This window comes from Papaver somniferum, chromosome 5, assembly GCF_003573695.1.
Source record: "Papaver somniferum cultivar HN1 chromosome 5, ASM357369v1, whole genome shotgun sequence".
Classification (NCBI taxonomy): Eukaryota; Viridiplantae; Streptophyta; class Magnoliopsida; order Ranunculales; family Papaveraceae; genus Papaver; species Papaver somniferum.
The window spans coordinates 83,384,553-83,456,641 of record NC_039362.1 but is presented as its reverse complement, the minus strand read 5'-3'; the positions used below and the strand labels follow the sequence as shown (position 1 = coordinate 83,456,641).

The following is a 72,089-nucleotide window of genomic DNA, read 5'->3' as shown; positions in this document are numbered from 1 at the left end:
AGCCTACTCCAAGCTAACTTCGGACTGGACTATAGTTGAACCCCAATCAGTCTCTCACTAATTCAAGGTACAGTTGTACTCCTACGCCTCTGATCCCAGCAGGATACTGCTCACTTGATTCCCTTAGTTGATCTCACCCACAACCAAGAGTTGCTGCAACCCAAAATCGCAGACTTGATAATAAACAAATCTGTCTCACATAGAAAAGTTTATCAAAGGATAAATCTGTCTCCCACATAAAAACCCTTGGTTTTTTTCCGTCTTAAGATATAAAATCAAGGTGAACAGGAACCAATTGATAATCCGGTCTTATATTCCGGAAGAACTAGGGCTGAACATGGTTTCGGTTTTCCGCTGGAACCGGACCAAACCAGACCAATTAGGAAGAAACCAAACCGAACCATTTACTAATGGATTGGTTACGGTGTAGAAAGTGGATAACCGATAGTGTTGGTTTTGGTTTGGTTTGACCTCTAAAACCGAACCAAAAACCATTGGAAAACCGATTAATTTTTAAACTTAGTTTCTACCGTTAATTTACAAGTATTAAATTCTACCCATTGATTTAGAGGATAAATAGAAACCCTAAATCTAATATTTCATTATGATACTCTTCCTCTTTCTCTTTCTCCTTCTCTCAGTCGCCTCCCTTCTCCACCCCCAACTACAGCCGCTGCTACTCGACTTTTTTCTTCCCGTCTTCCTTCTTTTTTATTTGTCAATAACTAAATTAAGATATATTATATATCTTCTTTTAATCTCTAGAATTAGAGTAAGCTTTAACTATTCTTGATATTTTTTGTATTTTTTTTGTCTGTAAATTTGTGTAAACCAATACTATCGGCAACTACGATTTTTTTATCTGTAAATTTGTGTTGTTTTTTTTTGGTTTGACATAATTATTGGTTAACCAAAAACCACTGAGACAAACCGAAACCAACTGGAACCATTTGGAAACCGAACCAATGGTTAATGGATACGTTTGGTTTAGATTTTTAGAAACCAATAGTATTGTTTCGATTTTGGTTTGGCTAGAAACCGAACCAAAACCGACCATGAACAGCCCTACGAAGAACAGCCTAGATTAATCAATCACCTCTCAACAATCCTTCTTGACTACACAAGCGGTTTGTCGAGGAATCACAAACAGTGAGACGAAGATGTTTGTGACTTCTTTATCTTTCCTATCGGAGAACTCTCACGATCTGAATCCAATCAATAGATTGTACTCGTACGATAGAAGATGCAAGATATGATCACACAACTACGATAAAAGTAGTATCGGTCTGGCTTCAAAATCCCAATGAAGTCTTTAAGTCGTTAACCTGATTTAGAGAAGAAAACCAAAGGTTAAAGGAGAATCGACTCTAGCGAGCGCACTAGTATCACACAGACGTGTGGGGATTAGTTTTGCACAAGGCTAGATGTCTCCTTTATATAGCCTTCAAATCAGGATTTTGCCTTAGTTACAAAGCAATCCATATTCACCGTTAGATGAAAACCTGATTGAGATTCAAGCTAATACTTCTCAACCGTTATATCGAAAACTTAGCTTGTCACACACACTTGGGTAGACGTTTAATGGGTTTGTGAAAACCATGCCCAAACGTGTACGTGTATGTTGGTTCAACATAGTAACCCAAAAGGTTAACCATATGAGCAATTCATATTAACCTAGTTCTTCTTCACCATAACTAGTTCAATTGAGTCAATTGAACTAGTTAGAGAGTTGTTCAATTGCTATGAGATCTTATGTAACTACAAAAGACACAACTGAAACAAAGATGATTTGATTCGATGAATCGGCTCATGAACTTTATAGCCACGGTTTGCATTAAGCATTCCTTAGAAATTTAAGTTTCATGTTCAGAGCACATCTTTAGATCATAACCACTTAAGCTCACAAACAAGTTCGCGGACTTAAGGCAACAGGCAGATTTTTCCAAACTCAGCAGAAAATCTTGGCAAAGAGACTTCCGCCAGTTCGCGGACTGAGTTCGCATACTTGGCAAAGCCAATTCCTCCGGTTTTTCTCAATCAACAAAGTTCAAAAACTTCGGATTAAGGAATACATGGTTATGTAATCTAAACTCTCATTCCAATCATTGAGACATTTTCAGAGGACGTTATATAGCCGTTATTCACAGACCGTTTCACGTCAGAGAAATTCTCAAAGTAATTGAAACTTTTAATGACTTTCGTCACTAGGTGAAGACAAACTTGATCAAAGCGAAACGCTTTACCAACACACGATTTCGAGAAAAAGATAAGTAGTGAATACTCAGCTCGAAATGTCAAATGTGTATGATCCAGTCTATATAGCATACGACTTTTTGTCTCATAAGAAGTAGGAGATAGAATAGATATACTTTTGAGTGATAGATAAGCTCAAGTCTCTACATACCTTTTTGTTGATGAAGTTCCACGGTTCCTTGAGTAGATTTTCGTCGTTGTATGATGAATCGCCATGAAGTCCTTGATCTCAACTACACTTTTCTATCCTAGTCCGAGACTTAGCTATAATAGACTAGAAATCAAGACTCATAGTTTTGATCACTAACATTGACAAACATGCTTGATATAGCAACGCATGCGAGGTCGACCGAGCTATGCTCTAACAAAATATAATTGTGAGTTTATGATTTTGATATCTATTGATCATATATGTGTATCTCTTGTTTTTACGGTTAAAACGAACCAAAAATCACTGAATTCAGACATCGTATACAAAAGTTATGTCAAAAACAGTTTAGTGTTGTGATCCGTCACAAGTAACACTTGGGGTACCGATCCTAGTGATAGCTGCAATATGGGGAACCTATCCTAGTGAGAGGTCCCCATACGAAGAAGTGTAAAATTGTTTTGCCCATAACTTCTTCGTCCGAACTCGGAATGACCTCATTCTTTTTGCGTTTTTTTTTTCGAAATTCAATTCCCTACAAGATAGAGGTAATTGCAATACTTGATTCTTTATTTTATATTTATGGTATATTGAATTTGTGTTTATGGGATGTTTATTTTCGGTTTTATTACCTTGATATTCGATCTCATAATGTTGTGAACCCTTATGGTTTGGGCGACTTTTTGATTTAGCAGGATTAAGTTCTAGCCCATGTTGGTAGGCTTTATCAAAGGATCATGAGGGGTTCTGATAGAAACAATATGTGAAAAAGTCACAATATGTTGAATCGGTTTTGGTTTAGCGTAAAAGCATATGTGTTTCGAGGGTTTTCAACTTTTTCTTGCAATAGTTAAAAACCGGTTTTCAACCTTTCTCTGGTAAAGGTTGGTTGTTGTTATTCTTTTGTTTTGCATAAGGATGACAACATAATGATATTTCGATATCAATTCTCCCTGAAAGAAGATGCAAACATATTGGAGAAGTGGATGCGAAATTTGAGGTAACAATCTTGTTAGTTAATTTTTTTTCCTGTTTAAGAAAAGCCTGATTTTTATTTCATATATTTATTACTTTTGCTTAACGAAATTTCGGTATAATTGATGTTATGATGTGTGTGATTCAATTGGTTCCGGTTAAGAAAAACTATTGCTATCTTGCTTTATTGTGTGGTATCAATTGTTTAGGCTTACAAGAATTCGATACAATTGCGGTGCTGTAATGTATATGGTGTTTCAATTGCTTCCGGTTGAGGTGAATAATTATGCAAGTTGATTTATTTGGTTTGTATGAATTGTTTATGGCTTAACGAAAGAAAAAGTTTACGGGATGGATTGTTTAGTCCAATTCGATTCCGGATAAGAGAAACTAAGTTTATCTTAGTTAGACTTATCAAAGTGGAGGTTTCGGTTATTCAAGTCTAATTGAATGCCTTAATAAGAAATACTAGTTAACTAACCTAATACTTGTCTTGTTTAAAAGTGAAAGGTCTAAGTTATATGGATAATTAGAGCCTGATGAGAAAAATAAAGTTATCTTTATTTTGGTCTTATCGAACGAAGCGATTGTATTTGTACAGTCGTTTTAGCAAAGAAACTAAGGTGCTTAGTTGATTTTTGGTTTGTTTAACTATTGGGGAAAATTGTTGCGGGCAATTGTTTCCTTGATAACATATCAAAACAAATTACTTTGTAGTTTCGGTTTTGATATTGGTTATCAGAAATGTTGTGTGGAACCCTCATGCTTAACTCTATAGGTTTGCAAGTCTATTTTGAGATTTGTAAGATTCTTTTCGGTTTGTCCTTTATTTTTTCGTGTCTTTGCGATTTTGTGACAAAAAAGGGGGAGAAATATATGGAGTAAACAAGTGATACTGGCATTGATTTTATATTGATTGGTATCACTAAAGAAAAAGGGCATTGGTGCTTAAACGTTTATCTAACGAAAGAGTGAAAGCATAGCACTACACCAAATCCAGGTTTTTGTCACAGTGTGTATCTGTTACTGATTAAATTTGTAACAGATATACGCCGTTACAGAAACGCTGTGATTAATATTGTTATAGTTTCTTGCAATGGTTTTCTCTGTGACAATGATAAATTAAAGTCACAGTACAACAGTAACAACAAATGATAGTAACAATTGGCCTAATTTTAGGATTGCGACACGTGTCGATTTTGTCACATTTATCGTAACGCTTTTATCTGTCACTCTATATTTACCACAATTCAACTGATGAAACGTGTCACCTTTTTGTCACGAATACAGTAACACCTATAAGTGTTACCTATTCGTTAGCAACAATTCCTTCAAGGACGCGTGTCATCCTTTTAAACTGTTGTCTTAAAATGATGACACGTGTTTTTTTTTAATCACATCTTTTGTTACAGTTAAACCAGCGAAAACATCTTTTATTTTTGATAACGATGACACGTGTTTTTTTCATAGACCCGGGCATCCATTTTACAGGCCTGCAATACAGGTCATCACTGGATTTGTTCTCAGTTTACAGGCCTGCAATACAATGAAATTTATACCTGAAACAAAATTACAAACCGTTTTTTTTACAATCTACAATCCAGTGAAAACAGAAAAGAAAAAAAAATGAGTCATTTGAGTTCATTTGGAAGAACAACTGCAGCTTCATATTCTTGAGATTTATTCTCTTTAGGAATCCTACACAAAACAGTTTGAGAGATTGACTCACATAAAAATTTAACAACACCCACAAAAATACATAGAAAACAAAATAAAGGTCTTTCTGAAACACAATAATTCTACAATTTTAACCATCCAAGTAAACTATCCATAAAATGTTTACCTTAACAAAAAGAAGAGCTGAGTAATTAAGCCCTCCTAGATTCACTTCCATCTTGGTTGAAATGGCATTCTTGAACATGTCAAGGTACCCTGATGAATAAGATACCTGCAATAGACAGAATGCATACTTCTCATAATCTTGCAGTTGCACATAATAATAACACTTGAAAGCAAATAATAAACTATGCATACTTACCATATTAGCTCTAATAATCTATTTTCTGTGAACAAGAGATAATTATTTCTAATAGAGTGGGTAATCCATAACCAAGTGATATTACCTTGACATGAACAGATGCAACAAGTTTCATTTCAAGTGGAGGTTGGACTCATTCGCTGAAAAAAATTCACAAGAACACAATACGTAAGAAATCTGCAACACCAAAATAAAAAAGAATTGCAAAAACAAATTATTCTCACAGCCGATATAAAACCAAAAAGAGAATACAAGAAGGATTTGATTTGCTTAGGTACTTTAAGTAATACCTCTTCATATATTATCAAGACCTTCAATCATCAATACCACCACATCTCACAGAGACTCAAGCTTTACAGAGTAACAGCGTCGAAACCTTTCTTGCCTGCACAATCAAATATCATTAAAAACAAAATTTAGAAAACCTGCAACTGTCTTCATCGCAACTTCCCATTACAATTAAAAAAAATCTCAACTGAAAAGAATTAGCAATACCTTAAAGGGATTCAGAACTCTTGAGAGACGATATTGAAATAATCAGAGTGAGATTGCCTGATGAAGCTCTGGATGTTCTTTGGATTTTATTCTCCATAGCAAGTACTGGTTCCCGTACAACATCCTTGCTCATTCCGCCAATATAACAGGCTAAAAAGATGTAATTACGCTAGTTCAGGAGTAAAATGAAATTTAATTTGCTGTAACTATAAAGTACTCTTTATTATAAGAGGTTCTCGCAGACAGTTTGATACGTAAGTAAGATTAGTCTCAAGGTAGATGAATTTGCATTTAAAGAAGCATAAAGTCAGACACTAAAAGTTAGGATCTGAACAAGAAGCAAACTTCATGAATCAGGCAACAAAATGGGGTTTAATTAGATATGTGTTGCTAGACTTGAAATGCATATGTGTTGTTGCAATTAAAACATTCTTCGTGTTTTCGCTGCAATAGGAAAATAATTAGATACAAGTACAGATTGTCTATGAAGTACCCTAATGTTTGGTTTGAGTTCATGAAAAGACTTGCGGATGTTTCCAATACCTACATTAAAATAAACTTTCAAGCAAAACTTATAAAAATCGAAAGACAAAGATGGGGAAATTCAACAGATGGGGCAACAATTCTCCTACCTGCGGAAACACCAGCTCGCTTGTCACCTGAAGAACTACATTTCTTAATGTGGCAGCTGTCACCAAGATCAGGAGTCAGTGAGCCAGATACTTCAGAGCCCGACCATTGCCTCATTGTGCATCTGCATCACTATGGGAGATGTGGCGAGCTTGAGTAGCAGCTCTGGAGCCTACAGACCTTGCTCCAATGTTTCTTCCTTTAGCTGGCACACTTTGACTTCCAGAATTATTAGTTGCTAGTTGCTGGAAAATCTGCCTGAATGTCAAGGATTATGCAGGTATCTTGACAAGAAAATATTTGTTCTAGAACTTTTACCTCCTAAACTGAGGAATATCTATTCACAAGGATACATAACATATTTACCAGATGAACTAAAAATCAATTCATCCCCATCCTGCAGCAATATGGTATCTTTACGATAAATCTTTCAATTCACTTGGACCATACCTTGGACCCCGATACTTCTAGCAGAACAATATCTGAACCTTTTTTCTGATTAACAAAAAGGATCATTAACTTAAGCAATGCCTTGGAGTGATTTGAAGGTGCATATATTGCAAGTGGAATTTATTTCCACCTTAGAGTTAATCGTCAGCAAACAGTCCATATAGCTAAGGCACAATAACATGCAAATGTTTGTAAATTCAAATATAAAGCCTGACAATACAAATGTTTGAAAACAATACAGCTGAAGAAAGGTCGCTTTAGAAGCTAGATTTGCATCACCCGAGAATATATCATCATACGCTAGATGTTAAGAATGTAACAAAAATCAACAAAATAACCAACAACGACCTCTGAACGTGCTAAACACAATCAAAGCCTACTAAGAAAACTTGACTAACACAATACTAAACATATGCTACTGCTTATCACACACTTAAACAGAAAACAATCAAAAAAGAACAAAAATCATGCTTTACATGAAAAACCCATCCAACAAATGTACTTTTTTTCACTTCTACCTTCGAATAGATACATAACCTTCAAAACAATTTTCAAAAACCAAATCCTACATCGGAAGACCTTCATTATTATCCAAACCCCAAGCAGATTCCAACTCCTAAACTCCTGAAGCAAAGCACTACAACATTCTACATTTCATCAACAAACCCTAAAACCCCCAAAACAAAATAACTCTCAAATTCAAAATCGAAATCAAATTTCCCAGATCGATAATTCTGTATACACCGTAGCAACGGAGCAATAATCTCTCCAACTTGATGAGTAAATCTATCTGATTGTTTAATCAATCTATTCGCATCCTGTCATAATAATAAAAATCAAAACTGTGAATAAAAATCGTAAACCCAGAAAAAACCCTAAGTTAATTTCTCAAAAAAGAGGTAGATTAGACCTGGAAAACATTGAGGGAATCACCGAGAGAGAGGGGAGAAGATGAGTTTGAAGAACCTGATAACATTTATTTTTTAATGAAGGACCATCTTCATATGAGATTAAATCTGAGAATCTGTTCAAGTAATCGTTGATTTTCTGTGTGATTCTCTGATGCTTAGATAAAGATGGAGGTGGTGTGGAGGCGCAGCGAAGAGGAAGACTGGAGAAGAAAGAAAAGAGGAAGAAAGAAAGAAAGAAATGAAATCTTCTCTAGGGTTTTTCGGCTTTTATATCCTAAACGAACGAATGTGATTAACCCTAGATAATCTGACGGTGGAAATTAAGTATAACTTATTACCGTAGACGGGCCGGGTTAACCCATTTTCCCTCAAACCCATATTTGTCCAATCCTAACCCGGCTTGTTTAGACACCCAGCCAAGCTGGACGCGGATTTTTACGGGACGGACCGAGCCAACCCTCGGGGTTTTGGCTTGTTTGTCAACTCTAGTTATTACCCAACCACAAATCTTTCATGCATATAAAAATCTAAAGCTCAAAGAAAACTTAAACCACGCCAAAACTCAACTAACTCAAGTAATTAAAGAAAAATCTCGAAAAAAACAACACAAAGGAAGAAAACGAAACAAATCTTTGTACAGAATCAGCATTGATAACTTCATCATTCAATCATTCATCAAGTCCGTGTCTGAGTTGTCGACTTCAAGGGTGATAGTCTTACCAGTAAGTGTTTTCACAGAGATCTGCATCTGTTGATAAAATTAAAAAACACAAGACCAGAATAATGGATCAACCGAATCATAAAATTTGAAAAATGTATAATACTATGAATTGTAAGATTATTGGAGATGGGTTATAAAATTACTAGAGTTAGACCTGAGTTTCTCATTCGGATGAACTAGAGACGAAATACATCAGACTTGAACATCTCGGGTTCAAATATTACTAAAATTAGACCTGAGTTTCTCATTCGGATGAACTAGAGACGAAATATATCAGATTTAAACATCCCAGGTTCAAAGATTACTAGAGATAGATACGAGTTTCTCACTCGGATGAACTGGAGACGAAATATATCAGATTCGATTATCCCAGGTTCAGAGATTTCTAGAGTTAGACTTGAGTTTCTCATTCGGATGAACTAAAGACGAAATATATCAGAATTGAAAATCCCAAGTTCAAAGATTACTAGAGATAGATCTGAGTTTCTCACTCGGGTGAACTGATGATGAAATTTATTAGATTTGAACATCCCGAGTTCAATGATTACCATAGTTAGAACTGAGTTTCTCGTTCGGATGAACTGGAGACGAAATATATAAGACTTAAGTATCATAGGTTCAAATATTACTAGAGTTTGACCTGAGTTTCTTCGTTCAGATGAACTAGAGACGAAATATATCAGACTTAAACATCACAGGTTCAAAGATTATTCGACTTAGATCTGAGTTTCTCGTTCGGATGAACTGGAGACGAAATATATCAGACTTAAACATCACAGGCTAAAAGATTAATAGAGTTAGACCTGAGTTTCTCGTTTGGAGGAACTGAAGAGGAAATATATCAGATTCGAACATCACAGGTTCAAAGATTACTAAAGTTAGACCTGAGTTTCTCATTTGGATGAACTGGAGAGGAAATACATCAGTTTTGAACATCCCAAGTTCAAAGATTACTAGAGTTAGACCTGAGTTTCTCATTTGGATGAACTGAAGATGAAATTTATCAGTTTTGAACATCCCAGGTTCAAAGATTACTAAAGTTAGACCTGCGTTTCTCATTCAAAGGAACCGAAGATGAAATTTATCAGTTTCGAACATCCCAGGTTCAAAGATTACTAGAGTTAGACCTGAGTTTCTCATTCGGAGGAACTGAAGATAAAATTTATCAGTTTTGAACATCCCAGGTTCAAAGATTACTAGAGTTAGAACTGAGTTTCTCATTTGGATGAACTGTAGAGTAAATATATCATTTTTGAACATCCCAAGTTCAAAGATTACTAGAGTTAGACCTGAGTTTCTCATTGGGATGAACCGAAGAGGAAATATATCAGATTCGAACATCACAGGTTCAAAGATTACTGGAGTTAGACCTGAGTTTTTCATTCGGAGAACTGAAGATGAAATTTATCAGTTTTGAACATCCAAAGTTCAAAGATTACTAGAGTTAGACTTAAGTTTCTCATTCGGAGGAACAAAAGAGGAAATATATCAGATTCGAACATCACAGGTTCAAAGATTACAGGAGTTAGACCTGAGTTTCTCATTCGGAGGAACTGAAGATGAAATTTGTCAGTTTTGAACACCCCAGGTTCAAAGATTAATAGAGTTAGATCTGAGTTTCTCATTTGGAGGAACTGAAGATGAAATTTATCAGTTTTGAACATCCCAGGTTCAAAGATTACTAGAGTTAGACCTGAGTTTCTCATTCGGAGGAACTGAAGATGAAATTTATCAGTTTCGAACATCCCAGGTTCAAAGATTACTAGAGTTAGACCTGAGTTTCTCGTTCGGATGAACTGAAGACGAAATATATCAGATTACTAAAGTTAGACTTGAGTTTCTCGTTCGGGTGAACTGAAGATGAAATTTATCATATTTGAACATCTCATGTTCAAAGATTACTAGAGTTGGACCTGAATTTCTCATTCGGGTGAACTGAAGATGAAATTTATCATATTTGAACATCACGAGTTCAAAGATTACCAGAGTTAGAACTGAGTTTTCTGACTCGGATGAACATCAGTTATTAGAATTAAACCTGAGTTTTTAACTCTTGTAACCTGTAACATCAGAATTGAACATCACAGGTTCAAAGATTACTAAAGTGAAAATGACCAGACTACCCTTATCGGAAATAAGTAAAGTAAATATTACAGATTAAGAAAATGACCATATTACCCTTATCGGAAATAAGTAAAGTAAGTATTATAAACAATGAAAATGAACATATTATCCTTACTAGAAATTAGTGCAATAAATATCATGGAGATAGTGAAAATGACTATACTATCCTTATCGGAAATAAGTGAAATAAATATTACAGATTGTCAAAATGACCATATTACCCTTACTAGAAATAAGTGCAATAAATATCGCACAGACAGTGAAAATGACCATATTACCCTTATTAGGAATTAGTGCAGTAAATATCATGGAGACAGTTAAAATGACCATACTACCCTTATCGGAAATAAGTAAAGTAAATATTACAGATTGTGAAAATGACCATATTACCCTTATTAGAAATAAGTTAATAAATATCACAGAGACAGTAAGAATGACCAAACTACCGTTATCAAAAATAAGTAAAATATTATAGACTGTGAAAATGACTATTTTACCCTTACTGGAAGTAATTGCAATAAATATTATGGGGACTGTCAAAATGACCAAACTACCTTTATTGGAAATAAGTGCAATAAATATCACACAGACGGTGAAAATGACTATAATACCCTTACTGGAAATTAGTGAAATAAATATTATGGAGACTGTGAAAATGACCAGACTACCCTTATCAAAAATAAGTAAAGTAAATATTACATACTATGAAAATGACTATTTTACCCTTATTGTAAATAAGTGCAATAAATATTATGAGACTGTCAAAATGCCCAGGTTATCCTTATCGGAAATAAGTAAAGTGAATATTACAGACAGTGAAAATGATCATACTACCCTTATTGGAAATAAGTGCAGTAAATATTATGGAGACTGTAAAAATGATCAGACCACCCTTATCGGATATGAGTAAAGTAAATATTACAGTCTGCTAAAATGACCATTTTACCCTTAGAGGAAATAAGTGCAATAAATGTTATGGAGACTGTCAAAATGACCAAACTACCCTTATTGGAAATAAGTGTAATAAATATCACACAGACGGTGAAAATGACCATAATACCCTTACTGGAAATTAGTGAAATAAATATCGTGGAGAATGTGAAAATGACTAGACTACCCTTATCAAAAATAAGTAAATTAAATATCACATACTGTGAAAATGACTGTTTTACCTTTACTGGAAATAAGTGCAATAAATATTATGGAGACTATCAAAATGACCAGACTATCCTTATCGGAAATAAGTAAAGTGAATATTATAGACAGTGAAAATGACCATACTACCCTTAATGGAAATAAGTGCAATAAATATTATGGAGATTATGAAAATGACCAAACCACCCTTTTCGGATATGAGTAAAGTAAATATTACAATATGTGAAAATGACCATTTTACCTTTAAGGGGAAATTAGTGCAATAAATGAATGTTATGGAGACTGTGAAAATGACCAGACTACACTTATCGGAAATAAGTAAAATAAATATCACTGACGGTGAAAATGATCAAATTACCCTTACTAGAAATTAGTGCAATATATGTCATAGTGACAAAGAAAATGACCAGACTACCCTTATCGGAAATAAGTTAAGTAAATATTATAGACTGTCAAAATGACCATTTTACCCTTACTGAAAAATGACCATTTGACCCTTACGACCGTAAGGGTAAAATGGTCATTTTCACAGTCTCCATAATATTTACTGCACTTTTCCAATAAGGGTAATATGGTCATTTCAAAATATGTAATATTTACTTACTTATTTACGATAAGGATAGTCTAGTCATTTTCTCAGTCTCCATAATATTTATTGCACTAATTTCCATTAAGGGTAATATGGTCATTTTCACAGTTTGTAATATTTACTTTATTTATTTCCGATAAGGGTAGTCTGGTCATTTTCACAGTCTCCATAACATTTATTGCACTTATTTCCACCAAGGTAAAATGGTCATTTTCACAGACTATAATATTTACTTTACTTATTTTTGATAAGGGCAGTTCAGTCATTTTTATAGTCTCCATGATATTTGTTGCAATAATTTCTTGTAAGGGTAATATGGTCATTTTCACTGTCTGGAATATTGACTTTACTTATTAATAAGGATAGTCTGGTCATTTTCACAGTATTGCACTAATTTCCATTAAAGGTAATCTGGTCATTTTCACAGTTTGTAATATTTACTTTACTTATTTCTGATAGGGATAGTCTGGTCATTTTCACAGTCTCCATAATATTTATTGCACTAATTTCCATTAAGGGTAATATGGTTATTTTTATAGTTTGTAATACTTACTTTGCTTATATCCGATAAGGGTAATTTGGTCATTTTCATAGTCTCCATAACATTTATTAACCTTATTTCCAGTAAGGGTAAAATGGTCATTTTCAAAGACTATAGTATTTACTTGACTTATTTTTGATAAGCGCAGATTGGTCATTTATAGTCTCCATGATGTTTATTACATTAATTTCTAGTAAGGGTAATATGGTCACTTTCACAGTATGAAATATTAACTTTACTTATTTTTAATAAGGGTAGTCTAATCATTTTCACACTCCCAATAAATTTATTGCACTAATTTCCAGTAAGGCTAATATGGTCATTTTCACAGTCTGTAATATTTACTTTACTTATTTCCAATAAGGGTAGTCTGGTCATTTCACAATCTCCATAATATTTATGGCATATGTTTCCAATAAAGGTAAGTGGTCATTTTCATAGTCTGTAATATTTACTTTACTTATTTTTGATAAGGGTAGTTTGGTAATTTTTATAGTCTACATGATATTTATTGCACTTATTTCCAGTAAGGGTAATATGGTCATTTTCAGTCTGTAATATTTACTTTACTTATTTTTGATAAGGGTAGTTTGGTCATTTTCATAGTCTCCATGATATTTATTGCATTTATTTCCAGTAAGGGTAATATGGTCATTTTCACAGTCTGTAATATTTACTTTACTTATATCTGATAAGGATAGTCTGGTCATTTTCATAGTCTCCAGAATATTTGCTACACTTATTTACAGTAAGGGTGAAATAGTCATTTTCATAGTATGTAATATTTACTTTAATTATTTCTGATAAGGGTAGTTTGGTTATTTTCATAGTCTCCATGATATTTATTGCACTTATTTCTAGTAGGGTAATATAGTCATTTTCATAGTCTCCATGATATTTATTGCACTTATTTCTAGAAGGGTAATATGGTCATTTTCATAGTAACGGTGATATGGTACTTTTCAAAATGTGTAATATTTCCTTTACTTATTTCCAATAAGGGTAGTCTGGTTATTTTCACAGTCTCCATAATATTTATTGCACTTATTTCCAGTAAGGATAAAATGGTCATTTTCACAGTATGTAATATTTTCTTTACCTATTTCTTATAAGGGTTGTATGGTTATTTTCACAGTCTATAATATTTACTTTACTTATTTCCGATAAGGGTAGTCTGGTCATTTTCACAGTTTCCATAATATTTATTGCATTAATTTCCATTAAGGGTAATATGGTCATTTTTACAGTAGGTAATATTTACTTCACTTATTTCTGATAAGGGTAGTCTGGTAATTTTCATAGTCTGCATAATATTTTGTTGCAGTTTTTTCCATTAAGGGTAATATGGTCATTTTAACAGTCTGTAATATTTACTTTACTTATTTCCGATAAGATTAGTGTGCTCATTTTCACAATCTTCGGAATTTTTATTGCACTTATTTCGATAAGGGTAGTCTGGTAATTTTCACCGTCTTCGGAAGAAGCAAATTTGTCAAAGTCAAATTTTTATAAAGTCATGACTTGTTGACTTGGTCTTGATCCTGTTTTCTAATATTAAAAAAATTAAAAAGAAAAAGAAAAATGTATTTTGATTTATAGAAATGAAATATAATTGTTAGTTTGTACAAATGTGGGAAAATTAGTGACAAGTAAAATTCAAAGTGTTATAATTTTGGGGTTGTTTTAGATGTGGTGAAATATTTGGGTGGAATCATCACTTTGAATTATAATTGTGATTGTCTGTAAAATTGTCAACAAATATTATTGTGACTAATAAAAGAATTTAATATTTCTAATTATAATCACGAATACAAAATTTAATAACAGTTATAATTGTTGCAGGACTTGTCACAGGTGTATCTGTGACTGAAAAATAAACTGTGACAGGTTGCACTGTTACAAAATCCTGGTTTTGGTGTAGTATAGACTAAGGGGGAGTAACATATCATTACCAAGGGAATAACAAAGACGTGCGGATTGACAAAATCTACCTATCTTACCTTTAGGGGGAGTATTAGCTTTGTTATTATAATGTCAACAACGGCGTTTGAGGATTGAATGTATGCGTGTATTGTGTTGTTGAATTCGGGAATCAAGCGTATGTGTAATGAATTCTTGTAATTTGTTTATCCATATGATCGTAAGAGTTTTGTCACTAAAATTGACAAAGGGAGAGATTGTTAGAGCATTGCTCTGTTGAACCCACCAAGCTTTGGTATGTCAAGTTTGGTTGTCATACTTTAGTGAATCAAAACTCATCTTAAGAGTCGCTTGATTATGTACTAGAGTCAACTTCATATAGGTTAGCTAGAAAGTATTAGGATATGAGACATTACAAGTATTGCGAAGACTTGAAGAAGTGAAGAAGTAAGAAGCTACAACGACAACATCATCCTTCCACTTGAGGTTAGTGATATTTGATTTGAACTGTTTCATTCCCTAACGTATCTTTTAAGTGGTGCATATTGAAAACAAAACTGTGAAGCATGAACACTCTAGATAGACATAGTATTAAGGAATACAAACGATGTTTATTGCTTAACCATTAAACTTTGTAGATAAGACATCGACATAATCGTTTAAATGCTATTGTGATTATGTATGGGTATGAGGTGAGGATTTCATCCTAGGAAACAATGTTTTACATGTGTTTTAAAGAAGTAAGTTCATAAACTTGTTTATGAATCGGAAAGGAAATCGTCAGGCGTTATTGTATTGTTATTCATTGCATATCTTGTGAACAACCAACATGTGTGATTTAGTATAACCGCTCATGACTTGTTTGTGTTCTTGGTAAAACTATCCACAAAGGCCTGGCTTATGTATTGGTATGACTTTTATTAGTGAAACCGATCTTAAGTAATCACCTGAGATGGTATGATCGAGTTTGTGATTTGTGTATGACCGACTCTGGGTAAAGGGGAACCGATCCTAGTAAGAGGTGCAACACATCACAAAGGGGAATCGATCCTTGTATGATGTGCAACAAGGTTTTAGCAGAAAGGAGAACCGATCCTATGGACATGTGCAATACGTTTTTAGGAAAAGGGGAACCGATCCTATGGACATGTGCAACACATATAAGTTAGATACCATATATATGTGGAGAACCGATCCTAGTACCTAGTCAACCGAATTTTGGAAAGCTAGTATGACTATGCACATTACTCACATGGAGGTAGAACCAAAACTTGTTTTGGTAGAACCGTTAAACCCATGATTTGTGATTGAGTGTTCTTGATCAATCACATAGTTCTTGAAAGTCATATGAACCAATTCTAAACTTGTTTGGAAGTGTGGCAAATCGGTTTCAAGGTTGTAAGTATGAAATAGGACTTACAAAGTAAGGATGTCGACATACTTCGAACATTGATTAAGATTTTTTTTTGATTGTCGTTGTAATTAATAGGATTCTAACTCTAAGACTTGTTAAGATTAATTTTAAAGGAATAAAATAGAGAGTTACTAGGTCTAGGATTCGGCCAAACTCATATCAATAGGTTTAATTATTCATTCTCAAACAATTATCGCTCGACAAATAAAACAACATCGACTCTTATTCTTGCCAAGGTAGATTCTCCAAACATTAATTATAAATCGTAAGCATGGGACATCAAACATCTAAGCAAGCATGACCCATCTAATAAAATAATAACTAATTTTTTCAAATCAAAATTTTATTTTAATTAAGTGCAAAAGTCAAATAGAAAATAAAACAAATTCACCCAAGTATGAAGTCCGGCTTCCTCCGTTGTCCCAGTGATGGGGTCTAGCCCATCATGTTGTTGGAAACACGCTCAAAAATCATTATTATTGCTCAAAGGGTGTTTACAAATGATGAAAAGGGAGAAATAATTCAAAACTGGGTTTGTAACAATTATATTTTTTACAAACCAGTAACTACGACCCTCGGCAAATAAGACTGTCATGCGAAAGTAACAAATAAGACTGTCACTGTAAAAAAATAAGACTGTCGCGCGACAGTCGCTGAAACTGTAGCAAAATAAGACTGCCCTTTGTGGGTCTTATGTTCTTCGTGTTCTTCAGCAGCAGCAGAAAAATGGCAGCTCTGTAACTTGATATTTTTCTTCTTCTCTGGCTCTCCTCAGCCCCCCAAACTCTCGACACCCCTTCTATGATACCTTGTGAACATATTTATACGTGATTGCGACATTGAATCTCCTCCATTAACTCCAAATAATCTTCATTTACTCGGGATATTTTCTTTCTTTTTTTATCAATGATTTTGAGAGGGACATCTGCTACACAGCTGGACTAATTACGTGTGATGAGTTGAACCAGTGCTAGAAAGATCTTGTGCCAGATGGGAAGCGGACTAACAAAGCAACCAAATGTATCTTTCTTCGACTCTCTCATAGTGCTCAGTAGAAACAACGTCCTCTTTGGTCTTCAACTGTTGATGATAAACTGTCGAACCTCATAGATCCTTGACAATTAAGTCTTCTCTTCGATTTCTTGCTTGACTTATAAATTTCTACTTCCCTTTGGCCTTATTGAACAAAACATAACGATGATTTTTTTCATTTTTCATTTTTTTCATTTCCTTTTTGTTTTTCATTTTTTTTTTTCATTTTTTTTCATTTTTTTTGTTTTTTGTTTTTTTTGGAAACAAAAATTACAAGACAACAATTTACATGGCCATGAGAGAAGGACTTTCAAAACTTGGATCTTCGCAACTTGTGATGTCTTGGTATCATGGATTCTAACAACTTATATCGTTTGCTCTTATAACTTCAACTTTGATTTTTGAATTATTCTTTTCTGCTTCTAAACCTAAAATGTCTTCAACTTTCTTCATAGATTTTGATGTCGCTCCGCTTGTTGATGATGATAAGTTTCTACTGAGAGAGAGTCGCAATCCAGTAACTAAGACTACATTGTGAGGTTGCTTTGTCTTTCTGGCATTTCCTGACCTACTTGCCTTTCCATCATGTATGGTTAGGTCCATCACGGTTACCCTCTAAAAGGAACAAGTTCTCTCCTGAATTTCAAGGATCTCAATGTCTTTTTCTCTAATGTCTCAAAAGGTTGTTATCCCTAGCATTCCAATTTCTATCTTTTCGGTGAGAAATAGTATGTAAACTTAGCTAACCGGGTACCATGTGACGCTAGAAGTTTCAAAAGTGCAACTAAAAAGTTGTTCCCCACCCCCAAACTTAAATCTAACATTGTCCTCAATGTTCTAAAGATAAAATTAAAAGCATGAACAAGGAGAAACTGTTACCACTTGAAGAAAAAGAGTTAAGGAAAGATATGTTGCATGAGCATGGGTTACCTCCCAAGAAGTGCTAAGTTTAAAGTCTTCAACCAGACTTAGGAAAGGATTAGTCAACTCGAACCGTATAACAGTAGCCGGAATAACTGTGGGTCTTCAAAACCAAATAGAGCTGACCAAAGGAAACTGCAGTAAACCAAGAAAATGAACAAGACTAGCATGCCCTTACCTAGTTTCCTGATTAAGACAACTACATCTAATTGTGGTTCAGGTTCAGGTTCTACAAAAGGGTCTAAATATATTTCTTTAGGCTGCAACTCCTCAAAAGTGAGATCCGAATTTTTAGGTCCTAGAGTCTGTAAAAACTCAAATAAAAATTTAGAAGCACATAATAATAACCTAAATAATTGAGGATCCTCTAAGTCAATCAGGTTTGACTTACAAAATTGACCACAATGAGGGTAGTAGTCATTCTTAAGAAAATGTATTGATTCTAATTTCCTAAAGCATTTAGGTTTAGTCTCACAACTAAAAATTCGACACATTTGAAATATAAACGTTCCCACATTTGGAAGAAAACTATTTGGTGGGAAAAGAAAGTCAATAAGGGTATCATAGCCTGGGCAAACCACATCAACCAGAGGATAGGTTTCTAATGACTGAACTTCTTTCTGGACATTATTAGGTTCGGAAAAACGTGTATGGAGATAATCTTGTACGATGGTTGAGGCACAAATGTCAATCCCTACACGAGGGAACTTTCTAAGAGTTAAAGTTAAAGCACAGGGAGAATGATAATCACCCCCAAACTTAGAGTTTTGGGTGTCTCTAGGTAGACTAACTACAATTTCCCTAATTTCTAGATCATCGGAATCCTGAAAATGGTCAATTGCTTCTGTTAGGTTATACTCAGGTGATGCATCCTCACTCATATTTAAAAGCTCTACGAGTTCATCTTCTTCGTCTAAGACTATTGTTTCTAAATCGTTAGACTCTAAAACATTATTCTTAGAATAAACTCGTTCCTCTAAATCATTATCGGCTTTGTAAACAGGAAATACTATATCGTCTAAAACGAGGGTATCTCTAGTCAAATCCTCGTCCTTTTGAATTGGTGAATAATTATTAAAATTATTTGGATTTGAAATAGAAATAATATTATCATTGTAAAGCTCAATTGGAGTATCCATTTCCTGATCACTATTCCTACATAAGTATGATTCTCCATCAACACTATCCTCATCATAATAACATGAAAAAGATCGAACCTCATCAAAACAAGTAGTGCTACCAATTCTAACCTTGTTATCTTGATTATGTAAATAACTATCTTCATTCTCAAGGGTATTATTGGATACACTATATTGGCAATTCAAGTAATTTCGAGCAATTCTTTCGTTCGTCTCAGCTATCCGCTTGAGGTGGTCTTCTAAAGAAGGTTCACTCATTATTGTAGTTCTTTGGTATATAATTTTACTATTCATCTCAGCTAACTTACGCGTCGACTCAGCTAACTTCCTGAGAGACTCTTCTAAAGGAGGAATAGGAACAGAGGGATCATAAAAAGGACTACTTTTCAATAGTTTGATTGTATCCTCTAGAGACGAAGAACTAGTACTATAATCTTCTTGCTCGTAAGACTGATGCATGTGCGGATAGTAATTGGGCTCACCAGGGTATGACCTATATCCTTCCAAAGGATGGCGTTCCCAACCACTATTCCCAACATGGTCATAAAAAGGATGATGTCCATATTCAAATTCAGGTCGATAATCATTGTATTGGCTTCTATCATACCAGTTCGACATTCTTAATTGTAAGGGAATTCTACACAATCACAAACAAGGCTGACTCGACCAAATCAAACCTATAAAATCTAGCAAACAACAAGCATGATGGCTCCACTTAAATTGTTTCTAGACCAGCTTCTAATCTTTCGAAAAGGAATTCGTTACAATCTGAGCAAACCTCTCTGAAATCAATCCGAGTTTAAGTAAGTTGAATTGAGACGAGGGAAGCTGCGAGGAGCTTTGATACCCAAGGTCTCACCGGTATTATAAGGCGGCGCAGTCACGCAGTCAACTCGCAGAAACCATCATGAACTTCAAAGTATGCTCAAAAGAGTAACCAATATTTTTCGAACGACTTTCCTATTAAGCTCGTTACCCTATAGGTCTCGTTCTAGTCAAAATTTTAAGCTTAGTTTCGCGTTTGGTTTCGTTTTCCTAAGGCGGGCAAGAAGGAAACGGTGATGAAATCCGAGTCCTTATCTTAATTTGGCGAGGCCTTGCCCTTTACTAGGAAATTAAAACAACCGTATTCAAATCCTCAGCATATATTCACCTTAAGGCATACAATAAACCCGCTGACAGGGGATTCACGGGTGTTTCGAAAGCTTACCTCCCGTACCAGACGGGCGCAGAACCGCTGAAGTCGACTCGGGCAACGACTCCTATGTCATGTGCGAACCCGAGGGGCCGAGACGATATTGTAATCGTCGTCCTTCTCTGCAAACAGTTTTATATTTAATGTACCCTTCCTTAGGGTTTAAAAAAAATAAAAAAAATAATTGTCCAAGTCCAAAGTCCAAATAAAGTGCAAAAGAAAAGAAATAAAAAAATAATAATTACAAAAAATGGAAGGTCTCTAAAATAAATAAATAAATTCTCTCTCTCTTTTTTTTTTAATTTTTTCTTTCGCTCTTTTTTTTTTTTGCTTTGTCTTTTTCCTTCTCTTTTAGCTTTAAGCTTTGATTCCAAGTCTTTAGTATCCAACTTCAAACCTGTAATACAAAGACACACCCAAAGAAACGTAAAAAGAACAAATGAAATAAAAAAAAACCTAAAAATTTTACCTAAGCACAAATCCGCGTCGGCGGCGCCAAAATTTGATGATATTTTCAATGATGTTGTAGTAATGAGGTTCAAACTCTCGGACTTGTGAAGATTAAATTTAAAGATTTAATAAAATTATATACAAAAATATTAACAAAGTGGGCGAGAGGTATGAGAAAACAACCAAGACACTGATTCCACTATTACACATGAATTAATGATGGTAAATAATCCAAAACTCTAATTATCTTTTAAGTCCTTTATATCTTAACTCACTAATAATCAAGCAAATTCTCAAACATCAATTGTATCCCTTAAGCATAGATTATCTAAACAAAGGATAACCTATCTAATTGAATCACAACCGATTAGGAAAATTACGCAAACAATTTAAAACTCTGCAAAAGCAGTGATTGAGTGAATTATAATTAAATATTAGAGAAAATAAAATTGTTACCAATTATTCATGCGTAAATAGCTTCCTCATTGCCTTGGTTGTGGGAGAATTAGCCGCTTATCATGTTGGAAACACGCTCAAAAATCATTATTATTGCTCAAAGGGTGTTTACAAAAGATGAAAAGGGAGAAATAATTCAAAATCGGGTTTGTAACAATTATATTTGTTACAAACCAGAGAACTACGACCCTCGGCAAATAAGACTGTCCGGCGACAGTAACAAATAAGACTGTCACTGTAACAAATAAGACTGTCGTGCGACAGTCGCTGAAACTGTAGCAAAATAAGACTGCCCTCTGTGGTTCTTATGTTCTTCGTGTTCTTCAGCAGCAACAGAAAAATGGCAGCTCTGTAACTTGATTTTTTTCTTCTTCTCTGGCTCTCCTCAGCCCCCCAAACTCTCGACACCCCTTCTATGATACCTTGTGAACATATTTATACGTGATTGCGACATTGAATCTCCTCCATTAACTCCAAATAATCTTCATTTACTCGGGATATTTTATTTCTTTTTTTATCAATGATTTTGATTTTTACGCATCTGCAACTGGATTAAATTCCTTATAAATCTTCTTCACATTCCAAAGTGTTGATTAAGGCTTCCAAACACGTGCATTACACGTTTAGATTCACCACAACTCGTGTAAGCTCATGTTTTTCCTCCAATTCCCTGTTTGAATTAAACCAAGTTATCCAGACAAATTTGATCGAAACAAACACCCAAACTAGCTTTTTTAGGACATATCACAACTACCCATGAAGTTTCAGCGATTGAATCGTACAAAAACTCCTCCAAAATCCGATCGAAAAATCTGCCTGTGAAAAGAAATATTTTTCCGCCAATTTTTTTTTTTTGAATTTGTGAAGAAGGTCACCCCTTATCCAGTGGTCGCCCCTTATCCGTTGCTGGAGTCCGAATAACACATGTTCTTTGGGGTGCCTTAAGTAATTTTTCTGGGGTGTTTCCAGCATTTTTTCTGGGTTCCTCCGGCGCATTTCTGGGGTGTTTTTAGTCTCTATCCTGGGGTGTAAAACACCACTATTTCGAGCCAATTTCGCCGCAAGAGCTTATTTTTCCAAAAACATCTACAAAAACATAAAATAACACAATAAGTATTTAATCGAGTCTAACAATACAGAACATTGAGAACAAAATAGACACATAAATGCGTCTATCAAACATGTGTTGTAATGTTTATCTTTTATTGTTCAAAGTTATTCCTTAATAGCTAAAGGAAGAAAATCCCAAGATCGGAAGATAAATAAGTTAAGAATTTTTTATTTAAGATTCTTAATTTTATTTTAGGAAAACGAGAATTAGTAATATGCATTTACTAATTGAAGATTTTCCAAAGAGATTTTCGGTCAATATTTTGGACAGAGCATTTCTAGGAATTATGGAAACCGAATTTGGAATATATTGCATATCTTGAGAATATTTTCGGTTTTGGAAATTCCTTGGTGTCCAAACTTCCTTGTCTATAAATACTTGAAGTTTGCATTTCTAGCAAACTAATGCTTCGTGACAGCTTCCTCGGTTGTGTTGTTACTGGTGTAGCCGCCTATTCGGAGAGGAGAGTAACCTAATTAGGCGAAATCTCTTACGGCCGCTCAGTTTGAAGTCTTCTTTGGGATTGAGAAGCTTTATTAGTATCGTTGGTGGGAAACTAGATAATTGCAGTTTATCTTGTGTTTTCGATTGATTTGATTGACTAACAGTGGTTGAACTTTGATTGCACCTAGTTTGTTTATGCTTGATAATCTTCTCTTCTGATATAAGATTCACTCAAACTAGATCGAAATTTCGACAGGGATCTTTAGACTGTTTCTAGTTCTAAAGACGATCTTGTGATAATTCATTGTTAACAGACTCTGTTATTTGCGTGATTGATCACAAGAGATTCAAGTTGTTGTGTGCAGGTGTTTATTAAAGATCTAAGAAGATTTGAAGACAAATAAGATATTGAAGATTTATGATTTGGGGTTCATAATCTTTGGTGTGCACAATACTTGTTTCGGTATAGAGGATCCAACTATAATCGGTTTATCCTTGTGGTAGATTGAATTGATTAGTTGTGTATATCGGCATCAATACAATTCTTTGTGATTAAAAGTATTGATTGCAAAATCTTAACAATTACCTTTGCTAGTTGAACATAAGATAGATCTAAGAACCTGACGAAGGAGTTTATTGAGATAAACAGAAGAGCCTTTGTCCAACTCACATCACTTGGTTTTAAGAGAGTTGTTACCAAACAAATTTGTTGTTCCTTTACTGTTTGGAATACGAACCAAAGGAATTGTTCCAAGTACGTGACTTATTCATAAGTTGGAGGCGTGGGAATATATACGGAACTAGGTGAACTATAGGTTCAGTTGCTTGGTCTCAACTATACGAAGTTGGTTTAATTTTTTGTAGCGGCTTAATCATGAGAGTATTCAATTCTGGACAAGGTCCCAGGGTTCTTTTGCATTTGCGGTTTCCTCGTTAACAAAATCTTGTTGTCTCATTTACTTTTATTTTCCGCATTATAATTGTTTTATTGCAATTAAATTAAATTACACAAACATTAATTCATATTTACGTGATAAGCAATCATATTGTGTTTGGTTAAGTCCGAACCTTTTTATCAAGTAAACATACTTCGTTGTTGTATTGTCTCGATCTCGTATCCATAGACGATCACATGAAGTGTGAACCGATTAGTTGCATTGTCTCGAATCAGTCCATAGACAATCCCTTTCGGAGAAAGGATTTATAGGTAGGAAAAGTTTTAGCTTGAGGTATATTTGGGTACCCTCGCCTTTTCAGAAGGACAAGAATCAAAAGCTGACCGAAAGATTGAGTTAGTAAAGGATTTGGGGCACTGGTTTGAGACCGAGCAACAAGAGTATGGAAGAAGATGGTTTTGTGAATGGTAAAGTCATTAAATCCAATTTTATGTTTTCATGAAAATTAGAGTAAATAAAAATAATTTGGTCAAATGGAGCATTTAATGGTGGTTGACGGTAAACGTCTGGTCAAGGTACCAACCCTTAATATTTCAAATGTTGGGTACCAAAGCTAGGTGTTGGACATTTGTTGGGTACCAAACGTTAAATATCCCTATACATATTTGTTATATTCTGTTTTGTATAGTAATCAGTTTTACTAAAGATATCACTGGTACTTTTTGGTGGTCCATGGGTCATGACCATTTTGTTCTATATGATTTGGTATCATCCTCAAATTCTGCTTTGTTTAATTAATTGCGCCAAAAAAAAAAACTACATCTTTCACAATACACTGTTATCCATGTTGTAAAGACACAAAATTAATATTGTCCACTACTGCTTACCAATATACCATTATACAAACCACGCCCAACATGGGTTATTAATAATGGTAGAAATCTATTGAAAAACATGATTTGTTACGAATTTCATTTACCATTCGAATCACTATAGATTAGGTGTGACTAATATAAAATAACCAATAAAAAATGTCATTAAGAATCACGAATAAAATTCACCAATTTCAGTAACAAATAGAGTCTGTAATATAGAATGAAATCTTTATACCTCCCTGTTTCTAGTGTCAATATGTAGTTGCATATTTTTTGCATACCACACCTGTTAGAGCATAGCTCGGTTGAACCCACCAAGCGTTGGTATGTCAAGTTTGGTTGTCATATTTTAGTGAGCCAAAACTCATTTAAAGAGTCGCTTGATTATGTACTAGAGTCAACTTCGTATAGGTTAGCTTGAAAGTATTAGGATATCAGACATTACAAGTATTGCGAAGACTTTAAGAAGTGAAGAAGTAAGGAGCTACAACGACAACATCATCCTTCCACTTGAGGTTAGTGATATTTGACTTGAACTATTTCATTCCCTAACGTATCTTTAAAGTCGTGCATATTAAAAACAAAATTGTGAAGCATGAATGATTATGCTCTAGTTAGACATAATATTAAGGAATACAATACGAGGTTTATTGCTTAACCATTAAACTTTGTAGATAAGACATCGACATGATCATTTGAATGCTATTGTTTTATGTATGGGTATAAGGTGAAGATTTCATCCTAGGAAACAATGTTTTACATTTGTTTTAAGGAAGTAAATTCATGAACTTGTTTTGTGAATCGAAAGAGAAATCGCCAGGCATTATTGGTATTGTTATTCACTGCATATCTTTTGAACTACCAATATGTGTGATTAGTATAATCGCTCATGACTTGTTTATGTTCTTGGTAAAACTATTCACAAAGGCCTGACTTTTGTACTGGTATGACTTTTATTAGTGAAACCGATCTTAAGTAATCACCTGAGATGGTATGATCGATTTAGTGTTATTGGTATGACCGATTCTGGGTAAAGGGGACCCGATCCTAGTAAGAGGTGCAACCTATCACAAAGGGGAATCGATCCTTGTATGAGGTGCAGCAAGTTTTTAGTAGAAACGGGAACCGATCCTATGGACATGTGCAACACGTTTTTAGGCAAAGGGGAACCAATCCCATGGACATGTGCAACAAGTACAAGTTAGATACCATATATATGTGGGGAACCGATCCTAGTACCTAGTCAACCGAATTTTGGTAACTAGCGTGACTATACAAAGTACTCACAAGGAGGTAGAACCGAAACTTGTTTTGGTAGAACCGTGAAACCCATGTTTAGTGATTGAGTGTTCTTGATCAATCACGTAGTTCTTGAAAATCAGATGAACTAATTCTAAACTTGTTTGGAAGTGTGACAAATCGGTTTCAAGGTTGTAAGTATGAAAGAGGACTTACAAAGTAAGGATGTCGACATACTTTGAACATGTGCAGCAATGCTTATCTTTAATTGTTCAAAGTTATTCCTTAATAACTAAAGGAAGAAAATCCCGGATCGAATAAAATAAATTGAGAATATTTTATTTAAGATTTTTAATTTTATTTTTGGAATATGAAAATTAGTAATGTGCATTTGCTAGTTGGAGATTTTCTAAGAGCTTTTCGGTCATTATTTGGGCGAAGCATTTCCAGGAATTATGGAAACCGAATCTTGAATATATTGCATATCTTGAGAATATTTTCGGTTTTAGAAATTCCTTGGTGTCAAAACTTCATTGGTCTATAAACATCAAAGTTTGCATTTCGAGCAAACTAATCCTCAAAGACAGCAAAACTATCTCAGTTGTGCTGCTACTGGTGAGGCCGCCTATTCGGAGAGGAGAGTAACCTAATTAGGTGAAATCTCTTACGACCGCTCATTTTAAAAGACTTCTTTGGGATTGAGAAGCTCTATTAGTACCATTGGTGGGAAACTAGATAATTGCGGTTTATCTTTTGTTTTCGATTGATTTGATTGACTAACGGTGGTTGAAATTTGATTGCACCTAGTTTGTTTATGCTTGAGAATCTTCTCTTCTGATATAAGATTCACTCAAACTAGATCGAAGTTTCGACGGGGATCTTTAGACTGTTTGTAGATCTAAAGACGTCTTGTGATAATCCATTGTTAACAGACTCCGTTCTGTGCGTGATTGATCACAAGAGATTCAAGTTGATTGTGTGCAGGTGTTTATTGAAGATCTAAGAATATTTGAAGACAAAGAAGACTTTGAAGATATCTGATTTGGGTTCATAATCTTTGGTGTGCACAATACAATTATAATTGGTAAAAGAGGATCCAACTATAATCAGTTTATCCTTGTGATAGATTAGATTGATTAATTGTGTAGATCGACATCAATACAATTCTTCGTGATTAAAAGTATTGATTGCAAAATCTTAACAATTACTTTGGTAGTTGATAATAAGATAGATCTATGAACCTGACAAAGGAGTTTATTGAGATAAACAGAAGAGCCTTTTGTCGAACTCACATCACTTGGTTGAAAAGAGTTGATACCAAACATATTTGTTGTTCCTTTACTGTTTGGAATACGAACCAAAGGAATTGTTCCAAGTACGTGACTTATTACAGGTCAGAGGCGTGGGAATATAGACGGAATTGTTGTATTGTCTCGATCTCGTATCCATAGACGATCACACGAAGTGTGAACCGATTTGTTTTATTGCCTCGACTGAGTCCATAGACAATCACTTTCGAAGAAAGCACTTATAGGTGGAAAATTTTTAGTTTGAGGTATATTTGGGTACCCTCATCTTTTCAACACCCATAAAGATCTAACGACTAAAAAGGCATGATCAATAAAAGATATAAACAAGCATAAGATGTAAAGTACATGAAAGTAAACAAGAACACAACTATGTAACGTGGTTCGACCATGAAGAGCTACATCCACAGTGGGAACATATCATCCTTCTTAAGATTTCTAAAGGTCTTACCTTTTTCTCAAGATTACAAGTATTTTTCCTTATTTCACTCTTTCTCTTACTCAAGATCTAAGCTCTAATATAACTTTTGGTTGAGAAAAATATCTTAAAGAACATGTCCATCTCTTACTATATGGACCGGTATTTATAGGCAAATAGATTTCGTGAGGATTGATGTGGTATTTCTCGACTGTTGTTGATGCAGTGTGCCCTCTCATCATTCAGACGGGCTCTCTGACACTCCTCTTCAAGATATATCGTGTTGTCCCTTCGTCAGGTAGCTTTTTTGATCGCCCTTCATCCGAGTTTCTGACACGATGTATCTTCCTCTACAACTGCATCACATCTCTTCTGCTTCCTCATTTAATGCACGGTTCTCCTTTTGAACTTGACCATCAGATGATTTGACTGTCTTTACAAGTGTCCTTCATAAAACGAAGAGGTACCTATCTTGGTTCGGGTGTAATCACCTTTTGGGCCCTTCTTTGGTGTATCTTATTCTTTTTCTTATCTTGCAACCGCCTCCTGCGATGCTTACGTACACGTGGGAAATCGGGTAATTTACCCCCACCCATGCTTTCCTTTTCAAATGCTAATCCTTGAAAATTTTGAAGGATATTATTTAATTTTCTTTACATAACTAAATACTAACATAGAAATGAAAGATGTTATATTGAACCTTAATTTGCAAATATTTATAGAATTATCAATATTTATTGATGCTAATGATATATTTCGAACAAAAGGTCTCAAAAATAGTAAAATAATCGATTTCTGCAAATAAAAATGGCAAATGAGCCCCCTTGTAGTCAGATTAACCATCATTCATAAACCGGATTAATGAAATGCCTTAATACTACTCATATTTTACTTTTACACGATAAAAACAATTTTAGTGATTTCGTCTCTACAAAAGATTTAGCACTTTCCCTGGGCTTCCCGCCTTACCAAAGAATCAATGCCATTCTGAATATAGTCAATAATTCTGGATGAGGAGATGAAAAGGTTTATGATGCATCATGCATGCATGCATGAAGAGGTTCATTCTAGAGCTTTACAAATTCCTTCATTAATATTTTTCGAATAGGGAGCTATCATATTCCCTGCGCATAGAAGATGGTGACAGAGATTCTCTATTCAAGCCCTTACAAATTCCCCAGCTTATAGTTTTGAATACATGCATGCAAATTCCCCAGACTAATACCATTCCCGAGCGTTTCAAATTTTCCTCATTTTATTTTTCGATCCATATTCTCTATACATTAAAGATGGTGCTAAAGACTTAAATTCTCCATTCAAGCTTCCCTTATAAATACCCCAGCAGATCCTCAACTTTTCATTATCTATCTGTCTCTCTGTCGTTCAAGCATCAACTTCACTTCAAAACAAAATGAAATTTCCAGGTATGAACAGTCAAACCAAACCAGAAGAATCCGTACACAACTCAACACCTTTAGTCTCTAACTTCAATGATCGTATACGTCCCATGCTCGATGCTGTCGACAAACTCCGTCATTTGAAAGTCATGGATGAAGGAATACAACTTCCAACGATTGTTGTAGTGGGGGATCAGTCTTCGGGTAAATCAAGTGTACTCGAATCCTTGGCTGGTATTAGTCTTCCTAGAGGCCAAGGAATCTGCACTCGAGTTCCTCTGATAATGCGTCTCCAGAATCATTCTTCACCTGAACCAAAACTTCACTTGGAATATCAGGGAAAGCAGGTCCCCACTGATGAAGCAAGCATTTCTGAAGCAATTTGTTCTGCGACTGACGAGATTGCAGGCGATGGTAAGTGCATCTCAAATACTCTTACTCTTGTAGTTAACAAGAAAGGAGTTCCAGATCTGACAATGGTTGATTTGCCTGGCATTACTAGAGTTCCTGTTCATGGTCAGCCGGAAGACACTTATGAACAGATTAATAATATCATAATGGAGTATATCAAACCCAAAGAAAGCATTATTCTTAATGTTTTATCTGCTAATGTTGATTTTCCCACTTGCGAGTCGATCAGAATGTCTCAGAAAGTTGACAAGACTGGTGAGAGGACGTTGGCTGTTGTTACCAAAGTTGATAAATCTCCAGAAGGCTTGCTTGAGAAAGTTACTGCTGATGATGTTAATATTGGTCTTGGCTACGTTTGCGTGAGGAATCGTATTGGTGATGAGACTTATGAAGAGGTGAGGATTGAGGAGGCTGCATTGTTTCGTTCGCACCCATTGCTCTCGAAGATTGATAAATCTATTGTTGGTGTGCCAGTTTTGGCTCAAAAGCTGGTGCAAATTCAGGCAACCAGTATTTCTAATTGCTTGCCTGATATAGTGAAAAAGATTAATGAAAAGCTTATCCAGAATTCAGCAGAGCTCAATAACATGCCAAGAAACCTTTCCAGTATTGCTGATGCTGTAACCGCATTTATGCGTGTCCTTGGATCTGCCAAGGAGACACTAAGGAAGATCCTTATCACTGGAGAATTCAATGAGTTCCCAGATGATGGAAACATGCATTGCACAGCTCGGTTGTCTGAGATGCTAGATTGTTACGCTGCTGATCTGGAGTCCAAGTCTCCATGGAACAACAATAGAGATAGTTTTCTAACGGAGGAGGTCAAGGTTTTAGGAGAAACAAAGGGTATTGGGCTTCCTAACTTTCTACCTCGCACAGCTTTTCTTACCATCTTACAGAGAAGAGTTGAAGTTATAGCAGAAACTCCAATTGAGTTTGCTCAGAAGGTTTGGAATTATGTTGAGGATTTCTTCGTCCGCGTACTTGTGATGAAATCTGAAAGTTAACCTCAGCTTCAAATCTTTTACTAGATGGGCTGCACACAATGTGATGACTAAGGTAAGGAACAATTCAATAGAACGGGTGAAGGAGATTGTGGAGATGGAGAAAATGGCTGACTATAGCTGCAGTCCTGATTACATCTCAACATGGACTAGGCTGATGCTGCAGCAGCAGCAATTCAAGGATGTCATGAATGATGGGTCAAAACCCAAGAAATTGCACTTTGAAATGTTAGGTGATGTTGAATTTGGTCACTTGAAGGACACTCAAATTGTCCAGCAGGCCTTTGATATCAAAATGAGATTGATGTCATACTGGAAGATTGTTCTCAGGAGGTTGGTTGACAGTTTGGCCCTTCATTTGCTCTTCACTGTCCAGAATCTAGTCAACAAGGATATGGAGCAAGATATTACGAGTGAACTCATGGGTGGTCCTAGTGGCTGTGGTGGTATTGAAAGGATGCTGGAAGAGTCGCCTTCTGTGGCAACGAAACGTGAAAAGCTGAACCGAAGCATCAAACTGCTCAGGGACTCCAAGGATGTGGTTGTGAAGATTATCGATCGCATTTCTCTCAATGGTGAAGGATCAAACTAGAGACATTTGTTTCTGCTGCTTCTGCTGGTTCTGTTCTTATTCTACTTTTATTTCATTTTCTGGTTTTTTAGTTTGTTATGCCTAGCTATCTTTGAAGTTGAATCTGTTTCTGGGATGCTTTTGATTTTCTGTTGGAACCAGGAGTTTGCTATTGTTCTGCTACTGTCTATGTTGGTGGTGATTATCTTGAAATGAGTTGGCTGCAAAAGATAAACTTTAAACCTCTGATCACACGCAGCTAAAAACTCCATTTTTGGTAAGCACAGAAAAATAAAGCACCCCAAGAATGAACCAGTCTTCAAACTACCCTTAATTCCACTTAAACTGCCCTTGAATGATGAAGTTCAATTTTAGTATTTCGATTATTGTATTCAGCATTACAGTTTAGGCAACTGCATGTAAAACAATTTACATATCGAAGTGGAGAGCCGAGCCAAAAATTGAAATAACACTTCGGCAAGCATATCTAAACTCTTCTTACTAAATGCTACCAGATTTTGAATACTGAAAACTTGACTATTTAGCATGATAATAGCCAGCAGATTCATAGACATGCACTAAACATACAAAACTGGGATCTGTTTTCACCACCATTGGCCAACATAGAAGACCAAGACCAAGGAGCTCAAAAACAACTAGGACAAATCCTCATACTTCTAATTAGGCAAGCAGAATGAGGATGAATTGAACATGTAGCTACGCGCCATCGATTTTAATGTTCTCAAGATTCACTGATTAGAGATTGCAGCTCTTTCTGAAAAGTCTGAACTTTTTTTGCTTCAAGGCCCATGACTAGTCCCATGGGTTTGTAGTTCTTCATCTGCAAATACAAAAAATTGTTGTTGACAAAAATACACAGAGACATGGTATCAAACAATTTAATGGAAGGGAGTATGTTGACAAGATTAAATGCTTACCTCGTCAGTTGGCCGAGATCGCAGAGGAAAGGTGAAGGACCATAAGCTTAGCTGCAATGAATATGGAAAGTTCTTTATATAGAATATATAAACTAAAAAACTAATTACAGTTTGTAATACTTCAAAATAACGGGTTGATACCTTATGAAAAACTTCATCCTCAGGCCATACATATATTATTTGTTCGTCACTATCACTTTTTGAAGTACCTTTCCGCTGGTTGGCATTATTAAGCTACAATTTTGCATCAAAAGAAGAAAGGAAAGAAGGTAAAAGAAGAGCCTGTTACTTAAAGCTAATGTTTAAACAAATAAATCCATAGTATTCGTCAAATGAAAATACATGTAAATGAGTTGAAAACAAATACCTTGTAAATTCGGGTAATCAGTAGATAAACTTTAAATTTGAAATGAGTTGGCTGCAAAAGAAAATGGAGCAAAAACTTAGCATTTAGGGTAGCGCATGCATTAAGAAGAAGAAGAAGAAGCCATCTTAAATCCATGCAGATCCCAAACGATATTCTGATCTAACCTCATGTTTAGCTGCCTGTGCCACTTCATTGAAGAGTATATTATAAAGGGGAGGCAAAAGCTCAGGAGGGATATTATTCACATGCTTGATGACCAAGAGCCCTACACCCTGTGCCTGCTCATTCAAAAGTATGCTCAAGTCACCTACAATGTCCTTTTCTTTACATGCTCGAAGCAAAAAATTCTTGAGCTCCTTGATGGGTTTGGTATCCTGGTGTCAGGGAAGGAAAAAGAACAAGAACTCAGTATCAAATCCATGTAAATACGACTCTCCAGCAGCAGCAATGCAGTTAAAAAAATAAACTTGCTTGCCTTATACCGACCCAAGTTTAGGGCAGTGACAATGGAGTATAGACAGTCATCATTTTCATCATCCTCATCTTCTATTTTGACCACGGTACCTACTGTGGTTTGTCCCAGAATCAAGTCTACAAAACCACTCAAGTCCCACTGGTAGTCATCCAGATAAGTATGCAGCAAAACCTTCACTCCATGGAAGTCTTCAGGTTTTGGACTGAAGAAGTCAAAGTCTAATTGAACAATTCCCTGTCCAGGTAAACAGATTTGTGAGAAAAGAGAAGATTACAATAAAATTAAAAATCTAAAATTACCACTCGAGCTTTGCTTACCCCATCATTTTCTTCTTCACTATCGTTTTCTACTTCACTATCACTTTCTTCTTCACTGGAAGATTCAGAGACCACGCCCTTCCCTTTCATACAACGCTTTTCAATCTCGTCGCCTTAAAAATTAACATTTTGATTAAAAAAAAAACTACATTACTGAATGTCTAAGATAATTGAAGAAACATAGAACATTTTCAAGTGGTTTTTGAGTCTAAATCTTTTGGCAGATGATAGCAATATCCCAGTAGCCGAGATGGCATATGACAAGAAAATACAAACGAAGGGAGAAAGTGTGATTTTTGCAATACCTTGGGATTTGACGGGAGCTTTCTCGTCTGACTTAAAAGAGCTGAGCTGCTTCAATTTGGTGGATTTGGAAGCCATCAAATCAACATTACGGGCGAATGAGGAGAAGCCGAAAGGCCTATGGCGGCGATTTGATGGTCGACGGGTCATAACTTACTTTTCTTTAGGTTGCAAACCGAAAACGACCTGATACAAAGATCAGATAACATTATGATGATATAATCTAAAATCTTTTAGGTGTTTTATGGTCATCTTAGAAGGTTAACTATGCACACAGCTGAAATTGCAAGGTTAATAACACCAAGATTAAGAGCATACACCAAATACATACACGACATCATGTTCTAGGAAACCCCATTAGCTTCAGCAAACCAAAAACGATCTTTTTGTAACAAAATCAGAAGAACGCAGATTTGTCAAAATGAGAAATGCATCAAATGATTCAACTGATAAGGTAAACAGTCAAATTAAAAAAATACAGAACCGTCAGAGGCTTGGTAATCTTAGCAACAATGTAAACTAGATGTTGGGTCAGGTACAACTTACACACACAAGTTTAATCTATCCTCAACACCGCAGAAACTAACAGAATATATGTTTTTAAGCTTAGAAAAAAGATGAATAAGAATAATTTATAGACAAACATTAATGTTCACCTACTAATATCACCACGATAGGATTACAGAAAACAGATCAAAATGAGTTCAATCAACAATCAAAACTAGAAAATCATACCATGTCTACAACATCTCTAAAAGCTAAACGTCTCTACTTGAGAGGGTTTTCATCCAGTGTCACAACCAGATAGCCTGAAGGCTTCAAAATCAAATTAAATGTTATTATACAAGTTCTTCTTTTTCATCTAGTTTCTCCTATTTTTGACTGACATTTCTACAATTTTCCCTTATAGAAGAAAATGCTTATAGGATCACTGATAGGCATGAGAACACGCATACAGAAGCTGTTCATGACATGTGAGGTTTCAATCAAAAACTAGAAAAACAGAGATAGAAAAACCTGACTTCCAATTACAGAAACAATCTCAGTGGTCTAATTCCTGTTTCTTCATGCAAATTGAAGAAAATCATTCCTGGAAAACAACAATCTCTTATTAATTTGGAATTATTCGACAAATAATTTCTCTGGTCCTATTCCTACTTGCATATGTTTTTTGAGCAACTTAAATGTTATATTCTTCACCGAAATCAACCTTCTGGTCCAATTCCTCAACAAATAAGAAAGCTAAGGTCTCTTACTGAGCTAAGATGACGGATAATCCGCAAACAGTATAACCGGTTCAATCCCTATTTCTATAAGTAACATAAGCAACCTAGACAGATTACAGCTTTATACAAATCAACTTTCTGGAACCATTCCTGAAGAAATCGGAAAGCTAAGTTCTCTTATTGTCAACAAACCATCTCAGTACAGTACTTACTACATTCTATAAGCCCTAAGTGTTGTATCATGAATTTGCTTATTAAATTCACGCTATAGATACAAAACTTGTAACACTTTCATTATTTATTTTCCCCACACCTGACATTAGGGCCAAATTTCAAAAATGCATTCTATCACACAGCATCGAATCTAAAGAGGTAATGCATACTGTAAGAACACGATCAACACAAAAACTATTTATTACGAACCAAATAGGCATGCACTCCATTTTCAAAGGCATCCTATAGAGTTTGACATCATACAGATGAAGTGGGTCCTCTTCAAATCCTATTGCACATGGGGATGCAAAGGAACACCTTTCAGTGAGAACTTTCCACAAGCTACATGCACTAATCTAAATTAGGATCAGGTACCGCGAGCCATGTCCAACACCCAGTACCAGGGTGTGCCATTTTGAGGTCGATATGTCAGACACCAACATTCTCATCCCTACAATTGTTGAAAAGATTAAAAATACTTCGTATACCTTCTTATTCTTTTCTTTTTTTGTTTGAGCATGCTTAAACTCCAAATGTTTCAACAGTATTTGTATGTTTGATAATATTGTTGTTGGTACAAACTTTCACAACACCCCGAGCCACAATCAACAGAAGAAGAAAAGGATGTAGCAGTGACAATTTTGAATAAGAAAGGGAAAGGCAGATGTTTGAGAAATAAAATGGAATACCTGAATCTCCAACAACAAGGACTAGAATCTGACCACAATGAAGATCATCATTACTAGGTTCATTATTCATTATTCTGGTAAGAATTTATTAACAGCTAACATATTCCTATTCACTTTCTGTAACTCAAACAGAAATACAACTCTTTCAAGATGAAAACTTAAGAAAAATGTGTGTCAAGTTTCGTTTTGCATCTATGATTATATTTAGTTGACAACCATCTAACCATTTTTCTTCTTTCATTGAGTTGTTACGGTTAGATGATCATCAACAAACACATTCATAGTCGAATGCATTCTTACTTCATTTTCGCCAGGAATTCTGCAGAAATTCCTGGATCTATTGGGGAAAGGGTTTTTGGGTAAGAACCAAGAACCCAATCTAGGAAATTCTACTTCAATACTGAATGGTGTTCCAAGGATTTAAACCTGTATGAAGCACTGCAATTCTGAACTCTTCAATCAGACCCAAATACTGCCATACAGGATCTTAGGGAAACGCAGAGGACAAACACAGTAAATTGTAAGAGTAACTGAACTCAACTGAACAACATGAACTTTCCAGAACTGAACTGTTTATCCCCACAAAGACCAATTTCCTCCTCTGCATCTGAATCCAACTCGTCCACATCGAATATCCGACTAACTAGTCCTTCCCTCCAAGATACTCTCATTTGGGAACCAACTGAATCTCTGAAACTAGAATTTCAGACACCCAATATTGGATCCATCATAGTATCATAAAGCTTAAAATTCAACCTAGGGAGTGGTAAAACATTGGAAGTGTAGCTACCATAATACTATGACTTACTACATTGCAGAGTCAGTACACAGCCAATGTACGTCAATTTATCGGCCAAAAAAGAAGAAAAGACAATACAGAAACAAGAACGACATGAACACTTCAGAAAAAAGCTAAAAAATGGGTTTTAGTTACAGTACACAACCAGAGGCAGCACAACCACTTTGTGCAAACGGATGTAGATTCTTTGGAAACAGTAACAACAGCTACGAATGAATTTATGTAGCTAAGTCTTATTATAGTGATCCTCAACTCAAGAACAATCCCTTTTAGCAAAAGCGGCTTTTTGAGTCCAATCCTAAAATCAACCAAAAGGAAAATAGTTTCAATTGAGCTAAAATTTCAAACCTGATGAATTAATATTAATCTTCACCAACGTCTGCAATTCCTCAGAATCTCCACCCACAGTTTTTTCTTCAGCGCCTGTTTGAGACAACAGAAAATTGAACAAGGGTTTAAGGCCCTTTTAGGTTTGTTTTTTTATATTCTTATGAAGGGTATTCTCGGTATCCTAACATTATTTGACTAAAAACTAAAAAGCCCTCCTTTCCTTCTCCTCTCTACTGCTCTCCTCTGAAATTCATCAACTTCTTCTTGTAATTACAGTGTTAAACAAAGAAAAACTGGTGGGTTTCTCATAACATTTTCTATCAGTAACTGTGATCTTTGGATTCTGAAGTAGAATAAGGTAATAAAAATCCCTTCTTTTTTTTCTTTTAAACAGATTAATGTGCATTTTTTGATCTTCATATTCCTCTGTGTATCCTCAAATTGCTTACTTTGGTGAAGCTGAATGATGTTAAACTGTACTGATTATGTTGAATTTAGTAGCTTATGTAAAGAATTAGGATTGGGTTAGGGTTACGGGTGGCGGATTCAGACAGTTCACACCCTTAGCCCTAACTCAGATCATCAATTTTCCAACCCTAACATTTGAATTCATGTCTCGCAATGTAATTGAATCAGATCAATCATGGAGGAGAATCTAAGTCTCACGCAAACACGCAAAAGAAATCTGAAATCGGTGGTGTGGAAGGACTTTGATCTGATTGAAGAAAATGGAAAAGAGAAAGCAAAGTGTAAACATTGTGGGATGCAGTATAGTTATGATTGTAAAAAAGGTGGAACATCAACTTTACAGCGTCATGTTCGAAAGTGTCACAAGTCTGGGTCGAGTGAAAATGGTTTACTACTCTTATCTCAATTGGGTGAGAGGGATTTTATCAATGGCGGTGAAGACAAGGTTGTTGACATGGATGAAGAAGAAGAGGAAGATAAGATTGAAGAGGATCCCAGCTTTGAGTATAAACGCAAAAGAAATCGGAAATCTTCGGTGTGGAGTGAATATGACTTGGTTAAACGAGATGGAAAACAGAAAGCAAAGTGTAGACATTGTGGCATTGAATATCTTCATGATAGTAAAAGAAGTGGGACATCGACTCTACAACGGCATGTTCGAAAATGTCTCAAACTTGGGCCAGATGAAACGTTAAAGGGAGCTGTAGTACCTCCGAGAGCTAATGTTAGTCAGTTACTATTACCACAAGTGAGTTGGAATGGTGATACAAGCACTCCATGTGCAGAGAAGGTGAACCATGTAGAGAAAGTAACCCGTGTAGAGAAGATAAACCATGTAGAGAAAGTAAACTGTGTTGAGAAGGTAAATCATGACATTTTTCGTGAAAAATTAGCCATGTCAATTGTTAAACATGATTATCCACTTGATATTGTGGAGCATGAGGGATTTAGAGACATATGCAGCTATCTAAATGCTAATGTTAAGCACATTTCCAGAGACACTGCTCAAGAAGATATTTTTCAATTGCATAAAAAACAGAAGGATCTCATACTTAAGAGAATATCATCTTCCACGGGGAATATATGCCTTACACTAGATTTGTGGAAGTCTGGTACTACAGATGGGTATATATGTTTATCAGCTCATTTTATAGATCCAGATTGGGTGCTACAGAAATTGGTTTTAAACTTTCTTCATTTGCAAACCCAACAGGCAGACCATGTAACTGCAAGTGCGGTGGTTTCTATGTTGGGTGAATGGGGAATTGAAGAGAAAATATATTCTATTACGTCGAAGAATTCAGATGTCGCATGTGTTAAAGCACTGATGGATCAACTTTATCTGAAGGGTGTTCTGCATAGTTCAAGGTCATGTTTCCATGTGCCTTGTTGTGCACATATTTTGAATCTTATGGTGCAAGAAGGGTTAATAACAGTTAATGTTGCAGTTGAGAAGGTTCGTGAATCAGTAAAGTATCTTAAAGGTTCCGAAGTAACAAACGCGTTGTTCTTACACACTGCTATGAAGTTGGACTTGACACCAACGAGGGATCTATGCCTAGATGTTCCTACAAGGTGGAGTTCCACCTCTAATATGCTTGACAGTTCCATCATATACCAGAAAGTATTTGAGCATTTAAAGTTAATTGATGAAAACTATCAAGATTGTCCTACTTCAGAAGAGTGGGAGCAAATTGCTGCAGTTTCTAAACTTCTTAAAGCATTTTATGATGTCACAAATATGTTTGCTGGAAGTAAGCATCCTACAGCAAATGTATATTTCCAAGGAATATGGAAGATTCAAATGATTTTGAAGAAGGAACACAGCAGTTCAAATGAAATCGTTGGACTTATGGCTGACAGAATGCAAATACAGTTCGTCAAATTCTGGACAGTTATCAGTCCAATACTGGCTATAGCAGTTGTTATGGATCCGCGCAGGAAACTTTCATTTGTGGATTTTTGTTACCAAAAGCTGTATCCTGAGACTCCTCGAGGTGAAAAAGGTTCGTGATAAGATGGATTCACTCTACCGAGAATACTCGTCATGCAAGTCCACGGAAAACACAAGCAGCGCAGCAGCTAATATGGGATCAGTTGCTGAAGCAAATTCTACCTTCGATGTAGGTGAGATTGGAGAAGATTTACAAGTAAGTCTTTTTTTTACTCCCTCCGTTACTTTTTAATAGGCCAGTTTCTTTTTTTGAGAAAATTAAGGAAGTTAAGAGAACTAATTATTGAAAGTGGTTCTCTAGACACTTGTCGATAAAAGAAGTGAAGTGAAATGGTCCCCATGACACTTGTCAGCCAAAGAAATAAGTGAAATGGTCCACATAACACTTGTCATCAAAAGAAGTTAAAAGAAAAGTGGTCCCAGAAAATTAAAGTAACATTTCATTTTCCCAATTAGGAAACTGTCATATTTTTTTGAAATATTTATTTATAGAAACTGACATATTAAAAAGTAACGGAGGGAGTAGTATGTTGCTTCTAAATGAGTTATGGTTAACATTTCATTTGTTTGTTGTTGTATATACATTGTTGTCTTTGCTGATTTTTTTCTTACTTCATTTAGGAATTCGCATCATTTCAAAGCTCGGATAGGCTATCACAGATGTCAGAATTAGATTTCTACATTGAAGAACCACCGCTTCCTTTAAATCATGAGTTGGACATTCTACATTTTTGGAAATCTCAAGAATATCGATATCCTAACCTTTCACGAATGGCACGTGATGTATTAACCATTCCTATATCAACAGTTGCCTCGGCGTCAGCATATAATAGTGAAGGAAGGGCTCTCGACCAACATTGTAGTTCATTGACTCCTGAAATTGCTGAAGCATTGGTAACAACTCGTGATTGGCTATATGATAGTGATGCCTTGATGTTTCATATGAAGTACTAGGGCTTAATGTAATTCTCGAGTATTATTTTTGAATGTCCCGCTCCTTTTCTTTTGAGTTACCTCTGATGAATGTAATCACAATAGGTTGACTAAAAATGACATTCCCCCTATTTCATGGATAGGGTTATTTGCATCACGGTTGGTAAAAAGTTTTGCCAAACACATGCAGTCTACTAAGTTACACGGCTGAAAAGGCCAGTTTGTACTTTGTACCATGTTCTGTAATGGATTGTCATTTTTTATTTATTTTTTTGGAGCATGCATCTTATTAAAAAACTAGAAGGCAATTACACTTGGACATCTGGTACTCATAAAATCATCTAGTACATTCTAGTTACAATAGTTTTATACATCCGACCCCTAAAACAATAAAAAAACAATCCTCTCATGTAAGGTGGACCCCGCCGTCTTTGAAGTTAGTAGGGTCCATTTTTGGGCCCCAAAGTTGTTTTGGGGTTGTTCATATTGGCGGTACGTTAAGAATTAATGATTTGGTTAAGAAAATATGGGATAGCCTGGTCCTAGTCCCATATTGTTGTTGGGAGGTTTCCTGATTGACTTTCATCTGTCTCGCAATATGACAGTCTGTCTACTTTGTGGAGCGTGGTTATCTTCTCTATAATTATGTTGAATAGCGCAAAATGGAATTTGGTGTATTCTTCATTTAATTTCAGCAATCATTCATGTTAGGTATGATGGAGGTTCAGCTGAGGAGTTTATGAAGCTCAATAGGTTTTCAGAGTATGTATCAAAGAGCACTTTTGACCATTAACGCTTCGTTGTTATTCTTGATGCAATTAACGCGACCCAAGTTTCGTCCTTTAGAGCTGTAGTTGTTCCTAGTGGTTGTGCAAAAGCTATCACAATTCTCGCATTCGAATCACTGCAAATAAAACTTGCGCCTGTAATTCCCTGGTTTCCCCTGGCCTCCCCATCCGTGATAATCTTTATCCAATCTAATTTCAGGCTGGACCAACCTACTGAGATGGATGTTGTGGTTCTGATGTTATTTGTTAAGGAACTGGTAGGTGGGTCTCCAAGAATAATCGGCAGTGTGCGTTGTTTTTCCCATTCAAATTCTTATCGTTGTTGTTGTAAGGCTCTGATTAAGATGTTTTCAGGCGTTCTGAGAAGTTGTCGATAGAATGAGTTCATTTGTAGTTATCCATAGAGACCAGAAAAGAAAAAAGTAGGTCGAAAATGGAAGATCGTGGGGCATTTCCTTGCAGGATTTTCGAAATAGTTAGATGTCGGTTTAATGAGACCCGAGGAGTGTGGTTTTTGTTTGCGTTGAATGAAAGGAGGGATAGGAGGTTGTTCCAAAGCAATTACTACTACTGGGTAGTGAAGGAGCAAGTGCTCTGCCGATTCTAGAGCAGTAATGCATCTGGGGGAGAGGTTGGAATATGTGAGATGGATGTATGATGTTATTGTAGAAGTGGTAAATAAAGTCCGTTGCTCATACTTGTGTAGATTCTATTTTAGACTTAAATTGTAAAAATAACTAGCAATTTAACGAAAGATTGTAACAAGGTTAAGAGATATTGGGACTCAGGATTCTACCAAACTTCATGTTCATGTGGTTCTAATATCAATTCTTAGACAATTATAGCTCCAAAAATATTGACTCTGAATTTTTGCCAAGGTAGATTTTGTAAAACATTAATTGTAAATGGTAAGCATGGACTATTAAAACACTTAAAATAAGCATAACCCATCAAACTAAATCACAACTAATTAATAAAAATCATGATTCAATTTAAATTAGTGCAAAAAGTCATAAAAAGAATTAATATAATTACCACAGTGACGAAAAATGGCTTCCTTCATACTCCCAGTGATGGGGTTTACTGAAAATGCGGGGGTCTAACAACCACACCCAACAATTCATTTGACAATCTGAGAGGACTTACTCCAATATACTTTCTAGATAATCAACTAGACAGTCAGACTCAATCAGGAGTAAAGTATATCAAAGAGTTTAATATCTCTAACTCTTAATTCAATCGGCAATCAACAAATAAAAATTTGTGATCCTGATTGAATATAAGAAGAGTAACTTGAACGGTACCAAAGACCAATGTTCAAGTGTCAATCAATTTAAATCAACAACCAAAAGTTAGATATTTTAATTGATTGATCTTAACGCACAACCTGTGTATTTCAATTATATAACAAAATATAATGCGGAAAAGAAATAACACAGACACCAGAATTTTGTTAACGAGGAAAATGCAGAAAAACCCCGGGACCTAGTCCAGTTTGAACACCACGCTGTATTAAGCCGCTACAGACTCTAGCCTACTACCAATGAACTTCAGACTGGACTGTAGTTGAATCCTAACCAATCTCACACTGATTCAAGGTACAGTTGTGTTCCTTACGTCCCTGATCCCAGCAGGATACTATGCACTTGATTCCCTTAGCTGATCTCACCCACAACTAAGAGTTTCTACGACCCAAAGTCGAAGACGTGATAAACAAATCTGTCTCACACAGAAAAGTCTATAGATTGAATAAATCTGACTCCCACAGAAATACCCAAGAGTTTTTGTTCCATCTTTTGATAAATCAAGGTGAACAGGAACCAATTGATAACCCGAACTTACATTCCCGAAGAACAACCTAGTACTATCAATCACCTCATAATAATCTTAATCGACTAGCGAAACAAGATATTGTGGAATCACAAACGATGAGAAGAAAATGTTTGTGATTACTTTTATCTTGCATATCAGAGAAATTAATCTCGAGTCAATTATTTCAATTGTACTCAATACGATAGAATTGGGAAAGATCAGAACACGCAACTACAAAGAAAATAGTTGGGTCTGGCTTCACAATCCCAATGAAGTCTTTGAAGTCGGTAACCTACAGGGTCTCGAAGAAACCTAATGTTAAAGGAGAATCGACTCTAGTTGATGCAACTAGTAACACACAGGAGGTGTGGGGATTAGGTTTCCCAGTTTCTAGAGTTCTCCTTTATATAGTTTTCAAATCAGGGTTTGCAATCCAAGTTACCTTGGTAACAAAGCATTCAATATTCACCGTTAGATGAAAAACCTGATTCAACCAAGCTAATATCTTTCAACTGTTAGATCAAATATAGCTTATTACACACAAATGAAATGTACCCTCATTTAGGTTTATGTAACCGTACCCAAACGTTTACACCATGTTGTCTCATCAATAATTAACCGAAGTTAGCCATATGATTACTCTCATATCAACCTTATTCATCTTAACCATAACTAGTTCAAATGACTCAAATGAAACTATTTAAGAGCCGTTCAATTGCTATATTCTCATAGAAGTATACAAGAACAAATTTGAAGCAAAATCGTATTGATTCACTCGAATCAATATATGAACATTATAGCCACGGTTTGCAAATATTGCATTCCTTATTTTATAAATGTTTAAGTTCATGTACACAACTGATTTTAGAAAGTAACCAACTCAAGTATGCAAACGGGTACGCATACTTAAGTAGCCGGACCGAGTTTGGTTACGCCAGTACGGGTGCGCATACCAATTTACATTCCAAACTCCAGCAGAAATTCACGAACGTGAGACTTGCGGCAGTATGCGTACGGGTACGCATACTTCAGGTTCCCGGTTTTGGACTTACACATAAATGTGATAACACACTATGTTTATATCCAAACATGGTTACATGATTCTAAACTCTTTAATTCAATCATTGAAACTTTCTTAGAGGATGATAATAACCGTTTTCACACACTATTAGCATCAAAGCAATTTTCAAGATATTGAAATAATCATAACGAAACATTCCAAGACTATACCAAATGATTGTATCACACAAACTATGTAAGATGTTACTCGGAAATTTTCACATGATATAAGATGAACTTGGTCGAAGCTAAAGCTTGCCAACACATATTTTGAGAAATATGTAAGCGAGATAAACTCAGCTCGAAATCTCAAATGTGTATATAGAAAACTATATCGTAATACGACTTATGTCTCAATATAGGAGATAGAGTAGAAATAGACTTTCCAATTGATACATGAGTTTTAGTCTCCACATACCTTTTGTCGATGAAGTTCCATAAGCTCCCCTTAGTAATTCTTCGTCTTCAAATGATGAACACTGTGAAGTCTAAGCTCAACTACAAAATCTATGTCCTAGTCCGAGACATCTATAAATAGGCTAGAAATCAAGACTTATAGTTTTGATCACTAATATTGACAAACATGCTTGAGATATAAATGCATGCGAGTTCGACCGAGCAGTGCTCTAACAATCTCCCCCTTTGTCAATTTTAGTGACAAAACTATCAATACATATGGATTACAAAATAAATAAAACTTTGTAGCTTCTCATCCAAATGCTTGGCATCTTCAACACGACTCAACATCTCTGTCACTTCCAAGTACTCCATGATTCTAAATGTGTTCAACCCAGCATCATAGTTGTTGAAGATCCGCAGCGATAACAATGAGAAAACAAGTGCTCTCGATCATTATTGTACAGTGTCATAGTATTATTACACATCATCAAAGTTCAATTGTATCACAACTTTGACAATAATACTATGGTGATATGTATCACTCCCCCTTAGTCAATACTTCATCTCGACATGAAAACCACTCCCCCTTACATAATGATCTGTAAACCATATGTATTTGTAGTATCACACTGCACATTAATTCTCCCCCTTTTTGTCAATATAAATTGGCAAAGGTGCGAAAACTAGTGGGATCCTCATGAAATTTTCATAGAGATACTTCATGACTAAAAGAGAAAAACATACCAACTTATTTAGATGCAATCATAAAGCCGAAGCTAAATGCATTCATCAAGGAGTTTATAAAGATACATGATAACCCCTATAATATTCCACAGCCGCACTCCCTACAAAGATTTGGCAATTAAGCACAAGTTCAAAAAGAACTCTCCCCCATAAAATGTCATTCCCCAAAGAACAACAAAGGCGACCTTACTTTTACAAGAAAAGAAGGATTTCTAAAGAACACTAGGATACTTAACAGAAACACATCTACTAGAAACAAATGCAAACATGAAGCAACACCACTCTTGGAATTCCAAACCCAATTGCCCAACAGATCGAGATAAAAGCAAGGGCAAGAGTTATGGAGAACTAATGAACCAGAACAACACTAATAGACTGCCGTAAGTGTTGAAATGTGGCAGTGTCTAATGGTTTGGTGAGAATAACAACCAATTGTTGTTCGGAATGCAAAAATTCCATAGTAATGATACAATTTTCATAAAGATCTCGAATAAAATGGTACCTTATGTCTATGTGCTTAGTTCTTGAGTGCTCAACAAGATTCTCAGTGATGCGAATCGCACTTGAGTCATCACAAAAGATCTTCATTATTCCAGAATCAATTCCATAATCAACAAGCATTTGTTTCATCCATATAAGTTGAGTACAACATGAATCTGCAACAATGTATTCTGCTTCACATGTTGAGAGAGATTGTGAATTTTGTTTCTTGTTATGCTAAGCTACAAGATTCATCCCTACATAGTAGAATCCCCCTGAAGTACTCTTATGGTTTTCCACACACCCTGCCCACTCAGCATCTGAATAGGCAGTAAGGTCATTGTTAGAAAGACCATACCCGACAGTGTGATTAATGTAACGTATGATCCTCTTTGAGGCTGCAAGATGAGATTCCTTTGGATTTGCCTGAAACCTAGCACATCAACTAACACTAAAATAAATATCAGGTCTCGTGGAAGTGAGATACAAAAGACTTCCAATGATAGGATAAAGTTTTTGATCCACATTTACACCTTTCTCATCTCTATGTAGTTTACCCGTGGTAGGCATAGGAGTAAGCTTTGGAGTTGACTTATCAAGACCGAATCTTGAAACAAGATCTTTTGCGTATTTTTCTTGAGATAAGTAAATTCCATCCTTGTGTTGTTGAATTTGTAAACCAAAAAAGAATTTTAATTCACTAACGTTGCTCATTTCAAACTCCTTACCAAGAGAGACTTGAAAATCTTTTGCAAGTTTCTCCGATGTTGATCCATAGATGATATCATCTACAAACTTGAGCAATTATAACATCTTTCCCACTCTATTTGGTAAACAATGTTTTATCAGCTCCACCTCTTGAAAAACCTTTCCTAAGAAGGGAAGTATTTAGTTTTTCAAACCAGGCACGAGGTGCTTGTTGTAACCCGTACAACGCCTTGTTGAGCTTAAGGACATGATCAGGGAAATCAGGGTTTTCAAATCCCTTAGGTTAAGCGACATAGACTTCTTCCTTTAAGTTTCCATTTAGGAAAGCGGATTTAATGTCCATTTGAAACAGCTTAACCTTAAGAAAACAAGCATGAGCTAATAATAATTGAATGAACTCAAGGCGTGCCACAGGAGCAAAGGTTTCGTCAAAATCGATTCCTTCAATCTGTGAATAACCTTGAGCGAAAAATCTAGCTTTGTTTCTGACAATGGTGCCAAATTCATCAGACTTGTTCTTAAAATCCATTTGGTACCAACAATATTGATATTGGGGGGACAAGGTATGAGTTTCCATACATCTTGTCTTTGGAATTGATTTAACTCTTCATGCATTACAATCACCCAAACGGGATCACTAATATCTTCATCAATATTCCTTGGTTCTACTTGCGATAGATAACAGACAAAATTGCAAATATTTTGAAGTTGACTTCTCGCCTTAGTAGTATATTCCCTACCTCCAATGAAATTGTTAGTATCATGATTCCTTTGAACCCAAAGGTATCGTGGGGGGACACGTTCTTGTTCAACAGGAATATCCTGACTAGAGCTTTTCTCCTCATCACCAGAGACATCATGATCAGCAATTGTTGGAACAACTTCTTCTGATTCTGAAGTTTCTTTGATTTTCTCAATTGTCTCGGTTGGAGGCAATTCAGCAGGAGAGTCATCAGGACGAAAATTACTTAGATCATCAATGATAACATTTGCCGATTCTATCATGACTTGGGTTCTGAGATTAAAGACTCGGAAACCACGACTGTCAGATGCATAGCCAAGAAAAATACCTTCATCGCTTTTTGAATCAAATTTCCCTTTTTGTTCACGATCCTTTAGAATGTAGCACTTACTGCCGAACACTCTGAGATAGTGTAAGTTGGGTTTCTTACCGTACCACAACTCATAGGGAGTGCTTAAGTTCTTTGACCGTAAGTAAACACGATTGATCAAATAGCAATTCGTAAAACAGCCTCACCCCAAAACCTTAACGGTAAGTTTTTGTTATGGAGCATTACCCTTGCCATTTCCTGAATGTTTCTATTCTTCCTTTCTGCAACTCCATTTGCTTTTGGAGTGATAGGTGGAGGGTATTGTTGAATAATTCCCAGAGAGTCACAGTATTCAAATACTTTGGTGTCTTAGAATTCAGTGCCACGATCACTTCTAATTTTCTTTAGTTTGCGAACCTGTTCATTCTGGATTCTATTAACAATAATCTTGAACTCACCGAGCGTTTCATTCTTGTGAGCCAAAAACGACACCCAGGTGAATCTGGTGTAATCATCTACCATAACCAAAGCATACTTCTTCCCAGCCACTGTAGATTGTTGATTGGGACGAAAAGATCCATATGAATTAAATCAAGTGGAGCTTTGGTGAGAATATCTCGAAATGATTTGTGTGGAACTTTCGTTTGTTTACCCTTTTGACAGGCACCACATACACCTTCAACCTTAGCATTGATTTTGGGAATGCCTCTAAAAGTTCTTTGTTAATGATCTTAGTTAGAAGACGATAACTGAAGTGACCAAAACTGAAAAAGTGGGGGTACAACAACCACACCCAATATTTCACTTAGAAATATGTATGGACAAACTCCAATATACTTTCTAGAGAATCAACTAGACAGTCAGACTCAATCTAGATAAAAAGTATATCAAAGAGTTTATATCTCGATCTCTCGATTTGATATATACTCAAGCAAATATAAATCTGCTAGTCTTTATCAAATACTAGAGAGATAACTTGGATGGTACCAAAGACCAATATCCAAGTGTCAATCAATTTAAATCAACAACCAAAAGGTCGTATATTCTAATTGATTGAACAACACACAACCTGTGATATTTCAATTATATAACAAAATATAATGCGGAAAAGAAATAACACAAACACCATAATTTTGTTAACGAGGAAACCGCAAATGTAGAAAAACCCCGGGACCTAGTACAGATTGAACACACACTGTATTAAGCCGCTACAGACACTATCCTACTCCAAATTAACTTCGGTTTGGACTGTAGTTGAACCCCAATCAATCTCACACTGATCCAAGGTATAGTTATGATCCTACGTCTCTGATCCCAACAGGATGTTGCGTACTTGATTCCCTTAGCTGATCTCACCCACAACTAAGAGTTGCTACGACCCAAAGTCGAAGACTTTAATAAACAAATATGTATCACACAGAAAAGTCTACGGTAATAGATAAATCCGTCTCCCACGAATATACCTATGAGTTTTGTTCCGTCTTTTGATAAATCAAGGTGAATAGGAACCAATTGATAAACCGGACTTATATTCCCGAAGAACAACCTAGTATTATCAATCACCTCACAATAATCTTAATCGACGCAGCGAAAAAAGATATTGCGGAATCACAAACGATGAGACGAAGTGTTTGTGATTTATTTTATATCTTTCCTATCAAAGATATCAATCTCAAGCCAATTATTACAATTGTACTCGTACGATGAAACAGCAAGATCAGATCACACAACTACAAGAAAGTAGTATCGGTCTGGCTTCACAATCCCAATGAAGTATTTAAGTCATTAACCTGGTTTAGAAGAAGAAACCAAAGGTTAAAGGAGAATCGACTCTAGCTTAGCACAACTAGTATCACACAGAAGGTGTGGGGATTAGGTTTCCCAGTTGCTAGAGTTCTCCCTTATATAGTCTTTCAAATCAGGTTTTGCAATCAATGTTAGCTTGGTAACAGAGTATTCAATATTCACCGTTAGATGAAAACCTGATTAGATTTAAGCTAATATCTTTCAACCGTTAGATCGAAAACTAGCTTGTTACACACAAATGAAATGCACGTTTCTAGGTTTGTGTAACCGTACCCAAACTTGTACATTTGTTGGTTCAACAATAGTCAACCAAATGGTTAGCCATATGATCACTTTCATATCAACCATATTCTTCTTTTCCATAACTAGTTCAAGTGACTCAAATTAACTAGTTGGAGAGTTGCTCAATTGCAAGGAAATCTTATGTAACTACACAAGACAGAATTGAAGCAAAAACGATTTGATTCACTCGAATCAGTTATTGAACTAGATAGCCACGGTTTGCAATTTGCATTCCTTAGTTTATATAAGAATAAGTTCACAAACATCGTTTTTAGATATAACCTACTCAAGTTCGCGGACTGGGTTCGCGGACTTAAGTTCACGGACGGAGTTCACAAACTCCAGCAGAATTTCTCGGGATGAGAACTTCTGCCAGTTCGCGGACTTGGCTCACACCACCATGCCGGTTCTCTTGATCAACAAAGTTCGCAAACTTCGGTTCAAGGAATAAGGACTTATACATATATGTGTTTCCAAAACAATGCTTATATCCTCCAATGGTTATATAATCTAAACTCTCATTTCAATCATAGAAACATTCTTAGAGGAGTTGATATTCTATAGTTGTTATTCACAAACTACTTTTCGTCAAAGTAAGCAATTTTCAAAGTGATTGATACTTGTCATGACTTTCGTCACTAGGTAAAGATGAACTTGTCTAAAGTGAAAGCTTACCAACACATATTTCGAGAAATAGATAGGCGAGATAAACTCGGCTCGAAATAGCAAATGTGTATAATATAAGTCTGTATAGAAAACGACTTTTGTCTCAAGATAGGAGATAAATATACTTTTGAGTGATAAATAAGTTCAAGTCTCCACATACCTTTTAGTCGATGAAGATCCACCGGTTTCTTGAGTAGTCCTTCGTCTTGTATGATGATTGCCATGTAGTTCTTGAGCTCAACTACACTTTCTATCCTAGTCTGAGACCTTAGCTATAATATACTAGAAATCAAGACTTATAGTTTTGATCACTAAACATTGACAAACATGCTTGAGATAGCAACGCATGCGAGTTCGGCCGAGCAATGCTCTAACAATCTCCCCCTTTGTCAATTTTAGTGACAAAACTATCAATACATATGGAATACAGAAAATAAATAAATTAACTTTTGTAGCTCCTATTCCACATGTCTAATCTTCAGCATTACTCGAAATCTTCGTCACTTCCAAGTACTCCAATGATCCAAAAGGTTGTAAGTTCAACATCATCGTTGTTGAAAATCTGTAGCTATAACAACGAGAAAACAAGAGTTCTCAATCATTGTTATACAGTGTCATAGTATCATTACACAACGTCAAAGTTCAATTGTATCACAACTTCAACAACAATAATATGGTGATATTTATCACTCCCCCTTGGTCAATACTCCATCTCACATGGAAACCGCTCCCCCTTACATAATGATCCGAAAACCATATGTATTTGTAGTGTGAACTACATATTAATTCTCCCCCTTTTTGTCAATAAAATTGGCAAAGGTACAAGAACGGGATCCTAATGAAATTTCCGAAAGAGACATTTCATGACCAAAATAAGGAAACACATATCATCTTAATGCATTCATCAAGGAGTTTATAAAGATACAAGATAACCCATATAATATTCCGCAGCCGCACTCCCCATAAAGATTTGGCAATTAAGCACAAGTACAATTAAGAACTCTCCCCCATAATATGTTATTCCCGAAAGAACAACAAGAGCGAACTTAATTTTGAAAGAAAATAAGGATTTCTTTGGACATAACAAATCACATACAATTATGAATTTGAATCCAAAATACTCAATTAAATTAACCACAAGAGAGCCCATGATTAATTTAATCGAAAATGCTCAACATAAGTGAACTTATGGAGACTCAAAATATATAATTAGATTAATCACAAGAGAACCCATAATTAATCTAATCGAAATACACAACCAAACTAATCACAAAAGTAATCAATTTAATTGGTCATGCTCGACATAAGAAAACTTACGGAGCAACAACTAAATAACCAAACAAGATGATTAATTTAGTTGAATATGCTCGACATAAAGTATCTCGCGGAACAAAAACTAAGCTAATCATAAAAATAATCAACTTGGTCGTTTAGTGCTCAACATAAGACACTTTACGGAGCCTCACAGTAATACATAAAAATATGGATCAGGGAAGATCAATACTGCGGAATACACAAGAATTCATTCTATATTCCATCACTATTCGCATAACGACATTCAATAGACATAATCCTTGCAAACAAAAGATTTTAACCTATCTTTCATCAATAATTGACATAATAGGCTTAACTTTTTTATTTGTCAAAAGTCTATTCATTCTTTTATTAATACATGCATATCGACATGCGAAAGACTTTACTTTTGACAAGGTATGGGAAAATCATAGTTCACGGATGCAACACACATATCCCAAAACAATATTGCAGTATATAAAACCATAAAGATTAATACTGCAAAAATCATCTTCCAAACAATTTTATAATTTAAACCAATAAATCTAAAAACATGAAGATGAAAACGTTGGACATAGCTATGTGTAATCACAATAATGTCTATTCCAAACTCTAGTAATCCTTCTCAAAAAAGAATAAATTCTCATAAGAAGTTTCCTAGGCATCAGGACAAACTCGTAATGCACATATAAGATGATTTGTCCTTAGAGGGTAGAATCAATCTTTTTCGCCCGGATTTACACCAAGAATAGCTACCAAAGGCGTATAAAAAGATTTTCTTAACAAATAAGAACATACAAAGTCATTAACGACCATGCACTACAGTTCACGTAAGATGATTGTGAACATTCAAGAATCTCATAGTAATGCATACTACTGCTCGTTCTTGAACTTACTTCTTTGTGATTCACCAACAACATTCTTGTAAAATCTACAATGAGCTTAGAAGAGTATTACTCCAAGAATACAAGTGCCCAAGTCCAAGAGAAGTGGAACAAGTGCAACGAAACGGACCAAAACACTCAAAACAAAGAGACAGGACAAATACCAATCTTAACTCATCCAAATTCAGAAATTCTCATCTCCATTTTGAAGAGAAATCAAAGAGGAAGAGAATGAAAAAAGAATGAGGTCATCCCGAGTTCGGACGAAGAAATTACGGCCAAAACAAGTTTACCGAATATCGACGTCTACAGGCAAGTATGCATACGGGTTTGCAAACGAATTTTCATGACTTGGAGCAGTTTGCAAACTGGGTGTGCGAACTTAAACCCCTGGATTTTGATTTTAAATAATGCATACTTGGTATGTGTACCATGAAGTCCAAACATCCCGAACTCCTATTTTCAAACCTAAACACAAAGGAACCTTAAACACAGATCAAGTTAGGTAGAAATGAACGATAAGCAAGGTACATGAATCACTATAAGTACTCTAAGCAAATAAAAATACAAATATTTCTCAAGTTTATAGACATACATTTTTAGAAGAACCCAATCGAATTCTACAGCCTTACCGAACATAATCTGTGTGCCCAAATTCTCGTGCTTCCGTCACTGTGTACATAGCAGGGCATTCCTTGGTGAGTATGCACTTACAACACAATCAAGTTGTGTTGAGGTGAACAATTTCTTGATCACTATGGCACCAAGAAAGATTTTCTTTCTAGCAACTCTTACATCTTGTAGTGTTGAGAAACACCCAAGGAATTGTTTTTATAAGGCTATCAAAGAACTTCAAGAGAACCCAAAAAGATTTGTGTTTCTGATTTCTTGTTTTCCAACTTATAAAAAACAGTTTCTGCAGATAGTTTTTAGTACTACGAAGCGAAACTCTTTTGATAAAAAAAGACGTCCTAGCTTCTTCATAAAAGAAGAAAATACTATTATCTAGATGGGAAGTATCGGGAATTGAGCAATGAATCGATTCATGCTTTGAGGTGATGCAGTCTAAAGACTGGGATTTAAACTCCTCTTGTAATTCGTTCAGTATGTTACAACCAATTGGATTACACATAGGAGGATCATGGCTATGACTGATTATTAAATCAATATCAACCTCAACATGAACATTATTCATCATAACTAGAATCAACCTATCAAGAGATTCTTGTTCTTTCTGGAGGTATACCTCAACATCAAGAGATAAGCTTTCTAGTTTCTTTTCAAGCCCTGAGAACACTTCAAGGGATTTTAAACCTGGAGGAGGTTTAGATAGAATTTCTTCTACAGATTTTATTAAATCAGTCATGGAAGAGAATTCTGAAATCCCTGGATCTGGTGGTGCATTTATTGAGATAGCACTACTGTCCATAGAGTCAGATCGCTTACAAACACAGACTTATAAGGTCTTTAACGTGTTTGCCTGCTCTGATACCAATTGAAAAAGTCGGGGTACAACAACCACACCCAATATTTCGCTTAGCAAAATGTATGGACAAACTCTAATATACTTTCTAGAGAATCAACTAGACAGTCAGACTCAATCTAGATAAAAAGTATATCAAAGAGTTTATATCTCGATCTCTCGATTTGATATATACTCAAGAAAATAGAAATCTGCTAGTCTTTATCAAATACTAGAGAGATAACTTGGATGGTACCAAAGACCAATATCCAAGTGTCAATCAATTTAAATCAACAACCAAAAGGTCGGATATTCTAATTGATTGAATAACGCACAACCTGTGATATTTCAATTATATAACAAAATATAATCCGGAAAAGAAATAACACAGACACCGGAATTTTGTTAACGAGGAAACCGCAAATGCAAAAAAAAACCTGGGACCTAGTCCAGATTAAACACACACTGTATTAAGCCGCTACAAACACTAGCCTACTCCAAATTAACTTCGGTCTGGACTGTAGTTGAACCCCAATCAATCTCACGCTGATCCAAGGTACAGTTATGCTCCTACGTCTCTGATCCCAGCAGAATGCTACGTACTTGATTTCCTTAGTTGATCTCACCCACAACTAAGAGTTGCTACGACCCGAAGTAGAAGACTTTAATAAACAAATCTGTATCACACATAAAAGTCTACGGTAATAGATAAATCCGTCTCCCACGAATATACCTATGAGTTTTGTTCCGTCTTTTGATAAATCAAGGTGAATAGGAACCAATTGATAAACCAGACTTATATTACCGAAGAACATCCTAGTATTATCAATCACCTCACAATAATCTTAATCGATGCAGCGAAAAAAGATATGGCGGAATCACAAACAATGAGACGAAGTGTTTGTGATTTCTTTTATATCTTGCCTATCGGAGATATCAATCTCAAGCCAATTAAAATTATACTCGTACGATAGAAACGGCAAGATCAGATCACACAACTACAAGAAAGTAGTATCGGTCTGGCTTCACAATCCCAATGAAGTTTTTAAGTCTTTAACCTGGTTTAGAAGAAAAAACAAAAGGTTAAAGGAGAATCGACTCTATCTTAGCACAACTAGTATCACACAGAAGGTGTGGGGATTAGGTTTCCCAGTTGCTAGAGTTCTCCCTTATATACAACACACAATAAATGGCTTTCGCAACTGGCTCCCGCTGTTGCAAAACGGGGTCGCAACTGCAGGCAGCTGTTGCGAAGGGGGCGACTCGAATTTTCGCAATGGAAATGTAGCTGTTGCGAATTTTGTTTCGCAACAGATGCGTCCAGTTGCGACCAAATTTTTTTGCAACAGCGGCACATCAGTTGCTAAATTTTTCTCTTTGTTGCTAAATCTTGACTGAGTCAACCGAAACTGACCCCAAAAGTCGCTATAAAAAATTAGCAACTGGCCTCAGATGTTGCGAATTATTACCGCTATTGCGAAAATATTTGACTGAGCCAATGTAGACCGACTTGTGCAAATTTAGCAACATTTTCTAGCTGTTGCTGATGTTTTGCAACAACAAAAAAAAGAAAGGTAGGTCTTTGTTGACCTGGTCAAAAAAAAATTCCCTCCATTCTATTTTATCCTGCAACTACCCATGACCCAGAGATTCAATCATATTCTACAAATAACTCTTTGAGAATAACTAGAAGAGCAATCATATTCTGCAAATACTCATATGCAGTATTGCTTATATTGACATTGATATGTTCAATCATACATACGAACAACATTTAAGAAAATTACAAAAGAAGATAAGAAAACAACTATATGTTCATCTACACATGCATGGTATACATATGAGTTACTCTTGATTTCAATAAGACTAACTTAGTTTAGTGTCGAACTCTAACAACTATGATGATAAAAAGAATTTTGGACACAAAAGTGTTGCAGTACTTACCATCTTACATTCATTAGCTCTATACACTTGTGAGCATCCTTAGTATCTTTAAATCTAACTCCCTGAGGATGGTTCTCGCACACTTGCAAGCAAAAAAGTAACATGTAAATTTTTTACTCAACAATCAACACTTGTATTGGAAGAATCTATGTATAAATTGTAACAACTCTTGTATTCTTTGTCAATAATCTCCAAGACTCCATCGATATATTTCAGACAGGAAAATTAGGAAAAACATCACAAGGTTTCTCTGCGTACCTTTAATAGCTCATGTAATCATGTTCTCAGCACCACAGTCTCAAACACCATCTGCTCATGACTTTCAATCTTAATCTCCTAACTGCATTTCAAACACAACTCCAGCTCCACGGAACAGCTCAGTCCCTGCAACTTGCTACTGCATCCCAGGCCAACCAGTCCACATGCAGCTGCAACTTCATCTTGACCAGCACCACTAGCTTCTTTGTATCCAACTGCACCTGCAATGTCAACATGCAAATAATCTTCTCAGTTTCGAAAGCAACCACTACACAGGACCAGCAACTCAATAAGACCCATATAGTGCATCTCTGCTTGCAAATTTAGCTAAGATTCACATCACCACCTTACCAACAACAAGCACACACAACTTCATTTCACCATTCCTAACTGCAGCTTCATAACCGCTTAGATTGATTGGACCTTTAGACTGAAAAAAACAGCTCAAATCAATACAAGAGCAAAAGGTATGTTGGGGCGACACCATTTTCAGATATCCGTAAAAGAGCGAAAGGTATGTTGCTTACCAGAGAAAGGTCGTCAACGGCATAATCCGGTAGCAAAAAGATCAGTAAGTGTAATATCTCGCAAGAAAGTGAAATTCAAAGGTTAATATCAACAAATTTCAGCAAAAATGGGCTCCAAGCATAACCAAATGAACTTACCAGGGATTGATATACCCCGGATGGCTACTAGCTTCAGTTGACCTTATACTCCTGCACAACTACAAACATATACATATACAGGAACCACACAAATGCAAGAAGCAAAAACTATTCATACACACACACATATGTATATATATATATTACACACCAAGTTTTTTTCAGTTAAAAGTAAAATACTTCCTTATGCATAGTTGCATAAGAATCTGCCGCATACTACATCATAATCTTCTTATGCACAAATGCACAAGTGTGAAAATTAGCAAAAAAAGAAAATTAAAAAGTCGTCCGAACATTAGCATAAAAAGTAAAAGCCATATATGTTTATCGTTGATATATGCAAAATATGATGGACGGGATATCTTCATAACTTCTCCAAAAAAAACAGTTTGACCCTCCTAATCATATATATGAGATGCACATCTTTGGATGAACCACGAAACCTCCAATTCCAACATCTTGAAAGGTGCGCACAAACCTGTTAACATTTATTGTCAATTCATCTGGCATGGGAATGAGATCAAGCACTACATTCGCATGATTAGACGTTACAGGTGAGCCGTGAGATGTTTTTGCTGATTCACCTGTACAAAGTCTACCAACAACAATAGTATCACCATTGATGTTCACCAATGAACATTTAGTTTCAGAACCTACAGCTGATCGAGCTGGTGATATGGTTTCAACAGCTACAGATATGTGAGCAGGTGAACTTGTATTGCCAGCTGAAGGAGTATGAGCAGGTGAACACGCGTGACCTTGTGAACTGTCCATATGGTTCGAGGCAATATATGAGGCTTGTCCAGATTGGATATCCTTCACAGTTTGACATAAGCCTCCAAAGCTTTCGATTAGAATCCCCATTTTGTTACCTAAATCGTTCACCTGATGCTTTAGCTCTCCATCCCTAGACTTCATTTCAGCAACTTTCGCACGTGGAGGAGCCGAATAATCATATTGTGTACGAGAAACAACACCAACAGAACGAACCCGTCCCCTTGTATCCTTCCCAAAAGTTAAATTCAATGGATCAGATTCATCTACAGAAGAACCTGAATCTTGTTTTTCCTTAATATCTAGCTGCGCCTTCTTAAGATCATCCAGTAATGTCGAGAAATTGTATTCAGTTAAATATAAAATTACCAAACTAGTGTGTGGTTGAAGAAAATAGTTAAACAATATTCTCACATAGTATTCCTGCGCACTGGGTAGTATTTTCCCACCCTCTTGTGTATGGGCTTTAATCCACACATCAGAGGTAGTGATTTCTGCTCCAGGATTCTCCATCTCTTAAATTTATATATGCGATGAGTTGATTAATACATTCATCAATAATCTACATGTACCCTAATGTCAAGAAGTTGAGATTCATAAATAACAGAACATTGTCAATGAAGTACACACACCAGTTCAGCTCTCACTAAACTATGAGGTTTGCGACCGGAGGTATGACTATAATCGTATTTCTCCCTTTTTCGCTTATTATCCACTCTATTTTTCTGAACTTTTTCATCCTCCTCGTTGCGACAGAATGTTTGCCAGTCTTCATCAGTTACATTTGGAGGAGTACGCGAGGTCCTTGCTTCAAAAGTGGGATATGGATCATAATATGCTATTCGTAACTCCCACTTACGTCTCCTCCATGGATCAGACATCCCCTTTACCACAGTTGCTTTAGGTAATGAAGTCGCCGTATGAACCAGCAAAGGAAACAAATGTTGCATGACAACATGGTAATCATGGGATTTGAAATTCTTTATCTCGGGAGGATCGACGCTGACACTGCTGCGGAGATTGGAAGAGAAACCAGAAGGAACTTTTAAGTTCTTCAAAACAGTACAAAACACGACTTTCTCCTTCTTTGTCATGGCAAAAGTACCATCTTCCATTGTCGTTTTACTGGTCACTTCATCTACTTTCAACCGTAACTTCTTGTTAATCCCCATGGCTTCCATGTCTTTACGTGCACTAAGACTGTCTTTTGACTTGCTATTACCCATAACAGTGTTAATGAGATGCTCAGTGATGTTCTTCTCTGTATGCATAACGTCTGTAACATGCCGGACTGCATTTGAACCCCAATCTGGCAAATCATGAAGAATAGATCTTCTAGAGAATAGTGAGTGGCCATGAACCTGATCTTCTACATCACCAACATCTTCATTCTCGACCACAACTTTCCTTTTACGTTTCAGACTTGCTGCTGATGGTGGCCTGCCCTTACCCTTTTTGGTTCTAATATTTGCTACTATCTCCTGAATTTGCAGCCCTGTTAGTGGCCATGGAGCTGAACCATGCTCTACCCCTCCAATGAAATGTGTTTTATCATCTCGATACTTGTGCTTCGCTGGCAGCCACCTTCGGTGTCCCATGTAACAAATCTTCTTACTATACGGCAGATATTCAGAAACTGTCCCTTCTCCGCATGTTGGACAAGCGTTATATCCATGTGTAACACACCCAACTAAAGTTCTTAATGCCGGAAAATCATGAATAGCCCATAAGAGTCTTGCTTTCATCAAAAATTCAGTTTTAGTGTAAGAGTCATACGTGATAACACCTTGATTCCATAACTGCAACAACTCATCTATCAATGGCTGTAAATACACATCAATGTATTTACCAGGTGCTCTTGGTCCTGAAATCAACAAACACAACATCGAGAACTCTCGATTCATACACATCGATGGAGGAAGGTTGTACGGACATAAAATAACCGGCCAACAGCTGTGACTAAGTCCGAAACACCCATTCGGATTGAAGCCATCTGTCGAAATCCCAAGTGTCACATTCCTTGGCTCCTTAGCAAACTCCGGAGAGAAGTTATCTGCACATTGCCAAGCTGAAGAATCTACTGGATGGCGCATAACATTCATATCTGACTTTTCTCTATGATGCCAATAAAAAGCCTCTGCTATCCACGGAATGCTGTAAAACCTTTGTAACCTCTTAATCAACGAAAAATGTCTCAATGTCTTTTGAGCAACTTGCGTAAGTTTCCTCTCATCATTGAATACCTTCTTATACCTAGATTCTTGACAAACAAGACACTTTACCAGTGATGCATGTTCCTTGCAGTATAAAATGCATTCATTAACGCAAGCATCATAGGTTATGTAATCCATCCCCAGTTCTTGGATCATCTTTTTTACATCATGATACTTAGACGGCAGTGTGTTATCTCCCGGAAGCAACTCCTTCATTAATTCCAATAGTGCAGTGACACCATTGTCTGAAAATCCATATTGGGTCTTTATGTTATTCAATTTTATAGCGGCATATAGTGCAGTCTTCTCTTTAGGACATGATGGGTACAAAGGTTCTCTTGCACGCTCATAAAAAGACCTTCTTTTGTTGCTGCTGCTGGAGCCAACATCACTGTGAACCCCACTGTATGTCCTAGCATTCTCATCTACACTAGGATCAACATTCTCACCTACACTAGGATCAACATTCTCACAAACATTCTCACCAACATCTCCTACATTCTCATCTACATTTCCTACATTCTCTGCCATATTTCCCACATTCTCAGCAACTGCCCTAACTGATCTTTCACCATGAAAACGCCGCATTGTATACGTTGGGACAATACCATTCTTAAGCAAATGATAACTAATTTCCTTAAGTGGAAACTTTCCTCTACCATTCTTACAACGTTTACAAGGACAGGAGAACACCATACTGTCACCACCATTTTTATGGACGAACTCTATGAATGAACTTACACCTTGTATGTATTTACCAGAATTACGGGTACAACTCATCCACTCCTTATCAAGAAGACATATTTGATAACCCTATATTATGATTCCTAAAGACGACAATATCCATGTTAAAAGTTACACAGTAGTTCATCTACACCATCCATATAAAGAATAAACAGTATTCTATGCACAAAACATCATAATTATTACATGATACCCTAGAAACTAGTACAGTAGAGATGATTATAACATCCAATATTGCTGAAACATTCCATAACCCTACACAAACTGTACAATACTTCATCATGGGATAAATTGTTGAATAAACTATAACAATGACCAAAACATAACTTTATTCATGGTATAAACACAAAAAAGAATCTAAACTTCACTAAAATCAACCCAAAACAGAAAACTAAATAAAGAAGAGGTCCATACCTGAGTAGCAATAGCAGCTGCAGTAACTCCTTATGAAATCTCAGTTTGAATCTTCCACCTGCAGAAATAGCATAAAAAGGTCTTGAGCGAACTTAAATACTCACATCTTTTATGTTTGAAGATACATAAGCAAGGATATCGAGAGAACATGCAAATCATTTTCAGTTTGAAGGATATAAAGAGTGGAGAGTTCTGAGATAGCTCAGATACCTAGAATCTAATGGGATATTGGACACCCTTACAGGCCAATTTCAGATAAGATACTAATTAACTACTTAAGACTCATAATATGAATTCATGTCTTCAAAAATAGGTGCACATGTGAGTGTGGGGGAGAATTGGACCTACTTCAAAGGAGCATAGGATCCCGAATTCTGAAAAGTTTTTTATATCTACACAAAACAATGTGATGGTGGTATACAGTCAAACAAAACAAACATATACTATTTCGAAAAGAAAGGAAAACATCCATCTCTGCAATTCCGATGTAGGATATGTGTTTTAGAAAAGGTTAAAGAGGGGTCCGAGTCTCTGAGTACTAGTATTATACATAGTTACCAACAAAACATCAATTGTTAGGTAGTGGCTAAAAATGAAATGATCAAATTTTGTATTCAGAGTGGAGTATCTTAATCAAATGAATTCATTCATTATGCAAATTACTTGTTAATTATATAAAGTAAAGTGTTAAACAAACACAAAAATGATTTTTGAGAACTTTCTCTCTTTCCAGGCCGGCATTTCCCTTTCACAATCTAGTCCAAATTCCCAAGCCTTTACGACATCCAGGAAAAAATGTTGACTGTGACATTCTTTTGATAAGAATCAAGCCTCTTACTAGTACTAGACACTTGATTCCAGAAAGGATAGTTCAATTAGTGCTTATCTCCACTGTCACGACCCATTTTCTCATTGTAACAGGCTAAACTAAGCTCAAACTTTTCATTTCATAAGGCAACAAAGAAACTGAACCAAAGACATACTTTATTACTATACCGCGCCCGCGTAACAAGTTTCATACAAGATCGTATATTGTTTTAAAAACAAGATGTCTGTTTACAAAATTTACATAGTACAGGTTTTTTTGCTGTGTCATGAACTTAACACAAAAAGATACTAAAGTTCATGATTGCAGAAAAGATATAATCTCAGAATTTACTGTGACAAAAAGGAATAACACCTGAGACCATATTGTTTCTTTCTTTTTGTTTATTTAAGATACAAAGAACTCACTCAATCCAAAGATAGCATTCACCTTTCTCGAATCCGTCCTCGGCTGCTGCCGGTTCACCTGTATCCAAAAGAAACAACCACAATGAATACGGCCCAATGGAGGAAAAACATCATAACAGAAAGAACTTCAAGAAGATCAAACTGGACAGTGATGTATAGAAGGCACACATCATACATTGCACACTCATGAAGAACATTCAATACCAGTATGCACAATCAACGGAAATATTTCGTAGCAACAATTATAACAAGAACTTGCATCTGTGTAAAGACCACAAAGAAATCTGCCAATTACCTTACCTTAAAATCCTTACCTGACCTTATGATTTTAACCCATATATTGATCTGTAATCATCTTAGTCATCTTCACTTATTATCAGAAACACCCTATATCTCTTTTCTAAGACATAATGGATCATTAACTACTAATCCATGGTTAATAACGATTCACATCAGTACATCTTAAACCAGACATAAATTATAGCCTATTGGTCGGTTTGTAGTAGAGCTGGCAAACCAAGCCAAAACCCGCGGGTTAGCCCGTCCCGTCCCGTGAAAACCCGCACCCGTCCCGGATCGAAACTAAACAAGACGGGCTCGGGTTGTATAATTAGTGGCTTGTGAAGAAACGGGTTAACCCGGCCCGTACCGTGAAACCCGCGGGTTAACCCGGCTCATTCCCCACCGCTACGTGTCACAGTAATGTAAGCCTGTTACGTACGTGTCACAATATCTTGTTTCCCTCATATAAAAAGTTAAAAACGAAGAAGGAAACCCTAACTCCCTAAGCCTAAGCCGCTGCCGCCTTCATTCTTCCTCTTCTTTTCTTCTTCCCTGCTGAGTCTTCTGAATTTGATGGCAGGTACGAATCACAGTCACAGAACAACAAATTGAAATCTAAAGATCAAAGTTTAAAGGCTAGCAGGTAACAACAACATATTTCAAAGTTTTACCCAAGATTTTTCTCTTCACTATTTCCAGATATCATTTTTTGTCTCTGAAATTTTCGTGTAACAGCAGAAGAAGATCGATCTCATGTATTTAAAGGTTCACTGTAAAGGTTAACTTCAGATCTCGTGTTTGAATTTCGGATTTCATCTTCTTACAGTTACAATCAAAAGTAAGTTTTCTTTTCTTTTCTCGTAAATATCATCAAAATAAAACATGGGTTTTGGTAATCAATTGTTAATTTCTTAAATCTAACCCCTTTACTTTTTTTATTCATCCAGTCTACCGAGAATACTCATACCAGCAGATGAAATACTAGCCTTTTTTCCCCAATTCTAATTTTATTGTTGGTAATCTCTGTTGTAGTTTGCACATAGGATATTTAGATTCTTTATTTGGTAATTTTGGTTGTGTTTATCGATTTGTCCCCCACAATTTATCTGAATACTCTTGTCTCTCTGTCCTGCAACTTAATTACTGTTTAGTGATGAACAAAATCTCATCTGTAACCTTTCCATGGAACTCAGGGGGGACATCAAGCACCATCTTTGATTAAATCTACTGGGGACTGGGGAGAGAGTGAGTCCTTTTGCCTCCATGTGTTGTTATTGCTATCAGTTACTGCATCTTTTTCAGTTCAAGTTATTCTTCAATGTTGTGTTTAGCTGTATGATTTGGTTGGAATATTCGACTATATCAGTAGTGGAATTTGAGGTCTGAATTTCATTGACATTAGGTTTATATATGATGAACCATTAGGTACGAGACTGGTAGGTCAATTTGTTCTGTGATGTCTCTTTCTCTTAGAAATCAATGATACACCTGATGAAGATAGCTTTTACACAAACAACTCATACAAGCGACAAATTCTCAATAGATTGGTAGTCTATACTTTTTAGTCACCAACACAGCCAGCAACATAAATAGCAACACCACCATCAGAGCATTATGCTTAGAAGAAGAATTGTATAAATACTTACAACAGATTTAGAATTTCTGAAATATGGTTAGGTTTCAATAGACAGTTGATTTTTTCTTTTCTTTTCTTTACATTGCCAGTTTTTCACGTTTCTGATTCTCTGAATGACTCTTTGACTTGTTCTTTGTGGCTCCATCCATTTCAGGATGTCAAGTGTACAAGAACAAGAGTTACCAGAACCAGACCATTACAACGATGTTATGAGTGGTGACGGTCAAGATGATGATGATGATGTTGAGATGCTAGATTCTGTGAATGAGGATCCAACTGTTGGTTGTGCACCTGCACAAGTTGCACATGGAAAGAAAAATAGACTTAGATCCGAAGTTTGGGAATTTTTTAAACTCGTTAAGTATAAGGATGGTACAACGAAGGGGGTGTGCAAGGCTTGTAATGTAGGATATAAATATGAAAGCCAAAGAGGTGGAACCTCAGCCATGAAAAGGCATAAGTGCATTAAACGTCAGTCTATGGACGTAGGGCAGATGATATTAGCTTCACAAAATAGCCAGCTGTCTACCCGTGTACGCAAGGTTGATCAAATGAAATTACGGGATTTGTTCTCAGCTTTACTCATTGCAAGAAATGTTCCATTTGCTTTGGTGGAGTGGAAAGAGTTTAGGGATATATGTGCTTATTTAAATGATGACTTTAAACCAATATCAAGGAATACTGGGAAAGCCGATGTGGTAAAGAAACATAAAGCACAAAAAGAAGTTATTCGCAACAGATTGAAACTTGCTCCAGGTATGATTCAAAATTTCAAATGATTTGTTTATACTTTTATATATGAGTAATTTATTAATATGATGTGCTAGCTAATGTGTATGACTTACCCTTACAGGTAGGATATGTCTAACATCAGACATGTGGACTTCTGTAACAACTACTGGATATATAAGCTTAACTGCGCACTATCTTGATAAAGATTGGGTATTGCAAAAGAAGCTTCTGAATTTCTCTCCCCTTCCACCACCTCATACAGGTAAAGCACTTAATTTTATTTCTTTATTATCTTAAATATAATTTCATGTTAACTTATTCCCCTTTCTACTACCTCAAACAGGTGAACACCTTTCTTCTAAGTTATTTGCAATGATAGAAGATTGGGGAATTGAAGAAAAGGTATCCAACATCACCTTGGATAATGCTGCAAATAACGGAGCTTGTGATGGAATTATGAAGAGTAGACTTGTTGCAAAGAAGATCTTGTTGAACGATGGAAAATACTTTCATGTGCGTTGTTGTGCTCATATCTTAGCTCTTATTGTAAAAGAAGGACTTACGAAGATTGATCCAGCCGTGCTTAAGATTCGAGCGTCAGTGAAGTCCCTTAAAAAGTCCCAAGTAAGAAAACAAAAGTTCTTGGACATTGTTGAAACTTTAGGAATGTCTGGTCTGAAAAAGGGTATTCGGCAAGATGTAAAGACAAGGTGGGATTCCACTTCTATTCTGTTATAAATTACAAAGTTGGAGAATTGTATAATTTGTATTAATGTTTTTTTAGATACTCACTGAATTTGTTTTATGCAGGTGGAATTCAACTTATCTTATGTTAGACAGTTGTATCTTGTATAAGACAGTTTTCTCTCATTTGAAGTTGGTGGATTCAGACTATGAAGACTGTCCAACTAATGAAGAATGGGAACAAATTGAAGTAGTCACAAAGTTTCTCAAGGTGTTTCATGAACTCACAAAGGTTTTTTCTGGTAGTAAGTATCCTACTTCCAATCTGTATTTGAAAGAATTTGTCAAGTTCAGGTGTTACTAAAGAAAGAGAGCAGAGAGTAAGTAATTGAATTCATTAGGAACATGGTAAAAGAGATGCAAGAAAATTTGATAGTTACTGGAAGGAGTTGAGTCCTATATTGGCTATGGCAGTTGTGTTAGATCCTAGATCGAAAATGAATTTTGTGAAATTTACTTACTCCAAGTTGTATCCTGATGAGAGAGAATTAGAATGTCAAGTTAATAAAGTGCATAGTAATATAAAAGCACTTTTTAATGAGTATTACACCTTGTCAAGTTCAAGAGCTTCCAACAGTTGTGCAGCTCAAAATTTGAGTGTTCAAAATGGTGGGAATTTTGCTGCCCAAGAAGGGAGTGATTTTTTTCAGGTAATTTCAACTTTTATGTTCAGTTTGATTCATTTGAGTTCTTCATGATTGGTATAAGTCTGCAAAACATGTTCTTTTTTTTAATACAAGATGATAACTTTGAACCCAGATTTAATATGTCAATGTAAACTCTGAGCATGCCATATATCGTTTATTTGTCATTGTAATTACTTATGATAGAATGAGGAATGTACCCAAGAATTGGTTGTTGGATTGTTTGGGATTCTGTCATTCTGTATCTTGATATCTAGTGTCTTGTCAACAGGAATATGTTGCAACACAGGAACGTGGTGGTAATGTATTAACTGACTTGTCAGAGTTAGATGAATATCTTGGCGAGACGTACAGAGGTTGTCTAAATTCACTAGACATCCTTAACTATTGGAAGAACCATGAACAACAATATCCAGTACTTTCAAGAATGGCAGGGGATATTTTGTCAATTCCTATTTCAACCGTCGCATCGGAGTCTGCATTTAGCATTGGAGGAAGGGTGATTGATCGATTTCGCAGTTCCTTATTACCTGAAAATGCTGAGGCGTTAATAACAACTCGTGATTGGGAATATGGAATTGGTAAGTAAATCAATAATATTTTATTTAGTTGAGTGTCTAAATCTTATCTATAACATTGGTTGTTTTATTATGATCCATATAGGAAAAGAAGATATGGATGAGGACAATGTGATCGTTGAAGAAGATATATTAGGATTTCAACCTGACGCAGTGGAGGATGGGGCAGTGGAGGATGTGTAGGAAGTAAGTTCTTATGCGTCTAGTTAGTATGCGTACTTCTTCAATATAAAGCGGGGTAATTATGCAAATTCCATGTTTTTGACTTGAATCTTTTTTTTTGTTTGGTTTATTTTTTCTTGAAATTACAGATTCATATTGAATAGTTGGAGCAACTCAAAGATAAACATGGAATATGAGAATGTTTTATCACTTACCAGTATCTCCAAATATTGCATAGAAAAGAGATTGGAGATGTTTTTTTGATAGTTAACACTTTTTTTGATTAACCACACAATATACATTTTGTGCAGGAAGTGGTTATTAATATTGTGATATTGTCGCACTTGGTGATACAAATTAGAAACAATGGTATCTACAGTCTCGGTCTCGGAAGTTTATTTTCATTATTTATCAATTATCATTATGAACTGATGAAGTACTGTGTAATTGTAACTAAAGTACTTAAGTACTAAAGTAAACTACTAATGACTAGTAAAGTAAGTCTAGTATGAATGTATGATACTATGATAGTATCTGTGTGACTGTGTCTGTGTTTCTTTAAGAAGACTAATTTGTTTAGTTTTGCAATTTTGAGTTTTTGAATTGATATACCAAATGAATTGGATGAATGTTAGATACTTAGGTTGTAGCTTGTAGGAAAGGAACTTTAGATGCCCTGAATGTGGAAGGAAATAGCCCAGAAATCGATTTCTGGCGAGTTGACTCAACAAAAACCAGGTAACCCGTGAGCACCCGTGAACCCGCGAGCTTTACCCGGGACGGGCACGGGTGGGATAAATGACCACCCGTGAAGAATTTCAACCCGCGAGCTCAGGCTTGTATTAACCCGTAACCCGCGGGTTGGTCACAAGCCAGACCCGTCCCGCCCGTTTGCCAGCTCTAGTTTGTAGCATTTTGATTTCACTTCGGAATTAACACTCAGTGGCCTTTACTTCATAAGGCAACTAAATCTAATTTTAATTTCTAAGAGAAGAAATCTATTACCCACACAGTTCACACAAGTTTCCCTATCTCATAGACATTCTATCAAACAGTTGCAAAACAATCTTTTGTCCTAAAGACATAGAAGTTGAAACTTATAGTTTTTATACTCACCTACTGGAAAAAATCATCAAAAAATGAGGGTTTGGTCCTTACCTGAAGAAGTTCAATCCCAATCATCAAAAATTGAGGGTTTGGTTCTTATGGAAATTGACAACCACATCCACCCCCAACATACATTTTCCATCTTACAATTGACGTATAGAAACCAACGCAACTTCGAAAAGAATTAAAGTTACAAATTAACTATCAGTGCAAGTCTATCAGCTTAATTCAAACTTATTCAACATTGCTTCTAGATGACTGTCACTAAGAAAAATTCACATCTTTCATCAACACTGACATGATATATACTGACCAGACTCAAACAAAGAACAAGAGGTACAAGCTTTCTTTCACAACAAACATAAAGTGAAGCCTAAGTATCAATCATTAACAAACATAAAAACGAAACTTAAGTCAAGCAACTTCTAGACTGCTAGCTTGTCAGACAATTTGCATTACTGTGACTTATGAAAACATTTTTGTGTATTTTACCATAGAACCAACAGAAGCATATGACGGGATAAAACCGGAGAGACCCAATCACTGAATATTACCATGAACATACTTTAAATTTTAGGGGTCTAAACCCCACTGCAACTATCCAAATAAAAATTGAAGAAAAAAATTAAGTAAGAAGATACAAAACCCTAACTATCAAGTCTACCAAACACTAATTTGCAAAATACATAAAACCCTAAGTATCAATCTACCAAAATCCATAAAAAGAGGTACATCATTAATCGATTTACACAAAAAGACACAAAAATCTTAACTTTCAAACCCTAACTATCAACCAAACCCTGACAGAAGTAACATACATCATCAATCGTTTTAACCAAAGAAATAACAAAGAAAGCATACATCATTAATAGATTGAAACAGAAAAATACAAAACCCTAACTATCATTCTACCAAACCCTAACAGAAATAACATCAATCTACCAAACCCTAACATAAATAACATCATCATTAAAATAACATCATCATTGAAATAACATCATCAATCGATCAAACCCTAGTAATTATCATCAATACCTAACTTGCTTTGATGGCGGAAGAGTGTTTCAATGGCGGGAAAGTTTTTCTGCAGAGCGGGAGTTTTTTTTCTGAGAGAGTGAGGTGAGAGGTGAGAACGAGTGGTTATGAACTGAGAAGGATATTTTCCTCAAGGATAAGGATGTCCACGCGAAATTCCCATGCTCCAAAAAAAGTGTTTTCAGTTGTTTTCTTCCACACGCGTAAGCCGCATGCATGAAAAGAAAACAGTTGCGATTGGAAACTGAGCGTTGGCAGTTGCGAAATTAGCAACAGCAACAGGCTGTTGCGAATATTTAGCAACAACAACTCGCAACAGCTACACTTCTGTTGCGAATCTGAGTTGCTATCTTCTGAATTTGGTGTAGTGATAGTCTTTCAAATCAGGTTTTGCAATCTATGTTAGCTTGGTAACAAAGCATTCAATATTCACCGTTAGATGAAAACCTGATTAGATTCAAGCTAATATCTTTCAACCGTTAGATCGAAAACTAGCTTGTTACACACAAATGAAATGCACGTTTCTAGGTTTGCGTAACCGTACCCAAACTTGTACATTTGTTGGTTCAACAATAGTCAACCAAATGGTTATCCATATGATCACTTTCATATCAACCATATTCTTCTTCTCCATAACTAGTTCAAGTGACTCAAATGAACTAGTTAGAGAGTTGTTCAATTGCAAGGAAATCTTATGTAACTACACAAGACACAATTGAAGCAAAAACGATTTGATTCACTCGAATCGGTTTATGAACTATATAGCCACGGTTTGCAATTTGCATTCCTTAGTTTATATAAGAATAAGTTCACAAACATCGTTTTTAGATATAAACTACTCAAGTTCGCGGACTGGGTTCACGGACTTAAGTTCCCGGACGGAGTTCACAAACTCCAGCAAAATTTCTCGGGATGAGAACTTCAGCCAGTTCGCAAACTGAGTTCGCGGACTTGGCTCACGTCACCATGCCGGTTCTCTTGATCAACAAAGTTCGCAAACTTCGGTTCAAGGAATAAGGACTTATACATATATGTGTTTACACAACAATGCTTATATCCTCCAATGGTTATATAATCTAAACTCTCATTTCAATCACTGAAACATTCTTAGAGGACGTTGATATTCTATAGTTGTTATTCACAAACTATTTTTCGTCAAAGTAAGCAATTTTCAAAGTGATTGAAACTTGTCATGACTTTCGTCACTAGGTAAAGATGAACTTGGCTAAAGCGAAAGCTTACCAATACATATTTCGAGAAATAGATAGGCGAGATAAACTCGGCTCGAAATAGCAAATGTGTATAATCTAAGTCTATATAACAAAAAGACTTTTGTCTCAAGATAGGAGATAAATAGACTTTTGAGTGATAGATAAGTTCAAGTCTCCACATACCTTTTAGTCGATGAAGATCCATCGGTTCCTTGAGTAGTCCTTCGTCTTGTATGATGATTTCCATGGAGTTCTTGAGCTCAACTACACTTTCCATCCTAGTCCGAGACTTTATCTATAGTAGACTAGAAATCAAGAATTATAGTTTTGATCACTAACATTGACAAACATGCTTGAGATAGCAACACATGCGAGTTCGACCGAGCAATGCTCTAACAAAAATGCTCATGCCAAAGGTGTGTAGATTCTACCTTAGTCAAATTGCAACAATTATTGAACTGAGTATATAGAAGATAACAGTTATTTTTGCCACGTGATCCTTGAAAACTCACGTTTCCAGATTTGTCGACAATGTCACATCCTTTATCATTAAAGACATCCTTATGGCCTTTGTCACAGATTTGACTAAGAGAAAGAAGATTAGCAGTTATACCTCTAACGTATACGATATCATGTATTTTAGGAACGCCAAGTAATTTGATCGTCCCCTTCTTGCTTATGTAGCAGCAGCTTCCATCTCCAAAAGTTACTGGTCCACCATCAAAATCGCTTGAGTTGATAAACCAAGTGAGATCTCCAGTCATATGTCTGCTACATCCACTATCAAGGAACCATTGAAAAGGTGATGTTGACTTTAGAGAAAAATCTCTCATACTAGCACTACTAACCACATTTGGTTTTCTTTTTAGTATTGAATGTCTTTTAAGAGAAGACAAAAGTTGTACAACTTTTTTATGAAGATCACCAGCAACTTTTAATCTTTTTTTGAAAGGCAAACATACATGCTGAAAGTGATCATGAGCACCACAAAACAAGCATGTTCCAACATCCTTATCCTTGTTCGAAGAGTTCTAAGCACTATCAGGTTTCACAAAGCCTAGACCTCGCTTATCACTTGACTTACAGAAATTCTTCAAGGAAGAATTAGAGGAGGTTTTTAAAACCATTGAAGACGACTTTACAGATTTCAAATCCTTAAGTTCTGTAATTTTTGCAGCAAGATCAGAATTGATCCAGATTTGTTCATCTAACTTCTTCTGGAGTTCAACTATCTCTTCAGTATGTTCTCGAAGCATAGATTTTTTGATATATACTTCGCAATGAAGACCATCAAATTTTCTTATCAAACGATGTTTTTCGAGACAAAGAAAATTGATGAGTTTTTTTAAATCAGGATTTTCAACCTTATCGGTGGTTTCTAGAACACGTTCAATATTGAGTTTATCCATTTCTGGTGAAGCGTTTTCGGAGACAATATTGTCCATCATCAGATCGCTACAAACACAGACTTATCAGGTCTTTAATGTGTTTGCCTGCTCTGATACCAATTGAAAATGCGGGGGTCTAACAACCACCCCCAACAATTCTTTTGCCAATCTGAGAGGAATTACTCCAATATACTTTCTAGAGAATCAATTAGACAGTCAGACTCAATCTACAGTAAAGTATATCAAAGAGTTTAATATCTCTAACTCTTAATTCTCAATCTGCAATCAGCAAATAGAAATCTACGAGCCTGATTGAATATAAGAGGAGTAACTTGAACGGTACCAAAGACCAATGTTCAAGTGCCAATCAATTTAAATCAACAACCAAAGGTTGGATATTCTAATTGATTGATCTTAACGCACAACCTGTGATATTTCAATTATATAACAAAATATAATGCGGAAAAGAAATAACACAGACACCAAAATTTCGTTAACGAGGAAAACTGCAAATGCAGAAAAACCCCGGGACCTAGTCCAGTTTGAATACCACGCTGTATTAAGCCGATATAGACTCTAGCCTACTACCAATGAACTTCGGACTGGACTGTAGTTGAACCCTAATCAATCTAACACTGATTCAAGGTA

At 35.8% G+C, this 72,089-nt stretch overlaps 4 protein-coding genes, 2 long non-coding RNA genes and 1 pseudogene across 10 annotated transcripts; 4 read left to right on the top strand and 3 right to left on the bottom strand.

The window, feature by feature from the left end:
- Nucleotides 1–4,788: 4,788 nt before the first annotated feature.
- Nucleotides 4,789–8,130, bottom strand: LOC113282055. 3 transcript variants are annotated; one of them, XR_003326508.1, is made up of 9 exons: nucleotides 7,900–8,130; nucleotides 7,508–7,807; nucleotides 6,893–7,034; nucleotides 6,542–6,793; nucleotides 5,910–6,059; nucleotides 5,705–5,799; nucleotides 5,500–5,554; nucleotides 5,220–5,324; nucleotides 4,789–5,074 (listed from the first exon to the last, which is right to left on the bottom strand). It is a non-coding gene; the product is annotated as an uncharacterized LOC113282055 (long non-coding RNA). The 3 variants fall into 3 exon arrangements; XR_003326507.1 differs by having other exon boundaries at nucleotides 6,893–7,807; XR_003326509.1 differs by having other exon boundaries at nucleotides 4,789–4,935; nucleotides 6,893–7,807.
- A 20,384-nt stretch (nucleotides 8,131–28,514) lies between these two features.
- LOC113279241 lies at nucleotides 28,515–31,251 on the top strand (annotated as a pseudogene).
- A 325-nt stretch (nucleotides 31,252–31,576) lies between these two features.
- LOC113277592 (protein BCCIP homolog) lies at nucleotides 31,577–37,038 on the bottom strand. The gene is made up of 9 exons (XM_026526647.1): nucleotides 36,906–37,038; nucleotides 33,633–33,816; nucleotides 33,328–33,440; nucleotides 33,011–33,244; nucleotides 32,700–32,909; nucleotides 32,536–32,586; nucleotides 32,310–32,402; nucleotides 32,169–32,219; nucleotides 31,577–32,071 (listed from the first exon to the last, which is right to left on the bottom strand). The coding sequence occupies exons 2-9, from the start codon at nucleotides 33,778–33,780 to the stop codon at nucleotides 31,973–31,975; spliced, it is 999 nt and encodes a 332-aa protein (XP_026382432.1). The 5' UTR covers nucleotides 33,781–33,816; nucleotides 36,906–37,038; the 3' UTR covers nucleotides 31,577–31,972.
- An 87-nt stretch (nucleotides 37,039–37,125) lies between these two features.
- Nucleotides 37,126–40,467, top strand: LOC113282054 (zinc finger BED domain-containing protein RICESLEEPER 2-like). 2 transcript variants are annotated; one of them, XM_026530988.1, is made up of 3 exons: nucleotides 37,126–37,245; nucleotides 37,524–39,482; nucleotides 39,931–40,467. In XM_026530988.1, the coding sequence occupies exon 2, from the start codon at nucleotides 37,531–37,533 to the stop codon at nucleotides 39,367–39,369; it is 1,839 nt and encodes a 612-aa protein (XP_026386773.1). In that variant the 5' UTR covers nucleotides 37,126–37,245; nucleotides 37,524–37,530; the 3' UTR covers nucleotides 39,370–39,482; nucleotides 39,931–40,467. The 2 variants fall into 2 exon arrangements, with proteins under 2 accessions (XP_026386773.1, XP_026386772.1); XM_026530987.1 differs by having other exon boundaries at nucleotides 37,524–39,505.
- A 17,465-nt stretch (nucleotides 40,468–57,932) lies between these two features.
- On the bottom strand, nucleotides 57,933–60,227 carry LOC113279240. Its single transcript, XM_026527942.1, has one exon. It carries the CDS (start codon nucleotides 60,225–60,227, stop codon nucleotides 57,933–57,935), a length of 2,295 nt encoding a protein of 764 aa, XP_026383727.1.
- A 2,533-nt stretch (nucleotides 60,228–62,760) lies between these two features.
- LOC113277590 lies at nucleotides 62,761–63,438 on the top strand. Of its 2 annotated transcripts, none has more exons than XR_003325005.1 (3): nucleotides 62,761–62,847; nucleotides 62,940–63,042; nucleotides 63,398–63,438. It is a non-coding gene; the product is annotated as an uncharacterized LOC113277590 (long non-coding RNA). The 2 variants fall into 2 exon arrangements; XR_003325006.1 differs by having other exon boundaries at nucleotides 62,788–62,847; nucleotides 62,943–63,042.
- Nucleotides 63,439–63,995: 557 nt separating this feature from the next.
- Nucleotides 63,996–66,721, top strand: LOC113279239 (zinc finger BED domain-containing protein RICESLEEPER 1-like). The gene is made up of 7 exons (XM_026527941.1): nucleotides 63,996–64,311; nucleotides 64,694–64,834; nucleotides 65,111–65,282; nucleotides 65,383–65,548; nucleotides 65,658–65,966; nucleotides 66,232–66,541; nucleotides 66,624–66,721. Exons 1-7 carry the CDS (start codon nucleotides 63,996–63,998, stop codon nucleotides 66,719–66,721), a joined length of 1,512 nt encoding a protein of 503 aa, XP_026383726.1.
- Nucleotides 66,722–72,089: the final 5,368 nt, after the last annotated feature.

Coding starts and splice junctions, on each gene's coding strand:
- LOC113277592 (XM_026526647.1), bottom strand. CDS start 33,780: ATGACCCGTCGACCATCAAATCGCCGCCATAGGCCTTTCGGCTTCTCC. Junction 32,910..33,010: donor TAAACTTGGGTCGGTATAAG/GCAAGCAAGTTT, acceptor CCCTGACACCAG/GATACCAAACCCATCAAGGA. Junction 32,220..32,309: donor AGGATGAAGTTTTTCATAAG/GTATCAACCCGT, acceptor TATTCATTGCAG/CTAAGCTTATGGTCCTTCAC.
- LOC113282054 (XM_026530988.1), top strand. CDS start 37,531: ATGGAGGAGAATCTAAGTCTCACGCAAACACGCAAAAGAAATCTGAAA.
- LOC113279240 (XM_026527942.1), bottom strand. CDS start 60,227: ATGGTGTTCTCCTGTCCTTGTAAACGTTGTAAGAATGGTAGAGGAAAG.
- LOC113279239 (XM_026527941.1), top strand. CDS start 63,996: ATGTCAAGTGTACAAGAACAAGAGTTACCAGAACCAGACCATTACAAC. Junction 65,283..65,382: donor CGGCAAGATGTAAAGACAAG/GTGGGATTCCAC, acceptor TGTTTTATGCAG/GTGGAATTCAACTTATCTTA. Junction 65,549..65,657: donor TGTTTCATGAACTCACAAAG/GTTTTTTCTGGT, acceptor TGAATTCATTAG/GAACATGGTAAAAGAGATGC.